The sequence below is a fragment of the Sinohyriopsis cumingii genome, chromosome 12, assembly GCF_028554795.1.
Source record: "Sinohyriopsis cumingii isolate HCF-2022 chromosome 12, ASM2855479v2, whole genome shotgun sequence".
Taxonomy (NCBI): domain Eukaryota; kingdom Metazoa; phylum Mollusca; class Bivalvia; order Unionida; family Unionidae; genus Sinohyriopsis; species Sinohyriopsis cumingii.
In genome coordinates, this window is record NC_142972.1 from 38,919,135 (window position 1) to 38,991,223 (window position 72,089).

The 72,089-nt window shown below is 36.6% G+C and overlaps 2 protein-coding genes and 1 pseudogene across 4 annotated transcripts in view; all 3 read right to left on the minus strand.

Annotated features, from left to right (window-relative positions):
* Positions 1 to 10,137: 10,137 nt before the first annotated feature.
* On the minus strand, positions 10,138 to 11,128 carry LOC149786290 (uncharacterized; annotated as a pseudogene).
* Positions 10,198 to 30,012, minus strand: LOC149786291 (beta-1,3-galactosyltransferase 5-like). Of its 2 annotated transcripts, XM_089976680.1 has the most exons (3): positions 29,789 to 30,012; positions 14,937 to 15,845; positions 10,198 to 11,454 (listed from the first exon to the last, which is right to left on the minus strand). In XM_089976680.1, the coding sequence occupies exons 2-3, from the start codon at positions 15,811 to 15,813 to the stop codon at positions 11,414 to 11,416; spliced, it is 918 nt and encodes a 305-aa protein (XP_089832806.1). In that variant the 5' UTR covers positions 15,814 to 15,845; positions 29,789 to 30,012; the 3' UTR covers positions 10,198 to 11,413. The 2 variants fall into 2 exon arrangements, with proteins under 2 accessions (XP_089832806.1, XP_089832805.1); XM_089976679.1 differs by lacking the exon at positions 10,198 to 11,454 and having other exon boundaries at positions 14,562 to 15,845.
* Positions 30,013 to 70,248: 40,236 nt separating this feature from the next.
* The window catches only part of LOC149786292 (beta-1,3-galactosyltransferase 5-like), a 15,467-nt gene continuing 13,626 nt past the window's right edge, over positions 70,249 to 72,089 (minus strand). For both annotated transcript variants that reach the window (XR_016425195.1, XM_089978172.1), the window contains one exon: positions 70,249 to 71,612. Coding sequence is in view for 1 of the 2 variants with exons in the window: in XM_089978172.1 (XP_089834298.1) it covers positions 70,480 to 71,612 (1,133 nt within the window). In the remaining variant the exon portion in view is untranslated. The remainder of the gene's footprint in view (positions 71,613 to 72,089) is intronic.

Consider the following 72,089-nt stretch of genomic DNA (forward strand, 5'->3'; position numbering starts at 1 on the left):
AGTCTACCATTACATCTGCTGCTTTCTGTAACTTTCCCACCTCGTAATATTTTTTCAACTGTGGTCATTCTGGTCTGGTCAACAAAGAATGGCAAGACTGTCATCATCATCATAATTCAGTTTACTTCGTGTTCGCCCATTCGGGCGTGAACGAAAGGTCAGTGTCAATAAAGATGACTACTCAATTTCTCGTCGGGTGGTTGGCAAGCAAGTGCTGCCTCCCGAACATTTTATTGCACGAACAAAATGCTACTTAATTATCGTAAGCTGGGAATGGGGCTACACACATGACGATACTCCGGTGTTGTGTAATCACGCACCTTGGGGATTTGTTTAGCACGACAAGTGGGAATAGAAACACACACACACACACAGATACACACTCGCCTCATTATGTGTCTTCTTTTACATGCAACTCAATATGCAGGCGCGGCAAAGGAGATAGACTGCTGGAGTCCCCAAATGCCACCAAAACTTTCTGAAACGGCAAGTGTACGTTACTGTTCAAAGTCTGCTGAGTGGTGTACAGAGGATTGTTCCCTATTGCCAGTTGCCTGTAAGCCAGATCTTTTAATGAAGACCTCGCTATTTAGTTTTAATTTTCCTCTATACGTCATTTTTAATACTTTGTGTACAAAGTGTACTTAATTTGTCCACAGACAAACAAAAATAATTGGTCTATGTGACCCATACAAATTTTGCAGTCAAGCTCGAATTAAGTTGGGATACTTTGTTTGAAAGGTGGTCAAATGGATTATATTTGTACATTGCATTACTTACATTAAAATAGGTTTTCAAGCCAAAGCGAAAAGCCCAGAAGCAAATATAGTCATTCTTAGCCCGAACAAAGGCTGTTATTGCGGCTCTCTGCAATTTACTACTCTCCTGATGCGTGTCGGTGGGACGAACTGAAGACGCTCTCGTTCCTTCAGTTCTCTTGGGTTTGACATATCCGCAACAATGTACCTTGCTGTTTCTTCGTCATATCTGATACCATCAATTTCTGCCTGCAGGTCGTGTTGTTCGATCGCCCTATTACGTATTGATACGGCTTTTTGACTTGGAATCCAGCCTAGGATACTCCCCGGTGACTCATATTGTACATAGTTTTCTTCCATTTAGCGTTTTTCGGTCGTCTTTTCTTCCCTTTCCATACCTTCGTATGGTCTTCAACGAAATGTCTTGTTACTTTCTTGTTAGAGAAGATGTCACCAACTTACATTTTACACGCTTCATTCCGAACGTAAATCTGACTGCTTCGTGGTATATCTCCTCTTCTTCCTCCTAATTGGTAGGTTGGGAGGGCAGCTTGAGGCTGAGTTTTCTTTTTCTTTATCACCTCTTTTTCTTTTTCCGGCTGCTTCTTGATTTCTTGTATCCACTCTCCCATCCTCGCTTGTCTTGCCCCTTGTTGTATATTGCGCGCAGACTATGATTGTACCACTGGTGTTCTTAATCCAGCTTCTGTAACTGAAGTAGGAGAAGGAGGAGTTGTAGTCCTACGTGGTGGAGCTGTAGTTCTTTCAGGGGGAGGTGATTTAGTAGACTCGATATTTTCTGTTGGCACGCTCAATATCGGTTGAGGTTGAGTTGTAGTTGTGGTTTGTTCCTTCTTTTGATTTATCGTTTTTCCTCTCTGACCCGATCTTCGTTTATCCCGTATTACTTTTACATTCTATATCAGGAGAAGGGTTGTCCTCTTTTCCTGGACTCTTAGGTCCAACCCGTAGCGGCTGATATGCCTTGACTCCTCAGTGCGCTTAGGGGGAGAGCGTGAAAAACCTCCGTCGTTAGCGTCAATGCTGATTTTGTGTTGCTTCTTCCTATGCTCGCTCCAGACTCGGTACGACTGTCTGTCTTTCTGTTGGATTTACTTCTCGCTCGTCATTCAGACATGAGCGAAGAATTACTGTCCACAAAGTGGACTACTTAGTTTCTCGTTGGGTGGCAGGTACACAAGTTCGGCGGCCTCCCGACACATAGCTGCAGGCATGGCGTGCAACTTAATTAATCGTCGAATGGGATTGGAGCCACCATCTGGCGACACCCCGGTTCCGTGTAAGCGCGCACTTCTGGGATATTAGAGTTCCTGTAGGGTGGGAATTGTATCTCTCACTCCAATTTGTTATGTCTGTTCGAGACCTAGGAGAGAAAGTATCATAAAGGGCTGAGATGCCACAGATTGGATCCACTTTCTCGAGGGATCGTTTGTTCTTATGGGTGTCGCCTTGCCCGAAGTTTTGAAGAGTAAAATCTGTGCTTATAGGAGTTTGATTATGCTACTTGATTCAGACATGGTGGGTTTGGCTTTTAACCACACTATTAACATATTTGGGGATATTTTATTCCATCTATGTATTTCTAGAGTCTTATATGTCTGAAAGAAGTGTCATATTGTACGGCGGGGCCTGATGATCTGGGCTTGGGACTACCGTATACCATTAATAATTCATTTTGTAAATTTGTACTATTCTTTGTTTGGATAGTTTGTTTTCCAGTTGGTGCCACATTGTGTGGCTTGGCCTGATAGTTTGGTCTTGTAACCACCCGATATTATCTAATTGATTATTATGAATGTAGTTTTGATCGTGTCTTATGTACGGGCCTTTCTCCGATACCAGTACATAGTTATGTTACTAGTTGACTTGAGAAAATATAAGTTGTGAAAGAACAGCGGGTTAATGTTGACATCTAATTTTAATGTACAGATTTGTTCTTACTATTTTCTAATGTTTGCATCAGAACGAATTTTATCCAAATCATAATGACAACGTCGGAGCGACAATACCTTAACATTTCTTCTTTAAAATCGAAGGGGTCTGAAGCATGAGAGTGGTACTAAGCGTAGAAATCTTCTCGTGGATCGGTACGCATGTTATCGGGGTCATTAGAGTGGGAGTCGAGCAAATGTGGTTGGACTACGTGTTGATTGGCTCCGGTATTAAACAAATGTGGAATGCATCATTAAGCCATTTCTGTCATTGAAAAAGTTTTATGCATCTATTCAAAGGCATGGCAGACGATTGGGGCTCCGTTCATGGTGACTTGCGAACATTGGGTACCTTGTTCTGTATAGTATTTCGGAAGACATTGGCCATTGAATCCGGATAAATGTATGTGAGCCATCACCGTATCAAACTTATGGCAGTCGCCGTAACGTTCAATGTTCTCTTGACTCCACCTATCGGCGATAGGGTCTAAAATCCATTGGGTGAAACCGTGATAGGTCTTGGAAAGATTTTTTCATGTCCTCCTGGAATCTTGCTACAGTCTTTGCTATGATAAAGAACGTCCCCTTCTTGGATGCGCTTATCGCACGCTTGATAAACCACGCATAAATTAGGAACGTGAATGCCGGCCTCTTACACGCATTCAAAATCGGTTGACATTCTCTTTGTTCGTTTCATCCAGCTCGATTGGTATTTTTGGATGTAGTATTCATGTTCCGAATCCATAATTTGGTGGCAAATATGAGTTGTTGTTGCATATATGTCGACAAGCAGAGCACAATCTCAGGAGTTGGCAAGTATTTTTATAGGGATGACACAACGTCGCTGACAAGCTCATCTATGAATTAGTTCTTCTCCTTAGTGAAGACAGTGTTTAGAGGAAAATAACCCAGACAGAATGTGTTGCTGCCGATTGGCATGCCCCTAGTTATACTTCTTACAATAATAAGCATATCCAAGGAATCTGATACTGGTATTGGCATTGAAATGTTCTTCGTGATGATAGAAGTGAATGTAGTTTCGTTCCGGGAAATCGACGCCACGAAACAAAACAGACCTACGCACTTCATGGTGAACTTTTAAAGTGTAGCTGAGCCAATACGCATTGCAGTTTTTGCGTTTCAGGAAATGTCACAGTCTCTTTACATGGACCAGCTTTCTGTAATAGAAGTTTTGCTTCTCTTCAATGTTTCATACGACCAGACTTTCGAACGCTATCCCATGCTCTTTTCCACTCTGCGGTAACATTCTTGTCCGCATACGATTGCCGGGGCTAAACACATTTTGGTGTTGTGAATGTCGTCCCCCAATATCACTTTTTCCCGTCGCCTGCACCCATTCAGGGAGGAAACACGGGTCATGTAAAGGGTAGCTTTTTCATCAGTGCTGTGCAATTGGTTGTTGGATTGCTGAACTTGTTGAATCCTGTCAATGACTTTGGAATGTCTCAGTTCTGCCGGGCTGCTAAATTAGATGCAGACAGGTGACCTCAAAGTGATTTGATAAATGGAGAGTCTCAAACGATTGTCTTCTTTGGCTTGGCATTGTCGTTTAAATGTGGTTAACACGGAATCCCACAAATCGGCAATGACCATTCTGCTTTCTCAAGTGGCACGTCACAATTCAGTTATTTAAACTTCACCGTATAAATGTAGGGCGTGGTTCTGGATGAGCTTTTGTTTGTCTATCGAATGCGGTAACACTTTTCGGGTGCTGATGATTGTGGCTTGGAGTAGACTCTCTTGGTGTGGGTGCAGAGATGGAAGGTGTTGATTCAGGCTCACTCATGTCTCTGTCAAAATCTCCGGCATGTATTTAAGCCACGTCTTCAGCTTGTGTGCGAGGCGCTACGCAGCGTCTTGGCCTTTTACTTTCTTCTTTCTCACTAAAATCATGCGATAGTTTCATCCTCATATATCAATAGGGCCAGAGAATTGCCAAAAAGAATTCATTCTACTCTCTAGCAGTCAAAAAGATGAACGAGCCAACACAAATTGAGCTTCTAATCAAAAGCTTTGCGAGACCTCATAGGAAGGTTTACTTCAGCGAAGGCAAAGGAATAATCCTCATTCGTTCGAGATAAAAGTCCAGATACTTGCTATATCTTTCATGAGAAATTACATTTGGCTACAGACAGTCCACAACGTAAAAAAAAGACAGAAGTAAAGAGAGATAAAATACAAGATAGCTGGTATCATGATCTGGAGAAAGGACATTGGTCTTCAGAGTGATCTGAGAAAGAACTGAACCAATTAAAGAAACAAGAGGAGGAGAGGGGTTTCGAAAATGAGGAAGAAACCATACCCGTCCAGAAAGGTAAGAGAAGGACACAAGAAGAAAAGTGAAGAAGAAGAAGAAGCTGCGCCAGTGAAGAAATTCAAAAAGTGGCAAGAAAGAGAGAGAGAGAGAGAGAGAGATTGACAAAAGAAGAAACTGGTATTGTGCTGTGAAATTTCAATGTAAGTTCTAAAACTAATAAGTACTTACACACACACACACACACACACACACACACACGCACACACGCACGCACACACGCACGCACGCACGCGCGCGTACGCGTGCGTAATCTTCATTCAAACATCATGGAAAAAATGGATTTAAGTTTAACTTGATTTCGCAATCTTTGAGTAATCTCTCTTTTCTAAAGAGGTAGCTGGCCCTGTAAAGGACCATTGAGCTGTTTTTAAAAAACAAACTCATGAACTGCAGGCAATGATGTTTAATGGCTTTATACCATTTACTGCCACATTTAAATCCCACTTCTTCATCTGCTACTGTTGATGATTTAGTAGTGATCGCTGCTGGTGCCAATGGCTTCTCAAGGGTAGTCAGCGTAGAGGAAGTGATGATTGGGTTGTAATATTTGGCTCGGGAAGGTCTTTTCCTCTTGGGTCAAGTAAAAACATTTTGATACATTTGTCTCAGATATCTTAACTATGCAAAATGTATAGTAGCACTGACACCGTTTACTATCACCATCCTTCTCCCCTTAGCACTTTACATTCTCTTCTTCTTCTTCCTCTCGTTTTCTTCTTTCCTCTATTTGACCTTGCTGTTTAATTACAAGGGATTGTTTCGCTTTTTTTCTGCTGTTGTCGACATTTCTCCGATTCTTCTTTCTGCCGCTGTCTAAAATCCTCCGCTTGACGTAAGGAAGGAGAAGGCAGTGAAGGTACTGGTACCGGTACAAAGTCTTGTTAGGAGGAGAGAAATTATTGTGAAGAGGAGACTAACTCCCAATTAAAATCATTCTCTTCTGGAAGTATTGCTGTGGCTGTTTTGGTAGCCGCCATGCCATCACTCATATCCATTGCAGGCGCACCCCAATACATAGTCTTCTTAGTTTCAACCACGATCGAACTATGTCGCATCGATTCACTGCTCTCGATCACTAACGCGCCTATATAGGTATGTGACGTCATAAGCAGTTCTCTTTTGATTGGTTTCAGAAGTCCTGTTGGGGTTGTGACCAATTGCAATAAGTGTCACATCACTGAATTTGTGGCCTCGGGAAGAGAACTGTTCTGCAACTGGGCTTCTGTACAGGTCTTACACGTTAAGTTAATCCTACTGAACAAACCAGTAGTAGCCTACCGGAGACCAAAAAAAATCTCCAAGACATCCTAGTCATGGCGAAGCTAACGCCAATTACTAACCAAGACCACCCTAGCAAACACGGCTCCTGAGGCGATAAACCGTACAAAACCTGTCAACATATGATAGAGACTAGCACATTTTCTAGCACAGTGACTAGCGAAAAACTGAACATACGTTGTTTAAACAGAAAGTTCAAACAGACAATGTAATTTATCTCATCAGGTGTGCAAGATCTATAGCCTTCAGTATGTCGGAGTAACTGCAAAGTTGCACAAAAGGATCAATCTTCACAGATCTGATTGGATGATAAGGAGTCTGTACAGAAATCCAGTTGCAGAACTCTTCTCTTCTCGTGGCCACACATTCAATGATGTAACACTTATTGCAATTGCTCACAACCCCACATGGAGTTTATAAACCAGGATTGAAAATGAATCTAACTGAATTTGCTGTCTAGTAACGTTAAAGCCAAGCGATTTAAACCAAGTAGACTGGAAAAAGACAGCCACTCGCAAATAAATCACCTTTTTGGAGCCCGCAAAGTTTCAATTATTCTTTCAATTGTCTTATTAGTCACCAATAATATATAATAACTACTAAAACATTGAAATATCCGGGATGTAATTTGCGGTTATGCAAATTTACATTAAAAAGGATGGCGATACGGCTCATCGATTTCTTGGTCAATATAAAATATTTCTCAGCACCAACATCAAGTCCAAGCCAACTAGTTCAAACACCAAAACTTTCAAGCTTTTATTCCTTAGAAATAGTCATATAAAATTTTGTAACCTCAACTCTTTATATTTTCTGTTTGTCGTATAGGTGTTTTGTAATTGTCTTTGAAGAAGACTCATTTAGAGTCAAAAGAGCTTATGCTAGTTAGTTAGATGGTTTTCTGTTGAGCAGATTATCCCATCATTCCAGGTAACAGTCGCCATATTTTATGGGGGAAATCCTGTAGTTGTCATCAGCTCGTTGCTATTACTCTCAGCTTGTTGCTGTTACTCTCAACGGATACAGAGAAGAAAAATGCCTCTCGGGTTGAGAAACACATGTATCGCGAGTCGTTGGATAAAGTTTATAAGGCCAGATATGTGGAGAAAATTCATTTACTGGACGACATAGATAAAAGCGAATGGAATAAAGATTTAACATCATGGCCGGAGGTCACATAACCCGACATTGTGAACTATTTAGTAAATACGCAGAGTGCCTACACTTTACAAGAACTAAGAGCTTATAAATCTTTGGAAGAATATAATGTTTTTGTTTGTGGCTGGGTTGTGGATATCTGACAAGTCACTATCAATGGCAGGTGTGTTGTGGCAGGAAAGGTACAACCCTTTCAGAGGATAAATGACGCCTGTTTACAACTGTGAGTAATTTGTGAGAAGAATGGAACAAGTATTTCTGGTCATTGTACATGTATGACAGGTGTAAGGGAAGTCTGCTCTTACATCTGGGCACTTCTGTTTGCAGTGGATGCTGCTGTAAAACTAGAAATCATAAGACAGTAACAGAAGAAAAATCGTAACGGTTGCCCTCTCCTGTCCAAAAGGTCAGTAATTGCGAACGCTAAAAAGTGAAAATCAACTTAATATTGTTATGTCAGTTAAGTTTTTCCCTTAACTCAGTAAAAGGTCCATTAACCAATCTACTTGGCATGAACTTGAGAGATTGATAAACATGTTAAGATTTCTAACATTACATTTCTATTCAAAACTCACTTTCGTTCCAAACAAAAATAATTAAAAATAAAGTGTAATGAAATGCTTATACATTACTGAAAAAGTAAACAATCAGCAACATTTTTACACAGATTTGGAACATAATATTCAGTAAGAATACAAAAAATGACCTCATATAATACAATCCATTTGAAATGACAATTGTTAATTCGCATATTTGAATTTAAATGTGGCTTAAATTTACATCCAGATATTTTAATTTGTCTTCAGGTTCAATTCAAAACCATCTAGGAGATTGACTTCACTTCAGCTCGAACAAAGAAAAGATACTAGACAAAACAGTCTCTGGGAGTCAGGCAGTGCCTTTAAATAAGAAGAAAAAGCTAACCATTGTAACAGAACCAACAAGTGAAGAATTATCAGACTTCTTTGCATCACTTGATTTGACCGGTAACAGGCCTGTAGTTTTGACTCTTGTACCACGGTATGCCCACAAGTATAGACCAAAAGCCTTGGGTAAAAGATATCCTACAATCCTAAATGAGCTTTATCAGGAAGAATTCGTTAATGCGAAAAAGGTAGATTTAATGCAATGCTGTGAAGCAGTACTTCAGACTTTATGTGTGACACCAGAAGAAAGTACCAATCGTGAGAAGGACACGAGAGGACAGAGCGGTAATAAACAGTGGTTTAACTTCGGGGCTGGTAGGGTGACATCATCAAGAATCAAATCTGTATGCCATACCTCAAACAACAATCCATCAAAAAGTCTGATTAGGCAGCTTTGTTACCCATCTGCGAAAAGAATTCACTTCAGAACAGACAATGGGGATGTAATCATGAAAAGACTGCACAAAGCTTATACATTGAAACCATGAGGAACAACCATGAGAAATTAGTTTGCGTGAGAATGGACTCTGCATTAATCCCTCTTATCCATTTATGGGAGCCACACCGGATGGTGTAGCATCATGGGATTGCTGCGGTGAAATGTTAGTAGAAATTAAGTGTCCGTTTTGTGCAAAAGATTCTCCTGTTTCAGATTTTGTTAATTGTTTAGAGACTGTAGATGGACAACTTAAACTTAAAACAACACATGCATAGTATTACCAGATTCAGTGTCAGTTGCTTCTTTGTGAAAAGGAATATTGAGATTTTATGGTATGGACAAATGTTGACACTTTTCTACAAATAATTTCATTGCATGCTGATTTCTGTCAGATCATGGTGGAAAAATCCAAGGCTTTCTTTCAGTCAGTAAACTTACCAGAGTTGGTGGGAAAATCCTATTCCATACCCTTGCTCAATGCAGAGTCATCAAATATAGTAGAAGACAACAATCAAGCAACAAACTTGAATACCGCTAAAGCACAGAACTTGATATGTGTTGTAAAAAGATTTATGTTGAAGATGAAGATGTAATTGGCTGTGACAACAGTAACTGCCCATATAGCTACACTTCAAATGTTTGAAGCTTAAGAGAGTTCCAAATGGAGAATGGTATTGCCCAGTTTACAGGAAACTGCCACAATTTAAGAGAAAATAAATGTTCCCAATTAGTTGCAGACGGATAATTATTTTCAGGATTGTAAAGACAAGGACAGAATGATACCTGACACTATCTGAGCTGCTGCAGGGCCAAATAATGATATATTATCATATTAAAGGAGTTACAGTAGTTAAATCATGCTTTGATTATTGTGTATTCACTAATGGAAAATGTCTTCATATTGAAATGTAAATAAAAATATTCTCATAAAAACTCGTTTTATTAAAGCCCTAATGCTAGGCATCACTATAAACTCGCACTGTAGACATCGTATCGATATGACTGATTTTTTTTAAAGCTACACACATCAAAACATCTAAAGTTATGTACAGAAAAATTCCATAATAGCTTCATTTTGAACTTTAAGGAACCAAGGCTGAAATTTCCATGCAGCCCTCTGCCAGTCGAGATGTATTCTTGCGCTCTATTGATAAACTAAAATGATGGCCAATGAAAGGTGACACAGATGGAAACTTGTAAACAATATGCAGCCTCGAGTGACTTGGAGGAAGGAAATAGTGTGATATGCAAGATCAATGCAATATATTTATCATATTTGTTTAATAAACTAGTCAAAAGACACAACTGATTCACATAAATTGGTCAGTGCACAACATATTGTCACAATTTTATCAATTGTTGGAGTTGTGTCACTTCTGCAATGGAGATAGTCAACTGGTAGTGCACTTTGTAAAATGGTGTACTTGTTTCTGACAAGACCAATTACTCTTTCCACGTGTATTCTGTTGTGTGCAATTTTCCTTGCTACTTCTAACTCAACAGGTGAGTGCTGAGTTTTTCCTTTTGTGAACGCGGGTATTTTCACTTCTGCACGCATTAGTCCCACACTTTCTTGAATGTGGAATCCCCGATCGGCATGTACTAAATCTCCTGGCACTAGTTTGTTTTTTTAAAGAGAACTGGCACTAGTTTTTTAAGAGACCACAGTTTTCAGCTATATATTTGTCTGATACTCTTCCACTCCATAAACTAGAGAGAAAAGAAAATGCACCTTGTGGTGTAATTCCAATCAGAAATTTATCTGTGTTGTGGTGTTTGTAATTTGACCAGGCGTCTGCTCTTGCCAATAAATTGGATGGTCTCTCAATAAATACTTCAAAGCAGTCAATGACTATTGATACTTGGACGCCAAAATGTTTTCTGAATTCCATCGGCATTGACATCTGTAACTCTTCTCTCTCTGGCCACATAATCAAAGGCTTCATCTTCATCTGCATTATGTGAATAATGTCTGAAAATGCTTTGCTTGCACAGCCGGGAGAAATGTGAAATCTACCCAAGGTCCTGCAAACTGAGATTTAGTCTAAGCTTCAGTAGTACCAACTTGAACTTTTCAAACTTGGAGCACTTTTAGAAGTCTCGGGAATACTTGAAGACAGAAACTAGAAAAGTGCCATCAACACAGTGTAATTTAGTCCTGTAAAGTGTTTGACTTTATCTGGATCAGGTTGTAACGATTTCGGTGAAATTCTAATTTTATTCAGCTTCTCTTTCAATGCCATATTCTTCAAATGCAACCAATTCAGTTCATCACGCATCCGACTTGTAATGTCAGGTTCATTCTGTACCTGTCCTCTAAATGGTCTTTCAAGAGAACCTTTCAGGAGAAATGAACACAGAGGAGTATCATCTGTTTCTTTTTCTGAACTTGGTATACAATGTAATTCATTTAATTGCGGTTTGTTTTGCAAATCTATTAACGCTTCAGCATCTGCATGCTGAGCCTTTCTTTCTTTTCTCGATTTAACTCTTGCGTACCGCGTAACATTTGCTTGAGAGGCTTGTGTGTCTGCTGTTGCTGGTCCCAGTCTTAAAGAGGGTGCCTAATCTGGATTTGTACAATCGTACAGGTCAGCCTTCTTACCTGAAACAATAATATGGTGCATACAGTACATGTACATTTTGATAACAAAATTTGTGTATCTGATCTTAAATACATTTAAAAGCTTTGGCAGGCTTGGCTATTTATCTGGTTCTGCCACATGCTCATTACTTGCTGATAAATCAAGACAATTTTTAGGGAATTTCAAGGAATAACTATGACTGATTAATATATGCATTACCTGACATTGCATAATTTTGATCAATCACATATATACATGCATCAAATATGTAAGAACTGTTACAACTTAGTGCAATGAAAACATATAGCGTTTACTGATTACAAATATAATTCTTTTCTCTCACCACAACATTTCTATCTCTCTCTCTCGATTAGCCGTGTCTAAAGCCAGAGTTGTGTTAACAAAAATAATTTTTTGTCCAGTAATAATTTGCAAGCAATGATATATTTTCCAATACCTTCCAGTTATAAAATGATCCGAGCACACCTTATGATGTCGTTTAAATGGATCTGGGTTATATCCTTAGCGATTGATCTGGGCGAGCAAAAGTGCACGTTTCTCGGTTGATAACTGTTCTGTTTTATGGTCCCTGATTAAAATTGACTCTTGGAATTTCAAAGAAGTGCCGTTGAACGCTTTTTTTATCAGCACGGCTTGTGCAACCCCAAATATGAATTCACTATTGTTAATGCGATTTCGTCTTTTCACTACAAAAACTCGCCATACATCTTGGCGGACTGCGGAATTCTGGGTAATTGTGTGACATCATCGGAAAACCATCTGCGATTACTTGCTCGATCCAGTGTACTTGAAAGGACTTATTCGCCATACTATTTGTGTTCGTTATATATATATATATATATATATATATATATATATATATATATATATATATATATATATATATATATATATAGATAGATAGATAGATAGATAGAGAGAGAGAGAGAGAGATTTCTTTTGTTCAACCTTTTCAATGAAGTCTAAGTTTAGGACACGAGGTAATGTTGAATGTAACTGGCTCCACCAAAGTATTGAATTCCACGTGGAGACGGGTAGTGTTGAATCCGACCGACTGCAGCGACGTCCTGGGTAAATTGAGTACATTTATTTAAGGGCAAGATACTCAAGCATTCTAGTTCACTGACGTAGTGACACAAAATGCTCCTCGCATTCTGCTAAGAGAGCAAAAATCGCAAAATAGTAAACTGACACTCTGTTTCTTTCCGGTAATACGACTGTGTGAAAATGAATTGGTCAACTTCCTGGCAAAGATATGAAAACGGGATAAAAAAGAATAGTTATGCCACATACAAATCAAAGTTTTGGACAGTTCAGTTTTCTATATGTGTTCCTCTTTTGTGCTCCAGTTTTCAGCTCGGCATTTCAATGGATACCGAAGCTATATAAATTTCCAGTCAATTTACCAGCTTTCATTTTAACGATTCAAACGAGAAAATACATGTATTAGCCTCTAGTTACTCGTTACAGCATGTATCTTCCAAACTCTGGTTTATTGCAAATTCTATTTTTTGTCATGTATTTCTTTTTCCAATATACTTTGCACTCAGATTTACTCATTGCAGCTCGTTTCATTACAAATCAATATTTATTAACAAAAGGTCATCATTAGCCACATACCCACGATTGTTCTATCCCTTGGGGGTGGGGTGCGTTAGTCGATTTGTTTCAGTCAAGGCGAAAAGATCCCTTAAAACTTAAACATGGGTTTTCAATTCTCAGTAGGAAATGGATGAAAAAAGATCTAATCTGTATAATAATATTCCCCCGTCCCTTTTGTATGGATATATTGATTTCTAAGAAAATAGGAATCCGCAAAATTGGAATTTCAACCGAATGATGGTTTGCTGAAAAAATGTGCTTGTAGAGAAAAATGAAATTGCTCCAGTCAGCCATCCGCTTTGGTCTAGAGGAATTGTTCCAAGCCTCAGCTATATCTAATGTTATTTAAATTATTTTCTTGGAATAAAAAAGTATGTTCAAGAACAGGTACTCAATTAGAACTTGAACACTAAAGAAATACAGAACATAATGTCTAGGAATTCGTAACGATGACTCCAGGATGTGTACATTTTGTTTTATATATCTTTGCCTGTTCTCTATTTAATCAGTTTCTTCTCTCACTTGTGTCCTTTTATAACGGAAACCCGAATCCAAGATATAATGAACTATCATGACAAGTTCCACACAATTCGTGTAAACTCATACTGTAGAGAGAAATGTGTAGACGCATCTTTACCCATGTATTTTGAGATGGCATATCGGGCACTACGTCGTAGCCGTGCGCACGATATACTACAATCAGTAATAGTGTAGTAGGTGCACAGTACAGGGAACTGTTTTGTACATTCGTCCTGTACAATTTCTTTATCTGAGGCTATCGTGTGACATTTTAATGTACTGAATGTTGTTTAAGACGTAAAGATACGGATAAATTTATGAATTGAGTGTTTTGAGCTTGTATTGCTGTAGAAATTTATGTAAGGCAAGTACAGATCCCAAATTAATTTTACAGAATGTGGACACTGAAATACCAAGTCGGCTAAAAGACAGAACTAGCCACAGTAGACATGATGGTTTCAAGGGAAGAAAAACGTCTCAAAACGGCCTGAAGAGAAATTATCATGAATTGTGTAAATATCTTTGACACTATAAATATCACTGTCTGTCTATCATGACCCTCGTACATTTAAGCTGCATTGACAGCAAAAGAACTATACACACACACACACATATATATATATATATATATATATATATATATATATATATATATATATATATATATATATATATATATATATATATCTCTCTGTCATTTGTATATCGCTGGTGAACTGTATATATTTATTAAGTTTGATAGTAGGTCCGTTGATGCAGCTTCAACTTTGTGCCGCAGAACCGTCCCCTAACTCATAATTTCAACATTAAGGAATGAAAAAGAGGTCCCCCGGTTTTTCCTGACAGCACCGCACGAAATAAGAGAGAAAACAAATGTTAGTAAATGGTGTGAATTAAAACTGTCTCAGGTTTACATCTGACATATGAACATTTCATTCACTTATTCAAGGTTCCTATCTAACGAATATGGCCGAACGTAACGAGATTCTGATAAAACGTGCTAATTTATTTTGGAAGAAAGTTAAAAACTATCATTTTCTCCTGCTATGCATCAGGTTCATAATTAAATGGAATTCAGGAGAATAATAATGAATGTGACAAACCATTAATGTCGCACAAAAATAGCTATATGATTTTCTCTAAAATATTGGGCAGATGTCATTGTTATACAACGGAGATTGCTTACAATCAATCCTGCTAGTTTGCTTTGTCAGATTCCATAGCATATTCATACATTTGATATCAATATTTGTAACTGCAACCTTCAAATAAAATTGACATGGACTGAATTTCGTTTCTCCCATATGTGTGAAATACGACGAATGCTGTAACTTGATATCTAAAATACTCCGCAACACACCTGTCATAAATGCGTCATCTACTGGGCAATAAGGCAGTTTCTGTGCCAAGTCAATCATGTCAGATATCACGTCATAAGGCAAGATGTATGCCGTTCCGCTGACATAAGATGGGTAATGAGAGCTTGGAAGCTCTTCCTTCTTAACTGCATATTTACCATTTCTCAATACTGGTGGTGCATTGATTAAAAAACCATGTAGTGTTCGTTGGTTGATATTTGAAGTCGTCCACATGTACCAGGAAAGTCTAGCTACATTGATAAACGTATCATCATCAGCTTTGAGAATATATTTTACACTTCTGCAGTAAGTTTTAATCCATCTCAGACCATGCATCATTTTTGTTGTTAGATTGTACCTTGACTCGATAAAATCAATTTGCACAATGTCTTTAAATTGTGTACTCTCCTCCTCCAAACTTGTGTTCAGATTGGTTCCATCTCCCATTCTACCCAGCATGAACACCATTTTAGCAGAAATGCTGAAATTATCGTTACCGTGAATCGCTACACTGCCCCAGGTTTTTCTTATAGTCTGTCTTTCTCCTGTATTTTTTGGGAGTGAGAGTACGAAGATTAGTAGAAACGGAGGAGGGGAAACTTTGCAAATATCACCTCCATCTATCAGAAATTGTGTTTTGTACGGTGTAATAACTTCATTCCAAGACTGAAAATAAAATTTTTTAATCGATTCGAGTCTTGATTTGGTTAATAAGTGCACTGTTGTTGCAATATTGGAATGATTCGTTTCAAGCACTTTACTTTTGTCATCAAGCAGTATACTCCCATTGAATGCCCATTTATTCAAATACTTCAAGCCGTTGAGAAGAATTACTATTGTGACCATATAGCACAAAAGAGAGATGAACCTGGCTTTCATCCTTGTTGTTTAGTTGACTGAGACAGCTTGACCTGCAAAAGAAAGAAATTAATATGAACCGGATAATGAGACAGACATGTGCATGCAATTTCTATCTCTGTATAATGATTTATTTCATCTGCTCGTGTTTAAAGATCCCATACCTATCATCCTGAGACAGGGTTCTTCAAGAAACCTTTAGAAATTGGACAAGATTAATGAACAATCGGTGCAGATTTATTGGCAAGGAGGGTTCCTGTTAAATATGAGGTTCGGTTCTAATAATTACACATAGTTATAACAAAATTAAAAACGAATATTAGAAAAGTAATAGCGGAACTAACTTATAACCATTGTTTAGAAATATAGTCAAATAACACAAGAAGGGAGCACGGATGTACAGACAGTCCATTCTGGTTTTATAAAGTAATAACTCCCAATTTTTCGGAGTCACATGATTCGATTTCAACCAATGAGAGAATATATACATTAACTGTAGAAGTTGCGGTTACAAATATGGAAACTTCAAAAAAGAGATCTAGAGCAATATCCTGTACAGATAAAAAAAATCTTGAAGAAAAAATTTAAAAAACGGACGGTCTTCGAAACGAAATTACGAAATGAAATAAAGTCAAGTTTTAAGGTCAAAACTAGTTCAAAATATCGAATCGCGGAAACTATCTACAAGTAGAAAATAAAACAAATTGCAAGAAAAAAAAACACCCCCTTTGGGAAAGACTATAACTGACTATTGTTCTCAAATGTGTAATAACTACCACCATTGTTCCAGTACATGCATAGCATCAGCTGCTGGTATGAATATCAGTTTGGAGAAAGGTTCCGGAAGAGGTGATGAATGAAAAAGTTTGAAGGATGAAAAGGTATTGGAGAAGGAACTCGCGCTGATACAGGAACAAGTACAGGCGTACAAAGGCAGTACAGAGCCATTCACTGATATAGTTCAGCAAGTCGCGAAAATAGCTGCAATAATTATTTAGTCGAAATATCAAAAAGGCAAGAACAACACAGCATGGGATTTTGAATACATAATAAGCTGTATTTTTACTGTGTAGCAAAAACATTTTCACGGGTTTTCTCTCTTTTACTTGGATAACTTTAAAATCACCGACGTAGGGTTTTCTTGTTACGATGTCTTAATCTGGTTAGACTGTGTTGGGTTAGCTACATGGGGATAATCCCAGTTAACATTTCCGGAGCAAGTATCAATGTGACCCCGCAATCGTTTTGCATTGAGCTTTTTTATTTTCGCAAGCTCCTTTGGGGTATGTCCATTGTTAACTTCGCAATACAACATTATTTCTAATTGTGCTGTTTGAATAGAAGATTTACTGCTTTTTCACAGACGCGACTTTAACCCTGTTATGTATATTTAATTTATTTGTGTGCATGGTTTTTGTCCGTAATTTAAGGTTGTGGATAGATATTTTGCATTCTTGACTTTGTCTTGATTGCAAATGGTGAACAAGACGTTTACTCGAAATCGAGTTCAATGGTTAGCGGAATTCTCCATGGAAATTCATTAGGTTTCCAGAGCAATTATGTTGCGACACATGTCACTTAGGTATGTATATAAACGGGACCCTTTAAACAAATACTGCAGTAGCAGAAAATGCCGTGTGGGACCAATTATTGTAGATTCTTTCTTGCACCGAATCACGAATTTGAAGAGAACGAAAAATTGATCACGTTTTAAGAGAAACCCCACGCCGCTTTTTTGCGCTGTGATTTTTTTATACAGATTAACAAAGCTACTAGCGTTTGATAAATCAGCATCAATAATGTAATCTGGTAAGAAAATATTAGATCTTTTGCGTGTTTGTTTCATTTTACCACCTTGAAAAATGAAGTATGTGGCATTTTATATTGTTTCAATGCATCCTTATCCCCCTGTGGGTCCGAGGTTGTAGAATTGGCCCGACGTGCCTCACTACGTGTCGTAAATTTTTTTCCATGAATCTCTCTTGATACCACTGTTGCCCCTACTCTCTACCCTTTTATGCTTCTTTTCTCCTGCTCTCAGAAGACTTCGTAGAAGGCGGTGGCTCAACGAGTCAATCGGGAGGTAATCTTACCTACTGAGTATACCACCTGTGTATCCCTGGCATTTGAAAAGTGTCCCCTTGTTGAACTCAGCGGCGGGTGGGCGAGCACATGTGATGAAACAAGTAAAAAACAAAAAATGGAAAATCAAATTTTAAAAAAAACTAAAAAGAACCAAAACTTTCTCCAACTCTGATGATGAACCATGTGGCGAGGAATCCTTTCCTTGCTTCATGGTTATCCAATCAAAAGATGAAACTGAATCCCTAGCAGCACTATCGCCATTTATAGTCGAAAAGACTATACTTGGATTAGTATGTAAGCTGTTTCGCCCACGCTTCACTTAATTCGCCAAAAGGCGTCATTTTTTGCCGTGACTTGGCTCGAGTCAGCGACAAAGAAATCGTCGAGGGGATGAAAAATGAAGGTGGCACTTCAGTCCGTAGAATTCGAAAGAAGAATCTGCAGGACACAAACACCCGTATACTCACCGTCAACTAACCAACAGTACCTAAAGTGGTAAAAGCTGGGTTCCAGAAGCTAAATATATGGCCGATGCGGAGACCCTTCTCATCGCGAATCCGAGTGCAAAGCCACTCCGCATTGCGTCAACTGCGGAAAGGAACACCGTGCTAATTCAAAGGAATGTGACACCTGGAAACAGGAGAAGGAAATACAGAGGGTTAAATGCACCTCCAACATCCCCTATCCAGAAGCCAGGAAGATTGTACAAGCTAGAACATCCCTCACCGGCCAGTCCTTCTCAACTGTAGTATAAAAAACAATCAAAAAGCAATGAAAGACGACCAAAACCCAAACAAAACCACCGAACATTCCGCATTGCAAAACTCTGAAAAGTTCAATATCTACTCAACACTCCACCGCCAAAATCACCAAACAGCAAAGAAGTTCGCAAACAAATAGGCATCAAAAGGGGTCTGATGACCCCATAAAGCTACACAACAGGTTTGGAGACTTTGAGGAAATGGATGCAGAAGAAACTGCTCCATGTCCTCAGGGTACCTCTCAAGGTAAATCTGCAAGCCATTGCTGTAAGCGTCACTCTATATCGAGAAGCTTTTGCTATATTTACTTACCACCAAACAATAACGTAGTACCAAATCATTTAAACAAACTTGTTCAACAACTTCCCACACCATTTGTTTTACTCGGAGATTTTAATGCCCATAATATTTTGTGGGGATCAAACCACATAAGTGACTGAGGCCACAAAGTAGAAGACTTCATTTCTAGACACGATTTGTGTCTATATAACAACAAATCAACGACATATTTACACACAGGAACGGGTGCATACACGAGTATCGATCTGACAATTTGTTCCCCATCGCTTCTTTTGGACTATGAATGGAAGGTCGCTGATGACCTTCACAGCAGTGATCACTTTCCAATTACTCTTAAGAACACCGACGCTACAACTGACAAAGCAATTCCACAATGGAATTTAAAGAAGGCCGACTAGGCCAAATTTGAAACACTTTGCAGCTAGGCTTAACAGGGACACCGTTATCAACGACAATAATCCTTTTCAATATTTTACTTCTGTTTTAACCGACATTGCAGAAGAATCCATTCCCAAGTCCTCACCAAATTTATAAAAAAACGTGATTCACAAAAGAATGTAAAGAGGCCATTAGACAACACAGAGAAGCACTTAAAACATTTTATGATCGTCCAACTCCCAAAAATGTAACTAAGTATTGTATTGTTCGGGACAATTAAAGGAAGTAAAAGAGCATCTTGGAAAAAATGTGTTTCAACTTTAAATTCTCGTTCCTCTATAAAGCAGGTTTGGGACAGGGTCCGCAAAATCATTTCCTCGTGACATCTCAAATTAAACAACAAGAATTTCAATTCCAAATATGATATAGTTAATATACTTGCTAATACTTTCTCTAAAAACTCCTCATCGTCTAATTATTCAGAAGCCTTCAGAAGATTAAAAACTCAGAAAGAAAAGACACGGTTGAAATTCACATCGAATAACTCAGAAAGTTATAATCAACCATTTACACTGTTTGAGCTGATGGAATCTCTGAGTAAGGCCCACGATACATCACTAGGCCAGACGAAATACATTACCAGACTTTGAAACACCTTCTAGAACCATCCTTCTGGAAATCTTCAACAATGGATTACTGGTAATGTACCTAACATTTGGAAAGAAGCAACAGTAATACCAGTTCCCACACCAGGTAAAGATAGCACAGATACTAACAGCTATAGACCTATTGTACTCAGAAGCAGTGTGTGCAAAACAATGGAACGAATGATCAATCCGCGGTTCGTATGGTACTTGGAAACTAATAATTTAATATCTCCTTTCCAAAGTGGTTTTCGATATGGTCGAAGCACCAATGATCATCTGGTTAGACTGGAAACATTTATTCGCGATGCATTTATCAAGAAGGAACACTTAGTAGCGGTTTTTATTGATTTAAAAAAGGCCTATGACACGACATAGAAGTACGGGATACTAAGTGACCTGCACGATCTAGGTCTAAAAGGTCGTCTGCCCTCTTTCATATCAAACTTTCATTCAGACAGAGAATTCAATGTACGAATGGGCTCTACCCTATCAGATCTGCACGAGCAAGAGATGGGTGTGCCCCAGGGCAGTATTTTATCTGTGACACTTCTCAATATCAAAATTAATAGCATCACCAAGTGTTTGGCTCCTGGTGTGGATTGTTTTACGTTGATGATTTTCTAATATGTTATCGATCAAAGCACATGCATTCAATTGAAAGACAACTACAGCAAAATATAAACAAGGTTCAAAATTGGGACAGTACAAACGGTTTCAAATTCTCGAAATCCAAAACGGTATGTATGCATTTCTGTCAGTTACGAAGACATCACGATGGACCTAAACTCACGCTGGACGGAACACCTATTCCAGTTGTTGAGGAAACTAATTTTTTAGGTATTATCTTTGACAGAAAACTGACTTTTATTCCACACCTAAAGAGCTTGAAAGCTAAATGCTTAAAAGCACTTGACCGACTTAAAGTAGTAGCCCAAACTGCTGGGGTGCTGATAGAAAAGTCATACTCAATTTATATAGTACGTTTATACGATCCAAACTGGACTATGGTTGCGTTGTGTATGGTTCAGCGAGAAATTTATATTTGAAAATGCTTGATCCAATTCATCATCAGGGAATAAGACTGGCTCTGGGAGCATATAAAACATCCCCTTGTGAAAGCCTACTAGCTGAAGCGAACGAACCACCGTTATCGCCTCGTAGAGAAATGTTTTCCGCACAGTATTCTCTCAAATTAAAATCAAACCCTCTGAATCCTGCTTTTTCGGCTGTTTTTCAACCCAGATACAAAACCTCGTACGAAAATAAACCAAACTCCTTACTTTCCTTTGGCATTAGAATATCATCCAGCCTTGAGAGTACAAAAATAGATCTTTCTAAAATTCAGAAAACGTCCATCTCCGAAACACCACCCTGGCTACTTAAACAACCAAAAGTACTTTTTACGCTACACGATGGAAAAAAAATCCGAGACAAGTCCTTCTGTCTTCCACAACTCTTACCATGAACTCCTCACCGAATTTAAAAACTACACAAGAATTTACACGGATGGATCAAAGGATGAGGAAAAGGCTGCTGCAGCCTTCATTTGTGGAAATCACACAACGCAAGTTCGCTTACCAAATGGAACATCAATTTTTTCAGCCGAAATCAGAGCAATAGACCTTGCCCTGCAACATATAGAAAACAAACATATTTTAAACAGCATCATCTTTTCCGACTCACTATCAGTACTTCAGTCACTACACAATAGAAAAATGGAGAATCCATTATTGAAAAACATACTCGTAAAAAATACCGACTGAGTGTCTCCCACAATATAATATATTGTTGGTTCCCTAGCCATATTGGTATTAAAGGTAACGAAAAAGCGGATCGCGCAGCTAAAATGGCCCTTACTCAAGAACCATCTGATTTTAAAATACCGTATACTGATTTTAAACCTTGTGTCAGAAAGTCCTTTCGTCAGAAGTGGCAGGCATCATGGAATGATGCCGTGAATAACAAACTTCATGCAATCACGCCAACTCTAGGAGAATGGACTCCTTCCTACAGAACCATGCGTAGGGAGGAGGTAGTCATTGCAAGAATCCGAATTGGTCATACTTATATCACCCACTCCCACATACTAAAAGGTGAAGACCCACCAGAGTGCATTTCTTGCAATGAACCATTCACTGTTAATCACTTTATGATAGAGTGTTTTGACCTGCAACCTACGCGCGATCGTTATTACATTGTGCATGACATGAAAGAACTTTTTGATACTATAAACATCACTCGTATTATAGAGTTCCTGAAAGCAGTAAATATTTACTCTAAACTCTAACTTTTATGCTATCACCTTGTGCAGTTTTATGCATTATATATACCGTCCCATTTTAATACCTTTTCATCATTTTTCATTAACATAGAACATTTACATCCCCCGTTGATCGGGAAGCTTTATTTTGCACCGTCACCATCTTACCGTTTTAATTTCAACCATTTGTTCTTTTATATTGCTGGTCGATATAGGCCCTTTTATAATTTTTAAAAGATTATACAAATAACATTTTGTTTGGCGCTAAATAGTCCAACAGTGCTGATGCGCCGTTAAAACACAATCAATCAGTCAATCAATCAACGGCCGTATGCACCAGTGGATATCAGCCTTCGTCACCGGTAGGGAAATTAGGACAAGAATAGGGAACCAATATTCGGAGAGCCACGTATTAGAAAATGGCACTCCACAAGGCACTGTCCTAAGCCTTACCCTCTTCATTACTTTGTTTAATGATCTTGAGCGCGCTGTCGACCTCAATAAAATACATTTATCCCAATTGCAGACGACAGCGGTATATGGAGGGCAGGGCTGATAAATGGGGTTTCAAATCTCAAAAGAGAAAACGGTAGGAATTATATTTACACTTACAACCAAGACCAAACTAGAGTACCGAATTCTATACATTCAAGATACACAAATCAAATTAAAAAAGTCACCAAATTCCTAGGTATGTACTTTGATGAGCATCTCACCTGGAAATATATCCAGGAGCTTATTCGAAGATGTATCCTGGACTTGAACCTCTTCAAAAACATTAAAGGATTAAATTGGGGAACGGAGCAGGATACCCTCTTAATCCTATATGCGTCCAAATTATTGATCAATGAAGACTCACACCCAACCAAGATCTGTGTAGCAAAGTGTAAACTCCCTTTCTGACGTAAGTTAGTCCCGGTGAAAAAAGATTCATGAATTAACTAAAGGTTTTGAAATTCCAAACACACAAGCTGAACAAACCGCATACCGTGATCCAGTACCATGGACATGCGACATGGTGCATATTAATTTAAGCGCAACCAGGCTTAGACCCAAAAATGACATACTTTAAGAGATAACATCTACAATACTCTCTAACATAGAAACCTCATATCAAAATGATATTAAGATTTACACTGATGGATCAAAACCAAACGATCCTATCAAAACAGCAGCCGCTGTAGTAGTATCTAAAAAAGACAGAGCTTGGAGCTAGACTCCCAGATAACTGCTCTACTTACACAGCAGAATTCTTGGCCATGATTAAAACCATGAAATGGGTGAAATCCACAAACATTCGCAAAGTACTAATTATCCGTGATTCGCTAATTGTCTTAAAATCACTGAAATTCGGCATCTCCACCTGCCATGACCATTTCGTAAAACAGACCAACCTGTTACTGAGAAAAATGGAACACAATGAAAAGACAATCGAATTCATGTGGGTACCATCCTATATCAACATCCCAGGAAACGACGAAAAAGCTGACCAAGCAGCTAAAATCAATCATCAAGAAAGCAACCATATCATACTACAGTAAAGCTGCAAAGAATACTATAGCATAATCAGGAATAAAATTCTAGGGAAATGTCAACAGGAATGGGACAATAGTACAAACTGACGCACACTATACCTCGTACAAAAGAAAGGATCCAGGAAGACAAAATCGCCGATTCTGGGCAATAGACATAGCCAGAAAGTTATAAACAGAATCAAAACTAGAGATACATTATTGGGCAGCTGTTTTGGAAAATACATTCATATTAACAATGTTAGAGGCGTGAATTTTCCGCACTGTCCTACCCCAGAAGATTTACGCCATGTATTTAATGAGTGAAACAAATATCATGCACAACGGGAAATCTTTAAGACCAATCACATACACATAGGAGACCCAACTACCTACCATCAATTCCTGTCGTACAGTAACCCTAACATCCATTCGACATATAATAATATCCTACTTTTCCTGAAAGAAATTGGCAAACAAGGAAAAATTTAATCTTTAATGATCATCCCCTCACTCAACATAGAACCATACATCATCAAATGATACAAATAAAAACCCTATGAAAATAAATTAGAACTTAATACCAACTTTAAACAAGATTTATTTTTAAATATAAAAAACCCAAATATTAAAATAAAAATAAATTGTATTATTATTCTTTTCCATCTTTTCACTATATTCAGCAGCACAGATACAATCTTTCAAAATTCAGCAAGACGCTATTTATTCTAGAAATTGGGATCTAAATTAACTCTGGATGTCACAAACGGCTCACTTTTATATGTACCCTTACCGTCCTAAATTCAAATGGACATTCAATCATACCATGCTAGCACGTATTAAACCTATTAATCCGATTAAAGTGCCATCACGATACTTGGGCAGCGCTATAAGGGGGATGTAAACACCCAATAAGCGAAGCAATTGATACAGACTACTAACGATGAGCATGGGTGCTTCTATTCCCGTTCGTCGTTTGTCCCGTGGGATTACATTACCCCGAAATAGGACAAAACTAAGTAGCACATTCTGTGTGCATCAAACGTTGGGGGATGAGGCTCTTTCTCCGTCCCCCTCGAACAACTAATTAGTCCACTATTGCGGAATTTAAATTGTCACGCATAAAATCTCATCATCATCATCATTAGTTTGGATACCCATCGTTGATTCGTCAACTGTGAATAAATGAGTAGCAGATTCACAAAACTCTTGGAACCCCAAATGCACCTGGAGTATGCTAGGTGCCTCCTGGACGAAATGACAATAGAGGCCATAGACTAGAGAAAAGTGCGAGAATAGAAGAGGAGGAGAGGAAAAAGAAGAACGAAAAAGAAGAAAGAATCCTGCCTCACCTCATGCTGAGACCATTGTATGAGGTGAATACGCCTGCACGGCCAGTACCAGCACCACAGCCACAACCTCTGCCACCAGTACCAAGAGCCGTGATCTCGCAGACGGAAAACTGGGAGGAGGTGCGGCGAGAGCAACCTCGACAACACAGCATCCACGGGTCTGGCACAGAATAAGACAGAGGGAAGTCTTCAGGGTCCCGCAAACTGAATCTCTGAATGATGAGGCCACTCAAATTGCCTTCGCACTCTCAGCAGCTACAGTCAATTGGAACAATGACTTGAGCCGGCGTTGTGTCTGTGGTGCCCGGCCTAGGAGGTGACACCATTAACCAGGTACATCTGGAGTTCCAAAGAGCAGCCCTTCTCAGGCCTACCCAGATCTCTAGAAAATAGACTATTAAAGTTGCCAATTTGTGTGAATGTGGAGTAGTTTGACTATCAACACTCATTCCGTTGCAGATATGATTGTGTGGGTGTGGGTGGGTGTGTTTGTATGCGTGCGCGTACGTTGTGTGAATAATAGAGTGTGTATTTATATGGGTGCGCGTACGTTGTGTGTTTGTATGATATAGTGTAAGTTTGTGTGGATATTATGGTTTTTCTTCTTCCTGTGTGTGGATAGTAGATAATATGTGAAGTGAGTGTAAGGGATATTTTCCTTCACGTCCGTGCTTGACATATAAAGTCAAGCGTCCGCCATTCGCGTCATTCAACATAGAATAAACCAGGATGGCAAATAACTACCTTGAGAAAATACAAAAGCTGCAAGATGTTTTGGATAATTTGGGCATAATTGAAGAAATGCTGGTCAAACTGAATGATGATTTTTACTCTGATAGTCCCAATCGAGTCAAGATGGAAATAAATAATTTGAGAAAGTCAAAAGACATGTTAAGGGAAATGATGAAAAAAGAAAAGGAGGAGAATGAGAATGAAGAGGACAGAAAAATGAGGGAATGGAATGAAAAGTTAGCAAAGGAAGAGGAGAACGAGAACAGGAAGAAAGATGAAGAGGAGAAGGAGAAAGAGGAAAAGAAAAAGACAACAGCAATAACGAAACTCAGAAGATGGTGGAGGAAAAGAAGAAATTAGAAAAGCAAGAAGAAACCCAAAGACCCTTTTCAGGGCCACTCATATGCCTCGTAAATATATTTATTCTCTTTGCCGCATATATGTGTTTAATGTTCATCAATCTATGTCTGTACGATGAATGTGTTATATATGTCTATGTCCCGCCAAGCGTTCAAGTTTTTTACCCGCTGTTTTGTCAATTGAGGTGCTGATTCGCCGTTAAAAATAAAATCAATCAATCAATAAAATCAATCAATCATATTGTCCTTAAATTAATGGTAAGTCCCATTGTCCGTATACAGGCACAATATCTTTTTGACTGGGATTTCCATTGTCCCGATAAATATTGTCCCTGTACAGGCCCACTATCTTTTTGACTGCGATTTCCATTTTCCCCCTATCGCCCCACTATACTACTAACCTTCATGCACTAAAGAGCTCAAAAAAGAAATTCAGATAATGAGGTTACGGAAAGAGGCTATACGTTTTAATTAAAGCGCTGCGCCCCCCCCCCACCCCCACCCCCATGCGTTTTCTCTCGTTTATTTAACAATTAACTGATCGGAGTTTGGGTCGGAAATCCGGCCACTTTTCACATCCGGGCATTTTCAGTGCATAAATTATGTTGGCACCCCATGACTCCGTTTCAGCAGATGCTGGTAAAGAGTTGGAGGTGTCACCTTATTTGTCGTTTCTAAAGGTCATGGTTTGTGATTTATGTATCCCCCGTCCTCCTAACTGTGGATGTCATGTGTGATTTTGTTTCATTTTTATTTATTTTTTTTTGTGATATTTTTTTCCCCGTCAGGGTTGGTCTTTGATTCGTTTCGCCATTATTTTCGAGTTGTCCCTGTATGCGGGTTCTGAGTTGTACTCCGTTCCAACTCAGTACGTAGGTCGGTTTCCATTCTCAGGTCAATACTTGCAAACACTAGTGCTTGTGATTGTTTTCTTGTCTTGAACCCGACATGTATGAAACTTCGGATCGTACTCGTTTTCCCTTTGCAAAAGTTCAGGGTGAATGTTTCCGTTCCCATCCCCATTTCGCTATCGTTATTATTTTGGAGTGACTTGCCCTAGTCATTAAGTCTGGTGTGGCGCTGTTTGTGTGTGTTGTGTTGTAACTGCAACTGCATTTTTTCTGTATAGACTTGCACTGTCTAGATCATATCTTAAGAGTTTTGGGTTAGCTATCTAATGTTCAGTAGTGGCACGGTGGACTTGGTAAATAGTCATTGGGGAGTAGTACTATCTGTAATTGGATAGTTGTATGGTTGCTTTTCAGGCTGGGGTGTAATTAATTATTGTTTGTTAGTGTTCCTAAGGTTTCTGGCATTATAGGTTAGTACTGAGATTTTAATGGGTTAGTTGGGATATAGGTGCGTCATATAATATGTCGTAACTGTTCGAACTTTTCACATTTTAATCATACCGATATTATAGATTTTCTTGGCTGTATATTTTGGGAAGACTTCTCCAACCACCATGGGGCGACTTCTTCAATCACCATGGGGTGATTTCTTCTAACACCTATATGATTTCTCCGAAGGCGAGTTCTCCATGGTGCGAGTTTTCCACTATTCTGTACTGTAGCCTCTTCTACAAATTCATGGTATGTGTCGAAAACGGCTAGCAGGACAAGCGGCAAGGTCACTTCACATTCTGAAGTCTAGACTTAATTGGTTTGGTAAATTGGCTACAAAAACTATATTCCAAATATTTGATACTAAAACATCGCCAATTTTGATTAATGGGTCGGACGTCTTGGGTTTATACAAAGTAATTGACATTGAAGTTGTACATACATTATTTGGCAAATGTATTATTGATATTACAAAACAAACACCAAACGCATTTACTATAATGAACTGGGTAGAATGCCAATGCAAGTAGTAAGATATACAATAATTTGTAAATACTAGTTCAAACTATTAAAGATGACTAATGATAGATTCCCAAAACAAAGTTATAACCTATGTTGGACATAGGGCATAAACTGTGACTGTTGGGTGAATACAGTTAGGAATCTACTGTTATCATACGGAATGGGAGACGTTTGGGTTAATCAGGGGATGGGTTATGAAAAACTAATTTTCGTAATATTTAAACAACATTGTAAAAAATTTCAACGATTGCTAAATGGAGATTCAAATTTAATGGATACATTACGATTTTATGATTAAAATAAGAAACATGAATTGTCAAAACTATATAGATTATTTGAACATGCATGTTCAAAAATGGAAGCTTGCCAATAATAACAAATATAGATAGGTATACAAATATCCCCTATGATAATATATATATAGGTATACAAAAATGTCCCCTATGATGCAAGATTATGCCCTTTACGTGCAGATATAGAAGGCGACTTTCACATTGCGGTCAAATGTCCAATGAATAATAATTTGAGAAAGACCTATGTACCTGCATAATTTCATTGTATTGCAGAATCAATAATAATAATATTAATATCCTACATAATTTTGCTATTTATTTAGCAAAATCTTTAAAAGGGAGAGAATCAGTCTTAATCCTAGATTCGTTATATTTTGTGGTTGTACCATATTTTTAACAATACATATAATTTGTGCCGATGGCCTATGTCACAAATAAATAATAATAATAATAATAATAATAATAATAATAATAATTATTATTATTATTATTATTATTATTATTATTATTATATTTTTGCATGGTTTATATCTTCAGTATCATAAGTAATAACTTAATTTTTTAATCTGATCTAGTTGAATTATTTCGATAAAAATAGATTAAACAAAATGGTGTGCAATTACTTCAACAAACTATATTTTAAAAGTAAACAGACTGACTAGGTTTATCTTTGAGATATTTGTAGACATCAGGTTACGTCACTTTATGCCATTTTATTGAATTATTTACCCAAATATCCGCTCGAAGTTTCTAAAGACATTCTTTATTTTCCACGAGATTAAGTTTCTAATAATATCTCGCAATAGCGTCTTTTTGTGACCTCAAGACCGTGAAAAAATGACCAACTGTTCTTATAATTGCTGTATTTATATTCGTAATTTTTTTAATAATTTTTTTTCTCAATATAGCAACTCATATACTAGGCCTAATACAGTCTTCCAACTATCGTGACACTAATTGGCGGATATTATCGTGCACAGGACACGTACACACTATCGCGTTCCCGCACCTTCTGAACCTACACTAATAATTAGACACGCATTTGTGGTTTTATATCATGCTTTTAGAAAACACTTTGCAGTTCCTAATTGAAAAAAGAAATATTAAACAATATAAAGGTAAAATAAAACGGTTTGCAATATTGAACATATATACAGCTACAGTACTGTGTCTAAGAGATTGTTTTCACCTCGCAATATGGCGGATAGCAGGTCGCTAAGTAAGTTTCGTCATCCCGACCGAACCTAATTAATTTGTCCCCCCCCCCCCCGCCATTTTCTCTCGTTTATTTAACAATTAACTGATCCAATCCTCACAAACATTTTGTTTCTGTGCATTATTTCTGCTTACAAGTTGCCACATTAAAAAGTTTCATCATCTTTACAATTCAAAAATTACATACACACTGCACCGTTATTCCCTTAAAGAAACGCTTTGTTTATTCATTACTTACAGCAGATCATGAAAACCAACTCTTCAATGGATTTAGTACAATGTCACTGTATCAACATCGTTTCACTCAAGTCTCCTGAAACATAAAAGTGCTAGTCAGGTGAATAATCCACAACGTAGAGAAATAATCATCTCCAGCTTTCTCAAAACCACTTTTAGTTAGGTCCCATCTTTCGTTTAATGTTGCAATTCGCCTTATTCACGTAGTGCTTGCGATACGTTCAAAACGAGGCTAACAACGCATATCGTGTTTGTTATTCATTAGTGAATATCTCATGACGTAAGTACATGATGATTCGCACCCCTTTTGGATGTCACCTTGAAACGGACCGGAGTTCCCAATCTCGCTCCCTGACTCTGAGGCTCTCTGGGCCGTGAGGCAACAGGAATCTCTAGATGTATTTTAAGATTATAATAAATGTAACATTTCTAATAATAAATCAAAAATGTAATTTAAACATAGACACTGTGTTTACCTTAAAAACTATCTTTTAGATTAGGGAAAGTTTTAAATACTCTAAAAAATATAAACAGGGAGGGACAGGGATCCTTAATGGGGAAAGTACGAGATAAGGACGTCATGGGGCTATGTCACATAGCGCCACGCGAAGTGAACAGGCCTATGAAAGAGTTTTGGAAAACTACCCCAGGTAGGAAAACTTACATGCATAACATAAAGACTCTCGTGTAATTTTCTCTTCTATTGTTTTCTTTCAACTGTACAGCTCCCGTACTGTACAGTTAATCCCCTTTGTGTGGGAAAATTAAACCTTCTTGGAACTTTGGCAATAATCCACTAAGTAATTAGAGGCGGCCTAACTGGAGTTGAGAGAAATACAAATGAATAAAGAAAGAAAGTGTAGACCCCAACTCGAGCACAGCCGACCTCAATCAATAAATCAATTACACGAAGAACGACACAGATTAACACTCAAATGAAACAATAGGGATTTTTTTTCTTTCTTCAATCAAACCAGTATTACACCGTTACTTCGCCGAAATTCAAAATTAAAATGAATTCATATAAAAGTAAAATTTTGATCCAATTATCATCTGGATCGTAAGACACCTGGGCACGATTTGACAATAACTGACTATCCCTACAGGAAAACTATATATATATATATATATATATATATATATATATATATATATATATATATATATATATATATATATATCACACACGTGATATAGGCGACCTTTAGCCAAGGTCTTCCTGGAATCTAGGGAAGGGATTTCGAGTTAGGTGATAGAAACCCACTCGGAAGAACAACCATATAGATAACACTAGGGATTTAAAATAATACCCCGTCAAAAATTTAATCTAAATAAATTTTTGATCTAAATTCTATCTAAAAATAAAACAAACAACATATATGTGGGGGTAACAGTTACACATAAAACACCCTTTATATTTTTTGGGATAAGTGGGGGGGGGGGGCATCTGTCTAGTGCCCCCCCCCCAATAAAAAAAAATGATTCGAACTGGTACTTCGTCGTAGTTTGTCAGATTAAAACAAATGTTCGCCATGTCAAAGTTTTACCTCACTAAAACAGATATCCGCAGTTGATCTAAAATGTGTTCAGATATAATAGAAGAAACCTTAGTTAAATTTAATAGTAATATGAAAAGTAAATTTAAAAAGGACATAAATTGTACTTTATAAAATGTGATTTATACGCTGATATGAATGTGATGCCTTAACATGAACTGAGAACGAGAATGACGGGATATCGTTAGCACAAAAGAGCAGAAAATCTCAAATTATGAAAAGTTAACAAACATTTACATAACTATTTAGGAGGAAACTTCGAAATCTTGATTTACTGATAATTAGTAATAGTTTTAGCTAATTATCCAAAAATCATTAAAATGAATGCGAGAATCACGTAATGAAAATACGTATGTGGATTTAATATGAAATAATTGCAAATGGAATCATATAGCTATTTGTTTATAGCGGAAAAGCTGTGTAGACACTTTAAAAAAAAATTAAAATGTACGCAAGATATCCTATTAGAACATGTGTCGATTATATAAAGATTCCACTGAACCGATTTTTTTCCAGACATAAATATGGTACTTGATCATTCCATTTAAAACTAACCTGATAATTTCTTTTATACACTGTTTTACTTTGTATAATTTGGACGGCATACCACGTACCTTCTGTCAAAGATCAACTAAACTTTTATCAAGCAAGGTATAAAGCCTATTATAAGTCTTCAAAGTTTATTTTTTAGGGACGACTTTATTACATTTTATGAATAAATCGATACACTTTCATGCTATGTAAAGGGATATCTTGAGTGGATTTCTAAAAACTACTCGATTTGGAATTGAAAGTGATTCTTTTGTTGTCTGTTTTGGCTTCTCAGGTTATTTTATTTGATCACCGACTGCATAATTTATGTTCATCCTTGTACAAGTGCATAGACAAGTGATGTCTCTCTCTGTGCAAGGTTTATTAATATAATGCACTAATCAGTCTTTTTCAAAGGACGTTCGTTATACAAGACTGTTTCCACATACATGGATCAACACAGCAAGTATAAATAAGGTGAATGCGGCTCTTTATAAGGGGCTAGGCCTATATCATACTTTCAAGTCCATGCTAGCATGTTAGTGAGAGACAAGGAAACACACGTCATGCAAACAAAACATAAACAATAGCCGGCTTTCGTTTGCTTTTAGCCTTTTAAAATGTTGCTTATAGTACTACACGAATCTCTAATGAACAAAAAAAAAACTTTACAAAAGGAGACAAAAGATAAAAACGAAAGGAGAGAAGAGAAATTACATGCAAAAAAAGAACAAACTTTAAAATAAATAAACGAATAGACATCTAGCCAAATGACTGATTTGACATATTTTGCCGTCCTAACACAAACCGTATGCATACAAACAATATAGCATACATGGGACAGTAGACCGACCTTCTGGCAAAAGGTTACCAGAAGAGAAAGAAAGCAGCCCTTTACTTCTGTAGTTGGCAAGGAGTACGGACCCCTTAATCTCAAAATTGGGAAGTTAGGGTGCCAGATCGGGAACCCTGACTAGTACTAATCTTAGAAAGATCAAACACAAATTCAAAACGTCCCCTGTGGGTGCAGGTTTGTAGAATTGGCCCGACGTGCCTCACCGCGTGTCGTAAGAGGCGACTAAGTAAATTCAGCCTGTTTGCCGTGGGTTGCATCCCGTGTCGGGGGAGGAAAGGATCCTGGTAGTTGAGCAGAGGCTTTCCATGCAATACACTGCTTTGGCCTCTACGTCTTCTAGACGGGTAGTCGGGATGGGCCCGGTCTCGACAAATCGGCTGGTCACGCCGACCCATAGGAAGTCTTTATTTACTCCCTCACTTTCTTTATCTTTTTCCTTGTATATCTCTTGATACCACCGTTGTCCCTATAGTCTATTCCTTTATCTTTCCCTTTCCCAAGTCTTAGAAGACTTCCTAGAAGGCGGTGGCTTAACGGGGTCAATCGGGAGGTAATTTTACCGACCCTAGAAGGTGGTGACTTCACGGGTCAATCAAACTTAATTTTATCAACTATGTATGGCATCTGTGTATCCCTGGCACTTGAAACGTGTCCCCTTGTTGGGCTCCATGGTGGGCGGGGAGAACGGGTGCTAAATATTTTAATAAACCAACATAAAAATAAAAACAAAAATAAAAACAAACGTCTCAAAACTGTAACTGACTCAGATGATGAACCATGTAGTGTGGAATCCTTTCCTCGCTTCATGGTCATCCAATCAAAAGATGAAACCAAATTTTTTGCCGCACTATCGCCATTTATAGTTGAAAAGACTATACTTGGATTAGTCGGCAAGCCCAAAAGCATAAAAAAAAAATAAAATCAGGTGGCCTACTTGTAGAATGCGAATGGAAAGCACATGCTGAAAATATCCACAAAATTAAAACTGTTCACGATATTCCAGTAAGCTGTTTCGCCCACACTTCACTTAACACGTCAAAAGGCGTCAATCGTTGCCTTGACTTGGCTGGAGTCAGCGACGAAGAAATCGTCTAGGGGATGAAAAATGAAGATGTCACTGCAGTCCGTAGAATTCGTATCTAACGAAACAACAATCTGCAGGACACCAACACCATTATCTCACTTTCAACAAACCAACAGTACCTAAAGTTGTCAAAGCTGGGTTCCTACAAGTTAAGGTTGAGATATACATACCAAATCCCCTCCGATGCTACAAATGTCAAAAATACGGTCATCATGAAGACCGATGCTCCAGAAGCCAAATATGTGGCCGATGTGGAGACCCTTCTCATCGGGAATCCGAGTGCAAAACCACCCCGCATTGCGTAAACTGGAAATTCAAAGGAATGTGACATCTGGAAACAGGAGAAGGAAATACAGAGGATTAAATACACATCCAACACCCCCTATCTAGAGGCCAGGAAGCTTGTACAAGCTAGAACATCCCTCCCCGGCCCGTCCTTCTCAACTGTAGTGAAAAGCAGCCAAAAAGCAACGAAAGACGCCGAAACCTAAACAATCCCACCCGAATCCCCTTCCTGCTCAAACATTCCGCATTACAAACTGGGTCAATATCGACTCAAACAACATTCAACAACACTCCACTGCCAAGATCACCAAACAGTAAACAAAAGTCGCAAACAAATAGGCAGCAAAAGGGGTCTGATGACCTCATAAAGCTGCACAGTAGGTTTGGAGACTTTGAGGATATGGATGCAGAAGAAACTGCTCCATGTCCTCAAGGTTGCTCCAGACCTAACAATAAAAACAGTACTTCCTCCAGAGAAATAACGAAACAGACTGCCTCCGCGAAAGGTCTAACCTTGCTCCAGAAACTTCAATATAAATTTGTAATGAAGAACACCATCATACAATGGAACTGTAGAGGACTTAAAGCCAACTACTATGATATTCTTCTGCTTTTAAACGAACATGATCCTGCAGTACTATGCCTTCAGGAAACGTTTTTGAAAGATACGGATAACATCACACTTAAAAAACAACTCCCTGTTTAACACCTACTCTCAAAATGTTGACAGGGCCTCATGAGGAGTCTCTGTTATTGTGAACAACAGAGCCCCTCATAGCGTCATCCCTTTAAAAACAAATTGCTGTAAGCGTCACTCTACATCGAGTGATTACATTTTGTTCTATTTACATACCACCAAACACCAACCTAGTACAAACGAATCAGACAATCTTGTTAAACAACTTCCCGCACCCTTTGTTTTACTCGGGTATTTTAATGCCCATAACATTTTATGGGGATCTAACCACGTAAGTGACCGAGGCCACAAAGTAGAAGACTTCATTTCTAGACATGATTTGTGTCTATGTCACACCAAGGCACCGACATATTTACACACAGGAACGGGTACATACACATGTATCGATTTGACAATTTGTTCCCCATCGCTGCTTTTGGACTATGAATGGAAGGTCGCTGATGACCTTCACAGCAGTGATCAGTTTCCAATCTCTCTTAACAACACCAACGTTACAATGGACGAAGCAATTCCACAATGGAATTTAAAGAAGGCCGACTGGGCCAAATTTGAAACACTTTGTACAACTAGGCTTAACAGAGAGACTGTTTCAAACGACAATAACCCTTTTCAGTATTTTTCTTCTGTTTTAATCGACACTGCAGAGGAATCTATTCCCAAATCCTCACCAAACAGTAAAAAAAACTCTCAAAACCGTGGTTCACAAAAGAATGTAAAGAGACCATTAGACAACGCCGAGAAGCCCTGAAAAAATGTAATAATCGTCCAGCGACCGAAAATTTAACTAAGTACCGTATTGTTCGGGCCAAAGTCCGCCGCACGATTAAAGAAAGTAAAAGAGCATCATGGAAAAAATATGTTTCAACTTTAAATTCTCGTTACTCTATAAAGAAAAATTGGGACACGATCCGCAGAATAAATGGAAAGGGAAAATACAATTCCTTTCGACACCTCAAACTAAACAACAAGAATTTAAATTCTAAACATGACATAGTTAATATACTTGCTGATAGTTTCTCTAAAAATTCCTCATCCTCTAATTATTCAGAAGCCTTCAGAAGACTAAAAACTCAAAAACAAAAGAAACGGTTGAAATTCACATCAAATATCTCAGAAAGTTATAATCAACCGTTTACACTGTTTGAGCTGATGGACTCTCTGAATAAGGCCCACGATACCTCCACTGGGCCTTACGAAATACATTACCAGATTTTGAACACCCTCCAGAACCATCATTGACAGTCCTTCTGGAAATTTTCAATGATTTATGGATTACTGCTAATGTACCAAAAATTTGGAAAGAGGCAACAGTGATACCAGTTCCCAAACTCGGTAAAGATAGTGCAGATACTAACAGCTATCGACCAATTGCACTCACATGCTGTTTGTGCCAAACAATGGAACGAATGTTCAAATCTTGGCTTGTATGGTATCTGGAAACTAACGATTTAATATCTCCTTTCCAAAGTGGCTTTTGTTATGGACGGAGCACCACTGATCATTTGGTTAGACTGGAAACATTTATTCGCGATGCATTTATCAAGAAAGAACATTTATTAGCGGTTTTCTTTGATTTAAAAAAGGCCTATGACACGACATGGAAGTACGGGATACTAAGTGACCTGCACGATCTAGGTCTAAAAGGTCGTCTGCCCTCTTTCATATCAAACTTTCTCTCAGACAGAGAATTCAAAGTACGAGTGGGCTCGACCCTTTTAGATCTGCACGAGGAAGAGATGGGTGTGCCCCAGGGGAGTATTTTATCTGTGACGCTTTTTAACATCAAAATTAATAGCATCACCAAGTGTTTGGGTCCTGGTGTGGATTGCTTCTTATACGTTGATGATTTTCTAATATGTTATCGATCAAAGCACATGCATACAATTGAAAGACAACTACAGGAAAATATAAACAAGATTCAAAATTGGGCCAGTGCAAACGGTATCAAATTCTCGAAATCCAAAACAGTATGCATGCATTTCTGTCAGTTACGAAGACATCACGATGAACCTAACCTCACGCTAGAAGGAACACCTATTCCAGTTGTTGAGGAAACAAAGTTTTTAGGTATTATCTTTCATATCCAACTTTCTCTCAGACAGATAATTCAAGGTGCGAATGGGCTCTACTCACTCAGATCTGCACGAGCAAGAGATTGGTGTGCCACAGGCCAGTAATTTATCTGTGACGCTTTTCAATATTAAAATCAATAGTATCACCAAGTATTTGACTCCTGGTGTAGATTGCTCGCTATACGTTGGTGATTTTCTAATATGTTATCGATCAAAGCACATGCGTAAAATTGAAAGACAACTAAAGCAAAATATAAACAAGATTCAAAATTGGGCCAGTAGGAACGGCTTCACATTCTCGAAATCAAAATCGGTATGTATGCATTTCTGTCAGTTACGACGACGATGAACCTAAATTCAAGTTGGACGGAACACCTATTCCAGTTGTTGAGGAAACAAAAATGTTAGGTATTATCTTTGACAGAAAACTGACTTTTATTCCACACCTAAAGAACTTGAAAGCTAAATGCTTAAAAGCACTTGACCTACTTAAAGTAGTAGCGCACACAGACTCAGGTGCTGATAGAAAAGTCATCCTCTATTGATATAGAACGTTTATTCACTCCAAACTGGACTATGGTTGCATTGTGTATGGTTCAGCCAGAAAGTCATCTTAAAATGCTTGATCCAATTCATCATCAAAGAATAAGACTCGTTCTGGGAGCATTTAAAATATCCCCGTGTGAAAGCCTCCTCGCTGAAGCGAACGAACTACCGTTATCACAACGTAGAGAAATGCTTTCCGCACAGTATTCTCTCAAAATAAAATCAAATCCTGTGAATCTTGTTTTTTCGGCTGTTTTTCAACCCAAATACAAAACCTTATACGAAAATAAACCAAACAACCTACTTTCCTTTGGCATTAGAATATCATCCAGCCTTGACAGTATAAAAATGGATCTTTCTAAAATTCAGAAAACGTCCATCTCCGAAACACCACCCTGGCTACTTAAACAACCAAAAGTACTTTTTGCGCTACACGATGGAAAAAAATCCGAGACAAACCCTTCTGTCTTCCACAACTCTTACCATGAACTCCTCAACGAATTTAAAATCTACACAAGAATTTACACCGATGGATCAAAGGATGAGGAAAAGGCTGCTGCAGCTTTCGTTTGTGGAAATCACACAACGCAAGTTCGCCTGCCAAATGGCACATCAATGTTTCAGCCGAAATCAGAGTAATAGACCTTGATCTGCAATATATCGAAAACAAACACATTTTAAACAGCATCATTTTCTCCGACTTACTATCATTACTCCACTCACGACACAATAGAAAATTGGAGAACCCATTGTTGACAAATGGTCTCGTCAAAAATGCTATGCTGAGTACCTAGCCATGTTGGTATTAAAGGTAATGAAAAAGCAGATCGCGCTGCTAAAATGGCCCTATCTCAAGAACTGTCTGATTTTAAAATACCGTATACTGATTTTAAACCTAGTATCAAAGAGACTTTACGTCATTAGTGACAGGTATCATGGAATGATGCAGTCAGTAATAAACTTCACGCCATCATGCCAACCCTAGGAGCGTGGACTCCTTCCTACAGAACCATGCGTAGAGAGAAGGTAGTCATTGCAAAAATCCGAATTGGTCATAATTATATAACCCACTCCCACATACTAAAAGGTGAAGACCCACCAGAGTGCGTTTCTTGCAATGAACCATACACTGTTAAACACTTTATGATAGTGTGTTTCGACCTGCAACCTACGCGCGATCAGTATTACAATGTGCATGACATGAAGGAACTTTCTGATACAATAAACATCACTTGTATTACAGAGTTCCTGAAAGCAGTGAATATTTACTGTAAACTCTGACTTGTATGCAATTACCTAGTGCAGCTTTATGCAATATATATACCGTCCCTTTTTTAATACCTTTTCATTGCTCTTCATTAACATACACAATTTACATCCCCCATTGATCGGGAAGCTTTATTTTTCACCGTTACCATCTTATCGTTTTAATTTCAACTATTTGGTTTTGTTATCGCTGGTCGATATGAGACTTTTTATCATTTTTAAAAGATTATACATATAACATTTTGTTGTTGTTGTTGTGGGGTTTAACGCCATTTTTCAGCACGATAGGCTATACATGGCGGCCAGTATTAATGGTGGAGGAAGAACCCGGAAAACCCCGGAAAGAACCACCGACCCACGAGAAGCTACTGGCAAGCTTTCTCACATGCCCACATTGGCTGAATCTTAGACTCGAACCGCCGCAGACAGAGGTGAGATGGCAGTGATCCGTAACGAAGAGCGCTTTAGACCACTCGGCCACTCGGGGCCCCTTATAACATTTTGTATGGCGCTAAATAGCATAACAGTGCTGATGCGCCGTTAAAATACAATCAATCAAACAATCAGTCAATCTGTCATCATTAAGATACACCGTTAACATTCCCCATCGATCGGAAAGCTTTATGTATTACCGTTTCCATCGTGTCGTTTTACATTCAACTCTTTGCTTTATATCTCTGTTCGATACGAAACCTTTTACCACTTTTAAAAAAACTTCATATAACCTTTTGTATGGCGCTGAATAGCCTAATCGTGCTGATGCGCCGTAAAAAATATAATCAATCAATCAATCAATCATAAACATTAAATCATAGGAAGTAGTATACTGGCTGACATTTCTGACACACCTGATTGAACTCACGCTTATTGGGAATATCGCAAAGCAGGAACTAAATTCAATATGAGCTCAATCAGACACTCTGTCAGGAAAACCAATAAGATTTTAAACATGGAAAAATAAACTCATCCCACTCAGTTACCCCTACCAACTCCCCAATAATGTCCCCAAACCGCATACCCTGACCCCATACCATGGACATGCGACAAAGTGCATATCAATTTAAGCGCAACCAGGCTTGGACCCAAAAAATGACATCACTCTAAAGAGCTCAAAAAGGAAAGGACAGTTAATGAGGTTACCGAAAGAGGCTATACGTTTTAATTAAGGCGCCCCGCCCCCATACGTTTTCTCTCGTTTATTTAACAATTAACTGATCGAAGTTTGGGTCGGAAATCCGGGCACTTTTCACATCCGGGCATTTTCAGTTTATAAATTATGTTGGCACCCCATGACTCCGTTTCAGCAGATGCTGGTAACGAGTTGGAGGTGTGACCTTGTTTTTTGTTTCTAAAGGTCATGGTTTGTGATTTATGTATCCCCCGTCCTCCCAATTGTGGATGTCATATGTGATTTTGTTTTATTTTCCCTCTCCTAGTATCTTTGTTAAATTGTCTAAAGGTCGCCTACGTCCCGTGTTTGCTATGTGTGAATGTGCTATATGTTTGTTCGTGCTATAGTTGTGTTCGTGTTGGGACAGCCGTCTATATCGAATTCTTCCCCAGTTGTCCTGTGATCCTTATAACATGGATCTTCTAGATTTTGTACATATTTATATTTCCAAGTTTTTAGAATAAGAATTTTGATTTTTGGGCGAAGTAACGGTGTAGTAATATTTTGAGGGGAAAAAAAAACAACTATTGTTTTAGTGTGTGCTATGTGTGTGTTGTTCTTCGCAAATCTATATTCTGCTGAGGTCAGCTGTGTTCGAGAGAGCTCCATATTTACTTTATTTTTTTTTTTTACTTCACTCTCTCGAACGTGGCTACCTTTATTTATGTATTATGTTTCCGAAAAGGGTTGCCAAACATTTTATTTCCTATACAGTTGAGTGACAGTATAGGTGTTAGTATAGATTGGTTTCTATTGTGTTGCATGTCTACTTTTCAATGTCGCATGTCTGTTCCTTTCTTCCTAGCTCCATGTGAGTGTAGGTCTCTGTCCTATAATTCTCAAAGATAAAAGAAAGGTATTAGTATTCAATATACATCTGCTTAAGTAGAAATGGAGAGGTATACGTTCTACTATTATTTATCAAGAGTAGGCAGGAGTAATGTCCCATTGGGGTAACTACCGTTGGTAGTTATCATTACACATGCTTCTAACTCTAGTTTATTTTCCTATGACTATTATTTGGCCACAGGCCATCATTGTTGTAACGATATAGTCAGTAATTTTATATAGAGTATTTTTAATAAAATTCCCATCAAGATATAAAATGCTTTGTTGTTTACATTTATCTGTTTTGTTTATTTCAGCTATTACCTTGTCCCTATTTATTTTTGTTTTTTCACATTGTATTATCACATGGAATTTAGAAAAGAGGCCTATTTTACACTGCGGACATTTTGGCGGTACTCTGACTATGCGCCGTCTCACTGCAGCCTCTCCTGTCAACCATGCGTTGTGCATGCATTTAAAGCAGAGGCTTTGAATTTTAAGGGAGCCTAGTTTCATCCAGTGCCCCCATGCTCTGTCTCAGTTAACGTATACATTTTCTTTTTCTGCTGTGCTTTTAATATTTTTTGTTAGGTCCTCCCTTATCCAGTTATATGTTAAAGTTTCTTCTTTATTCCATAGTTCTTTTTTATCTCTATATTTTATTAGTAAATCTTTAATGATTTTGAATTTTCTTGGAATTTCTAATTGTTTTATTAACTTATTATTTTTGTAAATATCGTCCCTATTTCTTATGGAGAATCCATAACGGTATATGTAAATACCTTCCCATGGACTTTTTGGTTCTACTCTTAGCCTCTTAAATCTATTTAAAATATTGCCGGCTTTAAGTAGTATAGGGCTGGGGAGTCCTACGCCTCCCCTTTCTTTAGCTTTATATAGTGTTTCTTTATTAATATAATGAAGTTTAAAATCCCAAATGTAGTCTGTTATATTATTATCTATTGTGCTTAATGCTTTTTTACTAATATCTATAGATTTTGGATATAATTAATATGGGCGTACATGTATGTTTTCGCTACTTGTACTCTCTCCATTAGGCATAGTGGCGTTAGTGCCCAGATTTTCACATTCTGTTTGATTGCTTCTCTTATTTGTCTGCAGTTTTCCTTCTCTTCATTTTCTCCAAAATTGACTCCCAAAACTTTGACCCTTTTCTTGATTAAATGTGGGGGGAAACCTGGGTGGTTACCTCTCCAGTTTCCTATTTTGAGTATTTCCGTTTTGTCGTGATTAATCTGTGATCCTGATGCTTTGCTAAATCTGTCAAATTCTTGGATCAGGTGTTTAAAGGAGTTATGATCCTTTATAAAGTTTGTACAATCGTCGGCGTGTTGTAACATTTTCACTTCTTCTTTTATATTCGGTATTTTAATACCTTCAATATCTTTATTTAGTTTAATGCTCATGCTTAGTATTTCAATCGCTATTACATATAATAGCATAGATAGTGTGCAGCCTTGCCTCACCGATCTTTTAATATCAAATTTACCCGTCTTTGCTCCATTCACCTGCACTCTTGAAGTTATTTTTTTGTACAGGATTTTGGTCCATATTTGAAATCTGTTTCCAAAGCCAAATTTCTCTAAGATTTTTTGTATATAGTTGTGTTCTAATCTATCAAAGGCTTTTTCTTGGTCAAAAAGTACCATAGCAGCTTTTTGTCCACTACCATTTATATGTTCAATAATTGTTTTTATATTTAATATATTATTTTGTATGTCTCTGCCTTTGAGACCACATGTTTGATTTATATTTATTATTTTCCCCATTTCCTTTTTATCCTATTCGCTAAACTTTTGCTTAGTATTTTATAGTCCGTATTTAGAAGGGAGATGGGCCTCCAATTTTTAAGATCTTCCCTATCCCCCTTTCCTTTACAGTAGTGTTAGTATCCCTTCCCTCATGCTCTCTGTCATGACATCATTTCTAAGTAAAATATTATTATACAACCATTCTAAGATGAGCGACAACTCACCACAGAATTTCTCATAGAAGTCCGTGGTGAGTCCATCTCCACCTGGGGATTTTCCTTTGGTGAGGCTTCGAATACTTTCCACTATTTCTTTTTGAGAGATGAACTCATATAAGTCTTCATGTGCTGAGGATATCCTCTCGCACTGAATATTTTTTAGATAGTCATCAATTTTGTGGTCTTCAATTTTTTGAGATGTATATATTTGGGTGTAGTATTCCTCAATGTATTTGAGTATTTTATTTTTATCAGTAGTTTTTTCCCCATTAATTTTCAAGGTCTCCATAGTTTTTTCTCTCCCCCCCCCCCATCTCTTCTCGCTTATACAGCCCTTCCGCTTTTCTGTATATATGTGTGAATTTTCCCGCTCTCATTTCTTTACCCCTGATGTTTTCTTCTATTATTTTGTTTAGTCTATCGTTTAGTTTTTTTTCCATATCTGCTGTGTTTTCCCTCTTTAACTGCCGTTCAATTTCCTCTTTCTCCATTTTAAGTTTTTTACTTCTGATATTTGAAGTTTCAACAGCTATACTTGTTATATTTAATTTAAATTTATCCCATTCTCTAATAATATCCATGTTTCTTCTTTTCGATAAACCTTTTTAATTCATTTTTAATTTCGTTTATAAAATTGAGATCCTCCAATAACTTATTGTTAAATTTCCAGCCCCCTTTTCCCCAGTTATTTTTAGCTTTAAAATTTACTGTCATGTATATAAGTTTGTGATCAGAGATCTTAAAATCAATAATTCCAGCCTCTTTGTGTGTTTCTTCGTTAAAGTTTGTACACAAGAATTTATCTATTCTACTCCCTTTGTTTATTTTATATTCATATGTATATTGTTTCCTAAGTATATTTAACTGTCGGTATACATCTTTAAATGTATGCCTATTTATGAAGTTTTCCATTTGTATCTTAAATCTTATATCATTGGTTGTTAGTTCCCCCTCCTTATCTATATTATCCCTACCCAGTTATAGTCCCCTCCTAATATTACGTCTTCCATTGTATATCTTTCTAGATATTTTCATAGATTTCTAATAAATTCCTGTCTTGGATATTTGTTGGACGGCATATAGAGGTTAATAAAATGTATTTTCCCAATTTTGACATGTAGTAGTCTCCCTTTAAAATCTTTACCCTCTTCTATTCTCTCCCATTGGATTCCTGGTTTATTTTTAATTATTGTTGCCACACCCCCTTTCACATCATTCCCCTCAAAGTCATTTTTCAACAGAATTCCATTTAAGTGACTTTCACAAAAAGATATCACATCATTTTTAAAACCATTATGGGTTTCTTGTAAAAAAAAGAATATCAAAATTTAGGCCTTTATTGAATTTGGCAAGTTTTTCTATATTTATTCCATTTACATTTATTGAGTATACTTGGAATCAACATCCTGGTAAGAGACAGGAATGGAAGGAAAAAACTTGCAACTCCTGTCTGTTAATGTAAACGGTATTAATAGAGATAAAATATTCAGATTTCCGAAAGACTTATGATGTGTTGTTTATACAAGAAACATACAATGGATTTAAAGATAACATAAAAGTAACATTTGAAAGTCACCTGAACGGTATTTTACTAATTAGTGATTATGAACATACAGATATTAAAGGGGGGTGGCAATGTTAATTAAAAATAAAAGGGGATTATCATGGGATAGAGTAGAAATAGATGGGTTTTTCAAAGGTAGAATGATACACATTATAATTGAATAAATGCACATAATTAATATATATATGCCAGCTAACAAGGAACAGAAGAAAGTTTTTTTAGAACATTTAAATAAATATATTGAGAAATATGCTACAGAAAACCTTATTATGGGGGTGATTTTAATTGGGTGGGAGAAAATATAGATAGGGAGGGAAAGCTGGCACCAAATGACATTAGAATTAAACCAGATATGGAATATTTTATTAAAAAATACAAATTGATAGATGTTTATAGAGTACAAAATTTATTAAGGAAACAATTTACTTTTGATTATAAAATAAATAAAGGAAGCCGTTTAGATAAATTTTATTGCAATAATTATGATAAAAATGTACACAGAGAAACTAATATAACTGATTTTAAAATATCTGATCACAAACTTATAAATATGACCATAACAATTAAAACTAGAATAAAATGGGGGCCAGGAAGGTGGATGCTAAATAACTCGATCCTAAAAGATACAGATTTTATACAAAATACCAAAAAGGAGATAGATAAACTTAAAAGTAGAGAAAATATAGATATAATGTTAGAATGGGAAAAATTAAAAGTCAAATTTAAAAAATTAGCGATAGAACACTGTAATTTAAAAAGTAAGAAACTAAAAATGGAAAGGGAACCGATTAGATACCAACTGCAAAAACTAAACACTAATGATATAGAGACCAATTTAAAAAACAGATTGGAAGAAATAAATAAAATAGAAAGCAGGGGTAGGGAAATCAGGGCAGGAAAATATACGGGGATATATAAAAAAGCAGAGGGACTGTATAAAAGGGAGGAGAAAAGAATGGGGGGAGATAAAACTCTAGATAAAATTAAAATCAACACAACAACAACAACAACAACAATAACAGAAAAAGAGGAAATTATTAAACATATTAAAAACTATTATGCCACACTTTATGAATCACAAAATATAGCAGGGAGTGAAATTGATGATTACTTAGAAAAAATCCCCTGTGAGAAAATTAACCATGATTTTAAGCAAATCTGTGATGATTTTATCACACAAGAGGAAATTTTAGAAAGTATAAAAACAATGAATAAGGGAAAATCGCCAGGAGGAGATGGACTCTCTGCAGAATTCTATATGACAGTTTGTGGAGAGTTGTTGCCCATTCTCGAATGGTTATATAATAATATATTTTTAAAAAATAAGGAAATGTCAGGAACAATGAAAGAAGGGATCATTATATTAATATATAAAGGAAAAGGGGACAGAGAAGATCTGAAAAACTGGAGGCCCATCTCCCTCCTTAACACAGACTATAAGATATTGAGTAGGATTTTAAGCAATAGGCAAAAAAGGGGGATAGGAGAAATAATAAATGTAAATCAAACTTGTGGGCCAAAAAATAGAGACATACAAAGCAATATTTTAAGTATAACCGCAATTATAAATTATATACAAAATAAGGGACAGAAAGCTGCTATGGTACTTTTTGATCAGGAAAAAGCCTTTGATAGAATTGAGCACAACTATATACAGAAAGTCTTGGAAAAACTTGGTTTCGGAGAATCTTTCCGAAAATGGACAAAAATATTATATAATAACATAACTTCAAGAGTTCAAAATAACGGAGCAATGACAGAACAATTTGACATAAAAAGATCAGTGCGGCAAGGGTGCCCACTATCAATGCTATTATACGTAATAGCAATTGAAATGCTAAGAATCAGTGTAAAACTAAACAAAGAAATTAAAGGTATAAAAGTTCCAAATATTAAAGAGGAAGTGAAAATGCTACAGCATGCAGACGATTGCACTAACTTTTTAGAGGATCCGAAATCCTTTGAGAACCTTATAAAGGAATATGAAAAATTTGGAAGAGCATCGGGATCCAAAATAAGTCAGGACAAAACGGAAATATTAGAGATAGGCAACTGTCGTGGTAGGAACTCAACCATACCAGTCCATGTATTCAAGGATACTGTTAAAGCTCTTGGAGTATGCTTTGGCAAAAACGAAGAGAAAGATAACTGTAAAAAAGTGGAAAGTGAGATTAAACGGAACGTCGATATCTGGGCACTTACGCCATTATGTCATATGGAACAAGCCCAAGTGGCCAAAACATACATGTATATTAACCTTAATTATATAATGAAGTCTACCAATATAAGTAACGTAATACTAAATAATATTGATAAACTTATAATTAATTATATATGGGATTTTAAACTGCATTATATAATAAAAGAAAATTTGTACAAAGCAAGAGAATCGGGGGGTGGGGGGATAGGGATACCAAGTCCCATAATTTTAAAAACTACTAATATTTTAAACAGATTCAAACGACTGAGTGACGATCCTAAATTACCATGGGAAGGGATATATATATATATATATATATATATATATATATATATATATATATATATATATATATATATATATTGGTTTGGTTTCGTTTTGCGGAACAGGGAGGGGATATATAAAAATAATAACTTTATGAAATTATTGGAAACACCTAGGAAGTTTAAAGGTATAAAAGACTTATTAATGAAATATAGGGATAAAAAAAAAATTTGGGACTTAGACGAAAAACTCTCATATAATTGGATTAGAAATGACATAACGAAAAATATACTATGTAAGGTAGAAAGGGAAAACTTATATGTAAATTGGAAAAATGCATGGGGGCACTGGACACAACTAGGGTCCCTGAAAATACAAAGCCTCACCTTCAAATACATGCATGATGCGTGGTTGACAGGAGAGGTTGCAGCGAGACGGCATATGGTCAGAGTACCGCCAAAATGTCCGCTGTGCAAATTAAATATATTTAGTAAGAGACATGTTATGCTAACTTGTAGAAATACACAAGATGATAGGAAAATTATAGTGGATGAAATTAACATAAATAGTAATTTCAAACCACAAAGTATACTATATCTTGATGGAGATTTTAATAAGAAAACATTATATAAAATATCAAGTTTTATAGTCAAGACGATTAAAAATTGTGGCCCAATTAAATTTTAACTTAGGAAATATCTCAAGAGGGAAAGTACAGATAATGATGCCATGGGGCTATGTCACATAGCGCTACGCGAAGTGAACAGGCCCATGGAAGAGTCTGGAAAGGAACCCTCTTGAAAATAATTTAAACCGAATATCTATCTTTTCTGTCTCCAACCTCAAAAAAAAAAAAAGGTGAAATGAAACTTAAATTTAAATTTAAATTTATTTTAAACTTTAAAAAAATGTATGCAATCAGAAGTTTGGATTGCAACTCAAATCAAATTAAATTATTAATTTTTTTTTTTTTTTTTTTTTTTTTTTTTTTAAAATTAAATAATACTATTGGACCAATTTAGGAATATTTATAATTAAAAGATAGACCAGCTCCATGGGGGAGAAGCATAATAATTTAAAAAATGTGAACCCTTCCTGGAGCTCAGTCGAATCTTATTAAGAAAGGTGATTTAACACATTCATAAGAATCAATAAGATTCAAAATTAAGGGGACATCACCGTTCTTCCAAATTCATAAAAGTATAATAACGATCTTCCGTTGTATATGAACACGGAATATATTAGGAAAACTTATACACTACAAGAATTTGATCCAACAAGCTATCCCAACAAAAACACAATATAGCATACATAACCCATAACACAAACATATAACAAACATGGGATGTAGGAGACCCTAGCAAGGTCACAGAAAAAAAAATAAACTAGGGGAAGTGTAACCGAGAGGATAAGTGAAATCACTCTCGGAGATACTCCCCTATAGATACACTAGGGACTGAAAAAAATACCCGAACTCCTAATTCACGTTATAAAAACGATGAAATAATACAATACAACAAATCTGGGGGAATACAAAAACACATAAATAATCAATGTAATTAGGATGGGGGGGGGGGCATCTGTCTGGTGCCCCCCCCCCCAAAAAAAAAAAATAAAAATAAAATAGGTACATATTAAAATAAAATGCGGCCGCTTGTGAGTGGTAAAGTTTATATTACTGCACTAATATGATGGCCGCTGGTCATGTTATTCGGTTGGCATTTAAGGAGCGGGTGGCCGCTGGTCAGGGGGCCGTTCAAGACGGGGACTACTGTATTGACTGTGACGCATGTGCCTTTTCTTAATACCTAATTTATTGATTTCTGCAGTAAGGTTGTAGTAAGGATAGGGTGTCTTACATCAATGAAAATGATTTCACTAAATTAATGCCTCTTGAAGAAACAGGTGACTCAACAGAGCCAATAAAAGCGCAGTATATTTTTAATGTGAATTTTAGTGTACTTCAAGCATCGGGCCATATAACTTGAACCTTGATGCTATAATGTTACTTAAGTATCTGAAACCGTCATGTTTTGTATATGTATAATAAATTATAATGTAGCAACAGAATGGCTACAATATACTCTTTATATCATGGTGCAGATAATAAGATACAATTCTTGTACAACAAAATATTAATGGTTTAAGAAGATAATATCCACTGGTTTAGATTTTAGGATATTTCTTTGTGAATGGAATCATACACAATAACATAGATAATAATCGAAAACATTCTAAACGAAACAATATCACAACTGCCTAACGCATCCTTGTATAACATTTCCTTAATATCGACCTTTATAATAATCGGATATAAGAAAGAAATCACAGCCTGCTACTTTCAATAAAACACACTTTGGAATTTAAATAATTATGTCGTAATTGTTATTCAATGTCATCTTTTAACGCAAGGATGAAGTGAGCACGTCTTTAAGCTTGGGGACTGTAATGCTTCTCCCGCTGTAATGTTGTTTGTACAATTTAACTGTGTTGTTTATATTATATGCATAGGTGAAGAGCATTCGAAACGGTGATGCGATGACTCCAGTAAGACAAAATAAACGTTATGTCTCCATCAATCACATGTATACATCCATACATATACACACATACTTACATGTATACATCTATACACATATAAAACATAGACATATATTCATGTGACTATATTACTTGGGATATTAACTGTTACATGTTTTGGATGACACGATTGGAAGTTTAGGTAGTTACAAGTTGGTTTGATGTCAGCTGAAATATATTGATGGCAGAAGAACTGCATCCCTAAAATCCTTCTGCAGGCCGAAAACCTAACCAAATTAGAAGAAAGCGGACAGAAAGGTCCAGAACATCATCAAAAACCTAAGTGCTCAACGCAAACCCTGCAGTGCAGACGATATAGATAGTCATAGTCTTGGGTTTATACAAAGTAATTGACATTGAAGTTGTACATACGTTATTTGGCAAATGTATTATTGGTATTACAAAACAAACACCAAACGCTTTTACTATAATGAATTGGGTGTAATGCCAATGCAAGTAGTAAGATATATAAGTCTAGCAAATATCTGCCCGGTGGAGAGGTATTAGATGTTTGTAAGAAAAGGGTCAATATTGACAATTTGGAAGGGTTTACAATTAGGGAACACTAGTTTCCTATTTGGTTTTCTTGCTTTACTATCCTTTTCACTTTTTCTTGCTTATCAATACTTTATTTTGTATTAAACATTTTCCCCTTTTGTATTTCATATTTTTGTTTTTTAAAAATTGTTTTGTAGTTTAAATTCTTACAGTTTGTGAGGATTAGATTTTGATGTAGAAAACTTGTTTGTTTTTGGAAATTGTTTTTTGCATTTTCATAGATTTACGTTAATCGCAGTAGTGTGAGACCTGCTCACTCAAAATCCTTTTCAACTTGGAATGAGCTCTATTCAGAGTTAAACATTCACAACAATGGGCCAAGTAGAGACTTAGGCATTATTTTGAAACCAGAATAGAGGGGTCAGAGGGATAACAAAGGGTTGTAGCCTACCATCCCGGGCTATGTCAATCTGGAGAACGCAGACATGGACAGGATGCAGCAAGACATAGCAAAGGTCCTGTCTGAAATAAGGGCACACGACGGAACCATACAAACACAAGACGAATCAATAACAGAACGAAGAGAACAACAACCCCAAAGGGAGCGAATAGAGGATGGATACGTATAACACGAACAACGGAGAGAAGATGTAGATGAAATCACTAACTCGCAAGAAAAGGAAAAGTGGGAGAACTACCTTACCCCTATCAAGAAAACAAAAAGTGATACGCAAACGGGGATCAACTTGAGAAACAGATTCCAAATACTAGCAGAAGAGGAAAGTAGCATAGAGGGAGAAATACAAGAAGAGACGACCCTGGACGATCTAGTTGGATTGAAACCATTGACATCAACCCCTACTGCACCACTAATAAAAAGAAAACACGGGAAATCACTATCAGCGTCGGCATCACCCATAAGCGACACCACGCCGACAGATGAAATACAAATAGCCGTGTGGAACAAAAAGAAAATTATAAGGAAGGGAAACCATAACTCAGACATCACAGACAAATCAGATAGCGAGGAAGAAAGAAAAGAAACAATAGAGAAAGCAAATGGAGAACACCTAGAAAGAGAAATATAAAATGATACGGAAAAGGAAATGGACGTAAGCAATGGAACAGACAAATATGGGCTATAACATTGAACAAACAGAACATGAGAGAGAAGGTGGATCAAACACCAAAGAGGTGACCGATGGGGGCCCTGTGCCCCCAGACACTCAAATTTCAAATTAATATATCTCACATTTAAACAAACATAAATGTATAATAATATTATTACAAACGCTTGATATCAATTTTAAATAAAGGAAAAGAACAGAGCGGCCACCAAAGGGAAACAGAAATGGAGAGAAAAAACTTCTGACTAGCATCAATAAATACAAATGGACTAGATAAGGGAAAAATAAACAAATGAATAGATTTAAATGAATATGATGTAATATTAGTTCAGGAAAGACACAACAATTTTTTAAATGAATATAAGACAAAATTAGAAGAAGAGTTAGATGCAGTAGAGATTATTAATAATTGTAGAAGTGATGACATAAGGGTGGGTGTAGCAACTATAATTACAAATAGGAGGGGTTTAAACTGGGAAAGGGTGGATAAGGGTGAAAATACCAAGGGTGGGATGATTCACGTAATGCTGGAAAAATTCATAATATTAACTCTATTTTCCAGCAACTAGATATAAAAAGCATGAATTTATTCAAAATTTACACAAATATCTAAATGAGCACACAATGGAACCATGTATTATAAGGGGTGATTTTAATGGGGGGGGGGGAGGCGATGTTGACAGAATTGGAGACTTAACACCAAATGATTTAACTGCGAAACGTATAATGGTAGAATTTATGCAGAAACTTAAATCAATTGATATATACAGAGAAACAATTTTTTCTTAGGACCGGATACACATATTAGTATAAAAATGAAAAAGCTAGTAGATTAGACAAGTTCTATGTAACATGTTTTCAGGATAATCTATATAAAAATGCAAAAATACATGATTTTAAAATTTCTGATCATAAATTAATAAGTCTCGATTTTAAAATATTAAGTAAAACAAAATGGAGGAAGGGAGTATGGAAACTAAACAACAAAGTCTTTGAAGTAGATGATTTTAAACTAGAAATGCAAAATGAATTAGAAAACTTTAAAAAATTTGGTAACAGAGATATAATTATGGATTGGGATATTTTAAAAAATAAAATTAAAAAAATTAGCACTATATCATTCTATATAAAGAAAAAACTACAAGAAATGGAAAAACAAGAAATTAAAATTCTTCTAAAAGGGAAATTACCAGAGGAACAGATGAAGCAATTACAAAACCAACTGAGAAAAAAAATCACTGATGAGGAAAATAGAGGGTTTGAATTAAGAGCGGGAAGATATAACACCATATATAAAAAAGCAAATGGACTATATAAAAGAGAGGAATTAGGGAGGGGGAAAGCAACTAGAGAAAATAAACGAAAATGGGAGGGAAATAACAGGGAAAAACTAAATACCAGGGAAAATTAAGGATTTTTCTACCAACTTGTATACTTCACAAAACATTGATCAACTAACTATAAATGAATATCTAAAAGATATTATATGTGATAAGATATCATCAGAGCATAGGGACCTATGTGATGATTTCATATCAGAAAATGAAATAAAATTACAATCAGTCAGCTAGCGAAAGTGAAATCCCCAGGGAGAGATGGACTCACGGCGGAATTCTATACAAAAAATCCAAAGTGAGTTAGCGCCGATTGTGGACAATTTATATAACATTCTTTTAAAAAAATACATGATGACGGAAACATTGAGAGAAGGGTTAATAACAATTATATACAAAGGGAACGGGGATAGGGAAAACCTAAAATATTGGAGGCCCATCTCCCTCCTAAATATAGATTACAAGATTTTAAGCAAAACTTTAGCAAATAGAGTTAAATTATGTCAAAATGAAATCATAAATGTAAACCAGTCGTGGGGGGGGGGGAAGGGACGAAATGTGCAAAATAATATCTTAAATATAAGAACGATACTTGATTATTTAAAGAAACAGGTCAACAAGGTGCTATGGTACTTTTTGACCAAGAAAAAGTTTTCGACAGATTGGAAAATAACTATACCCAAAAGGTATTAGATAAATTTGGATTTGGAATTAACTTCCAAAACTGGACAAAAGTCCTGTACACTAAAATAACAGCTAAAGTACAAGTAGACGGCGCTGTCAAAGATCGGTGAGGCAAGGCTGCCCACTATCTATGATATTATACGTAATAGCAATTGAAATACTAAGTATCAAAATACGGAATAACAAAAATATCGAAGGATACAAATTCCCAGTCTGAAAGAGGATTTCAAAATGCTCTAACATGCCGATGACTGTACTAACTTCATAAAAGACCAAAATTCATTTAAACACCTGCAAAATGCATACGAACCATTTGGAAAAGCATAAGGGTCGCAAATAAATCATGATAAAACAGAAATACTAAAAATAGGGAACTGGAGTGGTAACCACCCCGGTTATACACCACACTTGATCAAGGTAACTGTTAAAACTTTAGGAATCTTCTTTGGGAAAAACGAAGAAAGAGAAAACTACAAAAATATATACAAAAAAAATCGAAGAGAATATCGATATCTGGGCACTAACGCCATTATGCATAATGTAGCGTGCACAAGTAGCAAAAACATACATGTACTCTAACATGAACTATATAATAAACTCCGTAGATTTAGAAAATAAAAATTTAGATACGATCGATATGGAAATTATAAACTATATATGGAACTTCAAGACACATTGCATCCAAAAATCAACAATATATAGAGCTAGAACAAAAGAGGGCTTAGCCTTACCATGCCCCATTAAAAAAAATATACAAATATTATAAACAGATTCAAAAGACTACATACAATACCAAAACGTCCATGGGAAACCATATACGAGTATTGGTATGGCTTCACCTTAAGGAACAGGCAAGATATTTATAAAAATAACAAGTTATGCAAAAAGTTAGAAGTACCTAGACATTTCAGACAAACAAAAGAACTTGTATGCAAGTTTAGGGACAAAACGGAACTCTGGTAAAATCACATACCTAAGAAATATGACTGGATTAGGGAATATGAAGCAAAAAATAAAAGAAACAAAGTAGAGGACGAAAACATCCATATAGATTGGGATAGAGTGTGGAGGTACTGGGCCAACATCAGATCAGTTAAAATACAAAGTCTCATATTTAAATATTTGCATAATGCGTGGCTAACAGGTGAGACTGCCTTGAGAAGAAGGATGATTCGCACAATAATCAAATGTCCTATGTGTAAAAAAAGCATCCATCTTCACCAAATATCATGCCATCGCACAATGTGAAAGAAGGAAGGATGACCGGATTAATTGATTATGGAGATATGTAAAAAAGAGAGATATCAAATGAAACATATTGTATATTTGGACGGGAATTTCGACAAAAAATGAACAATAACTAAGATAACAGATTACATTACAAAAACAATGATGGCCTATGGCCAGGTAATAACATATAAAAATAACTAACATAAGCCATCATAACCGATAGATTCGTTTAAAATTAAAAAATTAAGGACTAATTAAAGTCAGTAAAAATCACTTGATATCTCTCAAAAATTAAATATGAAATGGATTTATCAACCAAACAGGGAGAATGGGTGAGAAAGGGGTCATGGTTTAGCGCTCATTCCGAGCGCTAACGCAAACGCGGGCTTGGACCTCGTTCCCACCCTGATCTCCTGGGAGGTGGGACTCCCCCCTCCCAAGAAAAAACATATAAATGTAATATACCGTTAAACACTAATTAATTTGCATGTGTTTATATACCAAAATACTAAACAGGGAGTAGAGGTAAGAAAAGGGCCTTGGTATAGCGCTCATTATGAGGGCTAACGCAAACGCGGGCTAAGACCTCGTTCACACCCTGATCTCCTGGGAGGTGGCTAATATATCGTTAAACACTTATCAATTTGCATGTGTTTATATATAAATATTAAACAATCCTTAGGGAATATTCTCCTTACCTTTAAATATACAAAAGGACAGAGTATTTATATGGGGAAAGTAAGAGGTAATGACGTCATGGGGCTATATCACATGGCGCCACGCGAAGTGAAAAGGCTCATAAAAGAGCCTAAGAAAAACACCCCATATGGAACACTAGTACATGCAAAACACACAAACAAACACTACACCTCTACTTATTTCTAACTCTCTCTCTCTCTCTCTTAACTATACAGCTCCCGTACTGTATAGTTGACTAAAATAAATTGGAATTTTGGCCACAATAAATAACAAAGGGGGCCAAAACTCGAGTCGGGTGAAATACAACAAATAAATAAAGTATGGATTCTCACTCGAGTACAACCCGCCTCATTTCAAAGAAGTAATTATGCGATGAGCGACACATATAAGCACGCACATAAAACACTAGTCTTTTTTTATTGAAAATAGTACACCGCCCAGTTGCCCTTTTAAAAATTATTAATAAAGTATATGAAAGAAAAATATTTAAAAAACCTAGTACTAAGGAAAACGGGGGAAAATTGACTGATATATACTGTCTCAACACGGAAACTAATATAGCATTCACACACATAGCAATACACATATAGCAAACACGAGACTAAGGAGACCTCTAGCAAAGGTCACAAACACGAACTAGGGGAGCGAATTCGAGCTAGGTGAAAGAAACTTGGCTCGGATGAAAACCCCTATAGATAACACTAGGAAATATAAATACCCCATCAAAAATTTACAATAATTAAATTTTTGATTGAAAATTCTTTCTATAAATATAAAACAAACAACATACCTGGGGGATACACTTACACATAGAACAATTTTCCCTTTTTATTGGAAATGGAGGGGCGGATCTGTCTGGTGCCTCCCCCTACCCCCCCCCCCCAAAAAAAAAGTAGTAAGATATATAAGAATTTATAAATACTAGTTCAAATTATTAAGGATGACTAATGATAGATTCCCAAAACAATGTTATAACCTATATTGGACATAGGGCATAAACTGTGACTGTTGGGTGAATACAGTTAGGAATCTACTGTTTTCATACGGAATGGGAGACGTTTGGGTTAATCAGGGGATGAGTTATGAAAAACTAATTTTCGTAATATTTAAACAACATTGTAAAGATATTTTTCAACAAGAACTAAATGGAGATTTAAATTTAATGGATAGATTACGATTTTATAATTAAAACAAGAAACATTATGAATTGTCAATACTAGACAGATTATTTGAACTCTTCATACAGTGTTAGCTTTCTATGAATGTTCAAAAATGGAAGCTTGCCAATAATAACAAATGTAGATAGGTATACAAATATCCCCAATGATAATATATATAGGTACACAAATGTCCCCTATGACGTAAGATTACGCCCTTTATGTGCAGATATAGAAGGCGACTTTGACATTGCGGTCAAATGTCCAATGCATGATAATTTGAGAAAGACCTATGTACCTGCATAATTTCATTGTATTGCAGAATCAATAATAATATTTTTAATATCCTACATAATTTTGCTATTTATTTAGCAAAATCTTTAAAAGGGAGAGAATCAGTCTTAATCCTAGATTCGTTATATTTTCTGGCTGTACCATATTTTTAACAGTGCATGTAATTTGTGCCGATGGCCTATGTCACAAATAAATAATAATAATAATAATAATGATAATAATAATAATTATTATTATTATTATTATATTCTTGCATGGTTTATATCTTCAGTATCATAAGTAATAACAACTTATTTTTTAAAATATGATCTAGTTGAATTATTTCGAGAAAAATAGATGCAACAAAATGGTGTACAATTACTTCAACAAAATATATTTTAAAAGAAACCAAACTGACTAGGTGAATCTTTGAGATATTTGTAGATATCAGGTTACGTCACTTTAGACCATTTTATTGAATTTATTATCCAAATATCCGCTCTAAGTTTCTAAAGGCATTCTTTATTTTTCACGACATTAAGTTTATATTAATATCTCGCAATAGCGTCTTTTTGTAACCTTAAGACAGTGTAAAAATGACCAACTGATCTTATAATTGCTGTATTTATATTCGTAATTTTTTTAATAATTTTTTTTCAATATAGCAACTCATATGCTAGGCATAATACAGTCTTTCAACTGTCGTGACACTAACTGGCTGATATCGTATACACATGTGCGCTACACGTACACACTATCGCGGTCCCGCACCTTCTGAACCTACACTAACAATTAGATATACACGTATTTGTGGTTTTATATCATGCTTTTAGAAAACACTTTGCAGCAGTTCCTAATTCAAAAAAGAAATATTAAACAATATAAAGGTAAAATAAAACTGTTTGCAATATTGAATATATATAAAGCTACAGTAATGTATCTAACAGATTGTTTTCACCTCGCAATATGGCGGATAGCAGGTCTCTAAGCAAGTTACGTCATCCCGACCGAATCTAATTAATTTTTTCGCCCCTCCCCTATTCATTTTCTCTCGTTTTTTTAAACAATTAACTGATCCAATCTTCACATACCTTTTCTTTTTGTGCATTATTTCTACTTATAAGTTGCCACATTAAAAAGTTTCATCATCTTTACAATTCAAGAAATTATATACACACTGCACTGTTATTCCCTTAATGAAACGCTTTGTTTATTCATTACTTACAGCAGATCATGAAACCCAACTCTTCAATGGATTTAGTACAACGCCACTGTATCAACGTCGTCTCGCTCAAGTCTCGTGAAGCATAAAAATGCTAGTCAGGTGAATAATCCACAAAGTACAGAATTAATCAACTCCAGCTTTCTCAAAACCACTGCATATTAGGTCCCATGTTTCGTTTAATGTTGCGTCAGTTGCTGCAATTCACCTTATTCACGCATCGCTTGCGATACGTTCAAAACGATGCTAACAACGCATATCGTGTTTGTTACTCATTAATCGATATTTCATGACGTAAGTACATGATGATTCGAACTGGTGCTTTGTCGTAGTAAATGAAATGTTTTGGGAAACAAAAGAGAAGTTTAATTGCCAGGTTAAAACAAATGTTCGCCATGTCAAAGTTTTACTTCACTAAAACAGATATCCGTAAAAGAAACCTCAGTTAAATTTAATAGTGATATGAAAAGTAAATTTAAAAAGGATATACATTGTACTTTAAATAATGTGATTTATACATTGATATGAATGTGAAGCCTTAACATGAACTGAGAACGAGAATGACGGTATATCGTTAGCACGAAAGAGCAGCAAATCTCAAATTATGAAAAGTTAACAAGCATTTACATAACTATTTAGGAGGAAACTTCGAAGTCTTGATTTACTGATAATTAGTAATAGTTTTAGCTAATTATCCAAAAATCATTAAAATGAATGCGAGAATCTCGTAATGAAAATACGTATGTGGATTTACTATGAAATAATTGCAAATGGAATCATATAGTTATTTGTTTATAGCGGAAAAGCTGTGTAGAGATTTTTTTTTTAATTTAAAATGTACGCAAGATATCCTATTAGAACAAGTGTCGATTAACTAAAGATTCCACTGAACAGGTTTTTTACAGACATAAATATGGAACTTGATCATTCCATTTAACACTAACCCGATAATTTCTTTTATACACTGTTTTACTTTGTATAATTTGTATGGCTTACCACGTACCTTGTGTCAAAAATCAATTACACTTTGATCAAGTAAGGTAGAAAGACTATTATAAGTCTTGAAAGTTTATTTTTAGGGAGGACTTTTATTACATTTTATGAATAAATCGATACACTTTCATGCTATGTAAAGGGATATCTTGAGTGGATTTATAAAAAATACTCGATTTGGAATTGAAAGTGATTCTTTTGTTAACTGTTTGGGCTACTCAGGTTATTTTATTTGATCACCGACTGCATAATTTATGTTCATCCTTGTGCAAGTGTATAGGCATTGAGCGTGTGTGTGATCTCTCTCTCTCTCTCTCATATATATATATATATAGAGAGAGAGAGAGAGAGACAGACAGAGACAGAGACATCACTCTACATATATATACATATTGTTCCCTTTTTGTTATATGCTGAATCGTTTGTGCATCGGTATCCAATAGTGATAAGCCGCTACTGTCATTTGTTTCCGTTACTCTCCTAGTTTTGAAATCAATATGGCCGAAAGGTGAATTATCCTTTCAGCATGAATTTCCTTGAATAATGAGATTGTAAGATTTATTAATATAATGCACTAATCAGTCTTTTAAAAGGACGTTATTCAAGACTGTTGCCACATATACGGATCAGCACAGCAAGTAGAAATAAGGTGAATGCGGCTGTTTATAAGGGACTTGGCCTAGATCAAACTTTCAAGTCCATGCTAGATCAAACTTTCAAGTCCATGCTAGCATGGTCGTGAGAGACAAGGAAACACACGTCATGAAAACAAAACATAAACACTAGCCGGCTTTCGTTTGTTTTTAGCCTTTTAAAGTGTTGCTTATAGTACTACACGAATCTCTAATGAACTTTACAAAAGGAGACAACAGATAAAAACGAGAGAAGAGAAGAGAAATTATATGCAATAAAAAGGACAAACTTTTTTAAAAAAAATAAACAAATATACATATAGCAAACAAAAAACTTTATTTGACATATTTTGCTGTCCTAACACAAACCGTATGCATGCAAACAATATAGCATACATGGGTCAGTAGACCAACCTTCTGGCAAAAGGTTACATGAGAGATGAGAGAAAGAAAGCAGCCCTTTACTTCTGTAGTTGGCAAGGAGTACGGATCCCTTAATCTCAAAATTGGGAACGTTAAGGTGCCAGTTTGGGAACCCTAACTAGTACTAATCTTAGAAAGATCAAACACAAATTCAAAACTAATATCTAAATAAATTCTTAAATTATTATTTATTTTTTTTAACGGAAAAACACATGACAGACCTTTGGGGGAGACACAAACCTATAAAAGCCTTTGTGATTTCGGACACATGACGGGACTTCATAAGGCATATCAACTAATATAGCTCGGGGTCTGCGAGGAGCCAACATATAAAGATCGTCACCGGTAATAGCCCCCTTTCCCGAGATTGTTTATTGTGACGTCTTGCGGGTGGTCTATATGCGAAGCATGCACACGTAAAGGTGTGATTCCGTTGTCCTTCAAATTGGTTAGTAGTTTCGCATTTTAAAGGATTTGGGTTCTTATGACGCTGGGCTCTCAAACAAAAACACGGCGCATGGGATTGACCTCGAATGGTGTTTTATCTCTGTTCATAGACGTGGCAGCATTGTTTTAGTGCTGTTGGCTGCATCGACCTCCATTGATTTTATTCATTATGACAAAACACGGTGCAAGTATTGGACTTGTCAGGTCTTTGTCTTGTGCTCATACACATGATAATTTTATCTTAAGCAATCATGTGACTAGTTTTTGTTCTTTTGCGTCTGCCTAGTTTTGTTCTTTTGTATTATTTATGTCTGGTTTTTGTAATGGTTAAAACACGAAATTAAATTCCCATCATTTTGCAAACTTGACAAGCGAGACAGATTCTTGTACAATTTTAATAATTCTTTGGTATGACTCGGCCGGGGTGGACGCTCTAACCACTAGGCCACCAGAGCGGTCTAATTTTAGAGGAATCATTTATTATTGATTGGAATTACTAAGTACTCATTGGTATTTGGGTTAGATCAGTATTTTGGAATTATAGTAAATTCATTAAAAGACATTCAGGATTGCATCATTGTGTTACGCGAGAACATTCAAAACTGTTGGAATTAATTCGGAACATATGATACTTTGGGACTGTGATAGGACATTTAGAATTATATGTATTTAATTCACAATTTTTTAAGTGTCTCTTAAAATTTGTAACTTGGAGAAATAAATTGTTGATTTTACTGAACATGTTGCTTTCGCTTCTTTCTGTTGCATTGTTTAAGACTTAGATTCGTAAGAACCCTAATTTGGCAACAAAAGCTTTTTATGAGAGAGAATCACAGCAACTGGGAAAGGGTCCGAGGTTAATACATGCATAAAAGTGCATGGTGACCACAGACTACCTTAACTGAAGGTCCAGATATTCCAATGGAAAGTAATGATTCGGGTACAACGAAGTGAAGACTTTCTGCTGAACTGTGGCTTCATACTAGTTGATGCTGGAAATACTGTCGATATTCTTCATATTCGTTTACTTCCTTGTGAAACATTACAGACGGGCCATGAGATCTTGCATAATCATAGCCGTATCTGGCGATATTGGTCAAACAAGCTTCGATTTCCTTTCCGTCAATCAAATAACTTTCGCTGCCGAAAAATGGCATAATGCCGTGATTAAATCCAATATGGCTACCACGGTCAAAATGGGTAATAACGTCGATGTTTTGTGCACGTTTTCTATTAATTTCCAAAAAGGCCTTACACGGGAGAAAATACTGAGACGTATCATGCGCAATATCTATTCGGCCCTTTTCATTACAATCCTTATTCAGGTACGAAAAATATTGAAAATCTCTTCTGTTTTCATCAATCATCGCCGGTAAGCAAATGTAAAACGCGGTATCTGATATTTTTTAAAATGTTGCCATTGTATTTACTTATATATTATTTGCTTCGTCTGATATCTTTTTAGAAGACTCCGGTTTCCAAATCCGCTTCCCATTATCGCATTTGGGCATTTGCACTCAAATCAGCTAGATGTTGCTGAGCAGCCTCATTGATGATTTTAGTGACTTGAACTGGCATTGTTGCTGGTGATGGAAGTGTAACTTCTTGTGGAATCGTAATCGCCTTTGACTATGCTCGAGTCACTAATCGCTGTATTTGACTTTGAACCGATTGCAGATCGCAGATTTTTCAATCGATCCGCAACAACAATTTCGATGTTATCAACTACTCTCATTGCAACTTGCTTTGCGATCAGTTCAGGGCGTGAAAATAAGGGCTCAACCATCTTTTGTGCGCCGGTAAACAATCCCTAGTCAACATCACAGAGGCCATAACCGTAATATCTCACGTAAACGGTTTTCTCTAGTTGACAAAACACACACACGTATCACATGTCCACGTATAACTGTCATTTTAGTAATTATCAGCTAGTGTTTATGTTTTGTTTGCATGACGTGTGTTTCCTTGTCTCTCACGACCATGCTAGCATGGACTTGAAAGTTTGATCTAGCATGGACTTGAAAGTTTGATCTAGGCCAAGTCCCTTATAAACAGCCGCATTCACCTTATTTCTACTTGCTGTGCTGATCCGTATATGTGGCAACAGTCTTGAATAACGTCCTTTTAAAAGACTGATTAGTGCATTATATTAATAAATCTTACAATCTCATTATTCAAGGAAATTCATGCTGAAAGGATAATTCACCTTTCGGCCATATTGATTTCAAAACTAGGAGAGTAACGGAAACAAATGACAGTAGCGGCTTATCACTATTGGATACCGATGCACATATAGTATATAAATGTATTGTCAAGGTCCACCAGTGTAGGTCCAACTTGTGTCCGTACTGGTCCAAGAGAGTGAAATGAAGATGTGCCAGCTGGTTGATTGTTGCATGGAACATACATCAACACCGAGAAATAAGCCTGAGAGGCTGCTGTAACACCTCTAGCACAATCTCGAGTGTCTGGGAGTTCCCCCGCATTGGTTGCTGCAGAGATAGTTACGTACAATTTCGGATTCGTTGATGAGTTAGTAATACTGAGATAACACTCGGGGTTTAATTTGTAAGGACACACTGCATCGTGGTATTGATTTCGTGTAAAACATGAAGTACTTCGATGGAAAACGTTTCAGAACTCATCATCGGTGTCGGCTGCACGTTTGTTATATAAATCATCGGTGTCTTCAATGAGTTCTTGCATTAACGTTAGAAAAGTCCCCGGATCCATGCTTTCGTCGGTGCGCAACCGCTGACAAGTCAGTGTGGCCTCACTGATGACATCTGGCTCGTTGTTACCTGCGTCAACCGATTTCAAGAGTGTTTCCAACCTGTCCACAAGTACGTGAACCTGTTAGACCTTGCTGATACACTCGCCTTGCTTTGTTAGATACCATGATAAAGTTGATAGTTTTCAAAGTCATAGTTAATTTATTCCAGTGTTTGTCCTATGCTGAAAATTCATAAAACGTTTCCAGAAATACCCAAATGGGTCCACTCATAGTTAATTTATTCCAGTGTTTGTCCTAATGGGTCCACGTTTTATATGCTTTTACTTGCAATTTTCTTGTATTGTTAAGCATGTACCTTTTCTAGTTCGCAGGAGAAATAGCTACAGTACCCTATGTAATCCCATTAAGGTATGTCTTATTATATTTTCTAGTCTGTTTTCTCGATACGGATGGTAGTTGTTCAAGATGTGTAATTATTTCTTACTTGTCAGCAATCTGCTCTGGCATGCGTTAGATGGCCGCCACGGTCATATCAATGGGACAAGTCTGTGTTCCCGTGCGGATTATAGAGACTGCAACATATATTTGAAACGTTTGTTTGCACCTATGTACTCGCAGGTATGTTCTAGTTGTTCGTGCGCGCAGCTGTGTGACTTCTGTCAACAGTCTTTGATATGGCCTGCTTGTTATGGTTCTTAGACTACTTTGCTGTTGTTGTAGAGTTTAACGCCATTTTTCAACACACGATATGCTATACATGGCGGCCAGTACTAATGGTAGAGGAAGACCCCGGGAAAACCCCGGAAAGAACCACCGACCCACGAGAAGCTACTGGCAAGCTTTCTCACGTACCCATATTGGCTGAATCCGAGACTCGAACCCACGCAGGCAGAGGTGAGATGGCAATGATCCGTAACGGAGATCGCTTCAGACCACTCGGCCACTTGGGGCCCCTAGACTGCTTTGTCAGACACGTTTGTTTCTAGCGCTTGTGTGGGACACAATCGTGTCAAGATGTGCGCATTATCTCCCCCTCCCCGTCAGAGTCGGAGGCTCCAGTAATGTCAAGTCATGAGAAAGCTATACTTATGCCGATTGACCTCCACAACATATATTGAAATTCATTCCAAGAGTGGTCGGCGTAAGATATAGATCTAATCTTTGAGGATGTATTTCATGTAGTACTACTAATAATACTTGACTTATCCATATTTTCATTCTTGTCTATCGCATTGTAACGAGCAAAGTATAATGTTCTGAAAAGTTTAGAAATGGCAAAACTTGTATAGCTGCAAACATGGCATTGCATACATGAGCATATATGGCATTGCCAACCTATTCAGACACGCCCGACACCTTTAGCTGTTCCAATACTGCTTTTGAAAATGCAAGAATGGCAGGAATGTCGTATATTCTAAAAGTATTAATATAATGAGAAACACATTCGAAGATACTTTAATTCAGTAAGCATTCTCTGCCATAGTTAAATCAAAATCACAACCATACATTTGTGCAATCTCTCACCATACCCTTCCGCCAACTCAGAGGTTTCGAAATCAGAATCCTCTGGCCGAAATGACATTAGTGCATAGTGGCACTTAAACAATTGCCCAAAGTTTCTTTCTAAGATATGGTTTTGACTAATGCAACGAAAGAAAACCCGTTTACGACACAGCTGAAAATATATTTGTGTAGTACTGCCACCATCTCGAATTTTTCCACTGGTATCGGCCATTCAATGGTGTGTGCCTGACTTTGTGGGCGAAGCAAGGAACCATCATAATGCTGGTGACGCAAAAACAGCTACAAAGCGATTGTAGTTACGGAATAAATTAAAATTAGTTATACAATATTTTCATCAAGTTATTTTTGTGTTTACATTTTGGGGAAAGCAATAATTTTGGACACTTTCGGATGTGTTAGAAACAGGTCTTCCTAGCTACAATCTCAGGCGCACAATGCTAAACTACAATTATAATGAGAGTCTATGTTGTTGTTAATAAGGTTTAAAGCACAAAATAGGCAATACAAATTGGCCATAATTAGTGGTGGTAAAAGAACCAAGGGAAACCCCGTCTTATGTCTATGTAAGTACGACGTTTGTTTTTGCCATATGTGAACACGTAGATCTCACTGGGCAGGAATTTTATTGAATTTTCATCGGACTATAGACTATTGCAGAAAATGAGAAAAAAGAAAATAATTTTCTTTCAAAGAAACAAATAAAAAATGACAAATACATTTTTAGGAAAGCAAATTTTATTAAGTGATTCAGGCTAATTCTTTGTAGAAATATTAACTTTGCTCACAGCCAACACAACCACCCATACCCATCCTTTTTACATTCATTTTAAAAAGCTAAGGATTATTTTCCAAAGTTTTTTTTAAAGCAAGGGGATAAAACAGATAGTATGACTCTTACGCAGGATGAAAGTTAACTGATATTATAAAAATAATGAAAATTAGAATTTTAGTTAAAAAGAAACTTTTGAACCATACTGGAGTATCATATGCGTAAATGGAAATGTGGATACAATATGTAACTGATGGAATTGCATTTCTTTTACAGACTTTGGAAAACTCATTACTGAGAAGTCAGCGGGATGTAGCTCATCAGACCGTGCTTTACGCATCAATCTCTTGGAGATGAAGGCCATATTGATTTTGTTTCTATCATGGCAGGCGAAGCCCCTGAAAAGGAATTTCAAACTCTGTCCTACACCCATGATGAGGTACATTACACCAGGAGGAAATGGAGGGATCATATCCTCGGAACTATATGTTTTCTTTTGGTTTTCAGTTGCTGTCTTCAAGGCCAATTCACATTCCAGGCAAACTCACTGTCTCGGCGAAACCAGGAAACTCTAACTGTATGACCAATTCACCCCTAGGTATTCAGACAAATCTGGACTAGCTGCGGCTGACCACTCTTGGGACTGTTTGCGATGAAGTAGAAAGCAAAGGTACAATGTTTAGACTCTCCTGTCAAGAATTAAACAAATCTGGAAGTCGACGCTCTTTCTATGGATTGGAATTGTCCTTGAACACCTCTGATTGCTCCTCTAACTTGGAAAGAAAAATCACCCCAAAAATCTCCGTGAAAATCATGGTCTTTCCTCTCACCATCAAGCAATGGCAAATACGGGCGTTTCATGAGAACATGGGACTGTCGAAACTGAATGGCGGACTTACATCAAGCAAACTATGTGGGAAAATGATTTATCAAGACGTACACAATCGCAAGAAGAACCACGACTTTGAAAGCATACAAAAAGAAGTGGAGAGTGTTCTCCCAGAGGTGTGAGAAGAGATATATCAGCCCAATGAAAACCTCTATACCACAAAAACTTTCTCCTTTAGCTCTCTAAAGGGAAGAAGGTAGGCCAAACGACCAGACATACATTTATCACCTTGCAAAAAAAGCAATCAACGGCCCATGTCAGAATAGTTTTAGGAGTGTACTGTAGAGTCCCTACTATATGTTCACCTCTCAAGTTCTTGAAATCGGCTAAATGAATTTGCTTTAATTTTTTTTCATGTTGTAAGAGCAGCTTTTTAACTAGAAATGATAAAAGATGCATTGGCTACGTATAGCCTATGACGTTAAATACCCACAAAACCAAACCGTGGAAATGAAACCTCAAAGAGGAGTCAATACTGAAATTCGTTAGGGAGCGGAAGTAAGGACCCATATGCATACTCAAGATTCAATCCAGTTAGAGTTTGTGTTTACTCATACCATATATTTCGCCCCTATTTCTCAATATCGGCTGCACAAACCTTCTATAAACATTTGCCCCTGATGGAACACAGCCCTTAGCAGCAATTTTGAAACAAGGGATGACATAAAAATTCTCTCAGGAGAGGTACGCGTAACGGAAATTATTGTGGCCGATATCCATGATGACAGTCCTGTTTCTCTAATTCCTCTATACGAACTCTTAAACACGTCTTTTGGATGACACACATATCCCATGGTACTTTGTTTTAGAGGTCGACTGTAGTGTCTATACACATGTCTTCTAACTGGCTCTGCTGTACCTACTCTATATTCACTTGACTATTTCCAGAAATCAGTTTGACGAATTCGCTTTAAATTTCTCCCACTGTTGGAGCAAATTGCTAACTAGAAACTGTCAAAGAGGTTTCGAAATCAGAATCCTCTGAGCAGTGGCTCAGTCGGTGCAGTAAGTTAATATAATTAATTTTACTTGCCTCTCATACCCGTTATCCATAAGTTGCTCTTTATTTTGTTGATTTCTCAATTCACGAATTACGTTTCATGTGTCGAAAATAGCTTTTAAAATTGGATGGTGGAATTACTGATTTTGTTAGTGGACTTAATAGATATAGCATTTGATTATATATGTGGCAATGGAATGGTGATACTGGATTTGGATGAGGTCACTGATAATTAGTGTGGATCACCAAATACTGAATGTGTATCAAGTCATTGTATCTGATTATTATAAAATTCCAAAATATAAATATGTACCATACATGCAGTTTAGTATTGAGCATTAAGTAATAATTATGATGCATATTTGGAAATGGCACACAGGAGACTACAACAAAAACAACACCAATAAATTTGATTGGAGTTTAAGACTGATCTATATACGCAACCCAGACCTCACAATTTTAGATTTCAAGCATAATTGTCGTCAGTCAAGTGATGTTCATGCAATTGTGAGAAACTGGGCTTTAAAGCAGGTGTTTTTCTTTTTCCAGTCCCGCTTTTTCAGTGACCAGTTCGTGTAACAGCACATTATATGAAATAAGTGATGTAAATTCCAAACGTGGGAAAATTATATTTGTTTGTAAATACATTTGTGAGACCTCATGTAAAGAAATATCTATTTTTGTGATTACGTTTTTGTGACTTTATGTGATGAAAATGACATTTTGGTAAATACGTCTTGAGACATTATTTGAAGAAAAAAGTCCATTTTGTAAATATGCGAGACTTTATGTGATGAAAATGCCATTTTGGTAAATACGTTTTTGAGACACTATTTGAAGAAAAAAGTCCATTTTATAAATATGCGAGACTTTATGTGAAGAAAATGACATTTTGGTAAATACGTTTTTGAGACATTATTTGAAGAAAAAAGTCCATTTTGTAAATATGCGAGACTTTATGTGCAGAAAAATGACATATTTGTGAATACGTTTGTGAGAACTTTATGCCAGTTTGACATATAGATACAGACTTGAATCGAACCTTGGAATGTTCCAGAAATATTTTGTTCCCTTTAAGATGACAGTTTTTTCAGAAAATGGCTCTTGCAACCTAGGTCTAGTGGAGAGGGTATAAGGTTGCTTACTCATTGTTACATTACATCAGAAGTAGAATCGGTCTTATTGCTGTGTTCCGTTGTAATTTGAGAGGAGTACGTGTGTGTGTGTGTGTGTGTGTGTGTGTGTGTGATTTGGATTTTAACGTAGCTTTAAAACGTTTTCATTCATAACGCTACGACATCTGCAGTGTGGCAGTTTATAGTGATGTCTAGCACTCGGGCATCATGCCGCAGACACGCATCATCATGTCACATTATCCTAACACCAGGCCGACCAGTCCTAACACTAACCTCTTAGTTTAGGCCTCCGGCGGGGTCTAATTTGAGAGGATTTATTTATTTAATTATATCATTCACTGGAATCATTAAGTGATCTTGGACTAAATAGCTATGTTAGGATTGTTGTGAATTCGTTCAAGGACATTTTGGATTCTAACATTGGGATACATGACGACTGTTAACACATTACCACAGTCTAGGCTATTGGCACATCAGTATATTCAAAATTGGAGTTCAGTCGGACCACCAATGGAATTCATCTGGATTTCTGTACTTTTGGACATGGGATAGAACGTTTAGGACTCGCTAGGATATAGCTGTCAATACTGCAAGTTCTTTTTAAGTTTTCACTACGTATTCTAGCGAAATAAACAATTTGCAAGATTCAAACGAGGAAGAACATAAAGTATCCTCTAGTAACTGGCTGCTGACTGAGTCTTCCAGCATCTGCATGTATGTAGAAAGTTATAATCTTGTTTTTCTAGAAGTTATTGATTTGTGCTTTAAGATCTGAGCAGATTTAATTGTATTATTGTTGTGTCCAGTAGTTCATTTGGACTGGAATGTTATTTATTGTGGAAATACAAAGTGATCATCTAACATAACACTCATGTAAATAGAGACTTGAATTTATAGTGAAATTTCAAATAATGGTATATCTTTAATTGCATTATCGAGGTCCAACAAAAAACTGTTGGAACATCACCGCTATACGGGTTAACACAGACACCTCAACACTTCCATCGTTGGATTTAATTTGGAATTTCACTAAAGTTTATTCGGAACTGTAATCATTAGGACTTGTGCCTGACATTCTGTAATTATTTCGGATATAATTAACAATACCGTAAGTTCCTTTTTTACATTTTCCCTTTCTATTCTAGGGAAATAAATTATTTGTTGAATTTTACAAATATTATTGCTTCTCACCCTTTTAAATTACTTGTTTTAAGACAACACAGTCGTAATACTCTATATAGTACTTTCCCATCCATATTAGACTGTGTGCGCCTATTCAAGAGAGTATATGGTTTTTTGGGTGCAGACTAGTCGAAAGGATGCCTTAAAAACATCGCAATTCGTGTGATGAGAAATGTGCGAATAGTGTAGACACATCTTTACCTCTCTATTTTGAGATGGCATGTCGTGGACTACTTCGTAGTTGTGCGCACCATATACACCAGCAAGAATTAGTGTAGCAGTAGCTCACTGGGGGGGTTGGGTTGGGTTGTTTAGTAAATTCGCGCGTGTACAATATCTTTATTTTAGGTTATCTAGCGACCTTTTGTTAGCTATTGATTTTTAAAAATGAATGATACGGGTATATTTGTGAATCAGATGTTTCAAGCTTGTGCTGTTCTTGAACCTGATGTGAGGTAAGCAAACTTCCCATTGTTTTCTTCACAGTATGTAGACATTATAATAACATTAGTCGGTTTTTACGCAAAGCTAGCCACAAATAACAGTAGACACGATGGTCTCAAGGGAAGTAAAACCTTTTAAAAACGCTTTGATGAAACCTATTTTGAATCGCATCAATATGCTTTATAAATTATCACACTGGGTATCAGCTTGCATTTCCACTGTGATTACCTTTGTATCAAAATGTCCTTCGGACATAATAACTGCATATGCGAATCTGTACTTGGGGTGCTTAAACGTCCCTGCTGCGAGCTTCCATCGGCTTACCAGAACAAATGACTGAAATGCTTATTTTATGATTATCACAGCTATCCTTTTTACATCACTGGTGTACTTCACGTTTTAAAAATGAATGTTCACAGTAGGTCGTTTGATGCAGCGTCAACTTTGTGCATGATAACTCTTTGCCAATTCATAATTTCAACAGTAACGAATGAACAAGCTGTTCCCCATTTTTTCCTGATATCATGGCATGAGATAAAAGGCAAAAAAATGGTGCGAATAAAACCGTCACAGCTTGATATCTGACATATACACATTTATTTGAATTATTCAAGTATATTATGCGATGAATATGACACAAGGCAACGAGAGAACAAATATACAGTTTTCATTTATTTAGTAAGAAAGCTAATAGCTATATTATTCCCTTTTATCAGAAGTGTACCAGGTTCAGAATTGGATGAAATTCATGAGATTAATAATGAATGTGAACCCATACTTTTTACAGCAGTATAGACTGCTTCCTCTAAAACATTTGGCAAATATTTTTGTTATACAAAGTGGATTGGTTACAGTCGATTCTGCCAGTTTGCTTTGTCAGACTCCATAGCATGTTCATACATTTGGAATCAATATTTGTAACGGCAATCTTCAAATGAAATTCACATGGACTGAATTTCGTTTCTCCCATGTGTGTGAAATACGACGAATGCTGTAACTTGATATCTAAAATACTCCGCAACACACCTGTCATAAATGCGTCATCTACTGGGCAATAAGGCAGTTTCTGTGCCAAGTCAATCATGTCAGATATCACGTCATAAGGCAAGATGTATGCCGTTCCGCTGACATAAGGGGGGTAATGAGAGCTTGGAAGCTCTTCCTTCGTAACTGCATATTTACCATTTCTCGACACTTGGGGTGAATTGATCAGAAAACCATGTAGTGTTCGTTGGTTGATATTTGAAGTCGTCCTCATGTACCAGGAAAGTCTAGCTACATTGATAAACGTATCATCATCAACTTTGAGAATATATTTTACACTTCGGCAGTAAGTTTTAATCCATCTCAGACCATGCATCATTTTTGTTGTTAGATTGTACCTTGACTCGATAAAATCAATTTGTACAATGTCTTTAAACTGTGCATTCTCCTCCTCCAAACTTGTGTTCAGATTGGTTCCATCTCCCATTTTACCCAGCATGAACACTATTTTAGCAGAAATGTTGAAATTTTCATGACTATGGATCGCAACACTGCCCCAGGTTTTTCTTATAGTCCGTCTTTCTTCTATATTCATTGGCAGTGAAAGTACGAAGATTAGTAAATACGGAGGAGGCAAAACGTTGCAAATATCACCTCCATCCATCAGAAACTGTGTTGTATACGGTGTAATAACATCATTCCAGGACTGAAAATAAACATTTTTAATTGATTCGAGTCTTGATTTGGTTAATAACTCCAGTGTTGGTGCAATATTTGGAAGGCTCGATTCACCAAGCACTCTACTTTTGTCATTAAGCAGTATACTTCCACCAGATGGCCATTTATTCACATTCATCAAGATGTTGAGAAGAATGCCTATTGAGACCATGGAGCACAAAACAACGATGCACTTCCGTTTCATCCTTGTTTTCGGTTGTTTTGAGACAGCTTGTCCTGCAAAAGAAAGGAATTAATATGAACTGGATAATAATAGAGACACGGACATGCAATTTAATATATAATGGTTATCTCTGATTATTTTCAGGAAGTGAAGTAACGTTTTTCTTCTTGTATTCTTCTCATGTTTAAAGATCCATTACCTATTCTATTGAGATTGGGAGCTTCAAAAAACGTTTAGCTCAGGTACAATATAAAAGAATTGCATCTTTATTACCTTCAGTGCCGATTATAAGAGGGCACCTGTGAAATGTGAAGCTTAATTCTAATAATTTGAAATAGTTATGAAAACGTAAAATCGAACATCGGAAATGAAATAACGAACTAATTTGAAATCGTTGTGTACAACATTGTCAAATGACACCAAAAGGAAGCGTGAACTGACGAACATATATATATATATATATATATATATATATATATATATATATATATATATATATATATATATATATATACCTGTTAAAATGTTTA

Coding starts and splice junctions, on each gene's coding strand:
- LOC149786291 (XM_089976679.1), bottom strand. CDS start 15,813: ATGAAAGCCAGGTTCATCTCTCTTTTGTGCTATATGGTCACAATAGTA.